Raw genomic sequence first — 53583 nt, 5'->3', positions numbered from 1 at the left:
TACCCTGGCCCCCTCATGATGGGGGGAGAAAGAAAGAAAGAAAGAGTGCAGCCTAACCCCTGACGTGGGGAAAAGTGGGTACCCTGGCCCTCATGGGGGGGGAGAAAGAAAGAAAGAAAGAGTGCAGCCTAACCCCTGACGGGGGGAAAAGTGGGTACCCTGGCCCTCATGATGGGGGGAGAAAGAAAGAAAGAAAGAGTGCAGCCTAACCCCTGACGTGGGGAAAAGTGGGTACCCTGGCCCTCATGATGGGGGGAGAAAGAAAGAAAGAAAGAGTGCAGCCTAACCCCTGACGTGGGGAAAAGTGGGTACCCTGGCCCTCATGATGGGGGGAGAAAGAAAGAAAGAAAGAGTGCAGCCTAACCCCTGACGTGGGGAAAAGTGGGTACCCTGGCCCTCATGGGGGGGGAGAGAGAAAGAAAGAAAGAAAGAGTGGAGCCTAACCCCTGACGTGGGGAAAAGTGGCTACCCTGGCCCTCATGGGGGGGGAGAAAGAAAGAAAGAAAGAGTGCAGCCTAACCCCTGACGTGGGGAAAAGTGGGTACCCTGGCCCTCATGATGGGGGGAGAAAGAAAGAAAGAAAGAGTGCAGCCTAACCCCTGACGTGGGGAAAAGTGGGTACCCTGGCCCTCATGATGGGGGGAGAAAGAAAGAAAGAAAGAGTGCAGCCTAACCCCTGACGTGGGGAAAAGTGGGTACCCTGGCCCTCATGGGGGGGGGGAGAAAGAAAGAAAGAAAGAGTGCAGCCTAACCCCTGACGTGGGGAAAAGTGGGTACCCTGGCCCTCATGGGGGGGGAGAAGAAAGAAAGAAAGAGTGCAGCCTAACCCCTGACGTGGGGAAAAGCGGGTACCCTGGCCCTCATGGGGGGGGGGAAAGAAAGAAAGAAAGAAAGAGTGCAGCCTAACCCCTGACGTGGGGAAAAGTGGGTACCCTGGCCCTCATGATGGTGGGAGAAAGAAAGAAAGAAAGAGTGCAGCCTAACCCCTGACGTGGGGAAAAGTGGGTACCCTGGCCCTCATGGGGGGGGAGAAAGAAAGAAAGAAAGAGTGCAGCCTAACCCCTGACGTGGGGAAAAGTGGGTACCCTGGCCCTCATCGGGGGTAGAAAGAAAGAAAGAAAGAAAGAGTGCAGCCTAACCCGTGACGTGGGGAAAAGTGGGTACCCTGGCCCTCATGGGGGGGGAGAAAGAAAGAAAGAAAGAAAGAGTGCAGCCTAACCCCTAACGTGGGGAAAAGTGGGTACCCTGGCCCTCATGGGGGGGGAGAAAGAAAGAAAGAAAGAAAGAGTGCAGCCTAACCCCTGACGTGGGGAAAAGTGGGTACCCTGGCCCTCATGGGGGGGGGAGAAAGAAAGAAAGAAAGAGTCCGCCCTAACCCCTGACGTGGGGAAAAGTGGGTACCCTGGCCCTCATGGGGGGGGGAGAAAGAAAGAAAGAAAGAAAGAGTGCAGCCTAACCCCTGACGTGGGGAAAAGTGGGTACCCTGGCCCTCATGGGGGGGGAGAAAGAAGAAAGAAAGAGTGCAGCCTAACCCCTGACGTGGGGAAAAGTGGGTACCCTGGCCCTCATGATGGGGGGAGAAAGAAAGAAAGAAAGAGTGCAGCCTAACCCCTGACGTGGGGAAAAGTGGGTACCCTGGCCCTCATGGGGGGGGGAGAAAGAAAGAAAGAAAGAAAGAGTGCAGCCTAACCCCTGACGTGGGGAAAAGTGGGTACCCTGGCCCTCATGATGGTGGGAGAAAGAAAGAAAGAAAGAGTGCAGCCTAACCCCTGACGTGGGGAAAAGTGGGTACCCTGGCCCTCATGGGGGGGGAGAAAGAAAGAAAGAAAGAAAGAGTGCAGCCTAACCCCTGACGTGGGGAAAAGTGGGTACCCTGGCCCTCATGGGGGGGGAGAAAGAAAGAAAGAAAGAAAGAGTGCAGCCTAACCCCTGACGTGGGGAAAAGTGGGTACCCTGGCCCTCATGGGGGGGGGAGAAAGAAAGAAAGAAAGAGTGCAGCCTAACCCCTGACGTGGGGAAAAGTGGGTACCCTGGCCCTCATGGGGGGGGAGAAAGAAAGAAAGAAAGAGTGCAGCCTAACCCCTGACGTGGGGAAAAGTGGGTACCCTGGCCCTCATGGGGGGGGGAGAAAGAAAGAAAGAAAGAAAGAGTGCAGCCTAACCCCTGACGTGGGGAAAAGTGGGTACCCTGGCCCTCATGGGGGGGAGAAAGAAAGAAAGAAAGAGTGCAGCCTAACCCCTGACGTGGGGAAAAGTGGGTACCCTGGCCCTCATGATGGGGGGAGAAAGAAAGAAAGAAAGAAAGAGTGCAGCCTAACCCCTGACGTGGGGAAAAGTGGGTACCCTGGCCCTCATGGGGGGGGGAGAAAGAAAGAAAGAAAGAAAGAGTGCAGCCTAACCCCTGACGTGGGGAAAAGTGGGTACCCTGGCCCTCATGGGGGGGGGAAAGAAAGAAAGAAAGAGTGCAGCCTAACCCCTGACGTGGGGAAAAGTGGGTACCCTGGCCCTCATGGGGGGGGGAGAAAGAAAGAAAGAAAGAAAGAGTGCAGCCTAACCCGTGACGTGGGGAAAAGTGGGTACCCTGGCCCTCATGGGGGGGGAGAAAGAAAGAAAGAAAGACTGCAGCCCAACCCCTGACGTGGGGAAAAGTGGGTACCCTGGCCCTCATGATGGTGGGAGAAAGAAAGAAAGAAAGAGTGCAGCCTAACCCCTGACGTGGGGAAAAGTGGGTACCCTGGCCCTCATGATGGGGGGAGAAAGAAAGAAAGAAAGAGTGCAGCCTAACCCCTGACGTGGGGAAAAGTGGGTACCCTGGCCCTCATGATGGTGGGAGAAAGAAAGAAAGAAAGAGTGCAGCCTAACCCCTGACGTGGGGAAAAGTGGGTACCCTGGCCCTCATGGGGGGGGGAGAAAGAAAGAAAGAAAGAAAGAGTGCAGCCTAACCCCTGACGTGGGGAAAAGTGGGTACCCTGGCCCTCATGGGGGGGAGAAAGAAAGAAAGAAAGAAAGAGTGCAGCCTAAGCCCTGACGTGGGGAAAAGTGGGTACCCTGGCCCTCATGGGGGGGGAGAAAGAAAGAAAGAAAAGAGTGCAGCCTAACCCCTGATGTGGGGAAAAGTGGGTACCCTGGCCCTCATGATGGGGGGAGAAAGAAAGAAAGAAAGAGTGCAGCCTAACCCCTGACGTGGGGAAAAGTGGGTACCCTGGCCCTCATGGGGGGGGAGAAAGAAAGAAAGAAAGAGTGCAGCCTAACCCCTGACGTGGGGAAAAGTGGGTACCCTGGCCCTCATGATGGGGGGAGAAAGAAAGAAAGAAAGAGTGCAGCCTAACCCCTGACGTGGGGAAAAGTGGGTACCCTGGCCCTCATGATGGGGGGAGAAAGAAAGAAAGAAAGAGTGCAGCCTAACCCCTGATGTGGGGAAAAGTGGGTACCCTGGCCCTCATGATGGGGGGGGAGAAAGAAAGAAAGAAAGAAAGAGTGCAGCCTAACCCCTGACGTGGGGAAAAGTGGGCACCCTGGCCCTCATGGGGGGGGAGAAAGAAAGAAAGAAAGAAAGAGTGCAGCCTAACCCCTGATGTGGGGAAAGTGGGTACCCTGGCCCTCATGGGGGGGGAGAAAGAAAGAAAGAAAGAGTGCAGCCTAACCCCTGACGTGGGGAAAAGTGGGTACCCTGGCCCTCATGATGGGGGGAGAAAGAAAGAAAGAAAGACTGCAGCCTAACCCCTGACGTGGGGAAAAGTGGGTACCCTAGCCCTCATGGGGGGAAAAAAAGAGTGCAGCCTAACCCCTGACGTGGGGAAAAGTGGGTACCCTAGCCCTCACGGGGGGAAAAAAAGAGTGCAGCCTAACCCCTGACGTGGGGAAAAGTGGGTACCCTAGCCCTCATGGGGGGGGAAAAAAAGAGTGCAGCCTAACCCCTGACGTGGGGAAAAGTGGGTACCCTGGCCCTCATGGGGGGGGAAAAAAAGAGTGCAGCCTAACCCCTGACGTGGGGAAAAGTGGGTACCCTAGCCCTCATGGGGGGGAAAAAAAGAGTGCAGCCTAACCCCTGACGTGTGGAAAAGTGGGTACCCTGGCCCTCATGGGGGGGGAAAAAAAGAGTGCAGCCTAACCCCTGACGTGGGGAAAAGTGGGTACCCTGGCCCTCATGGGGGGGGAAAAAAAGAGTGCAGCCTAACCCCTGACGTGGGGAAAAGTGGGTACCCTGGCCCTCATGGGGGGGGAAAAAAAGAGTGCAGCCTAACCCCTGACCTGGGGAAAAGTGGGTACCCTGGCCCTCATGGGGGGGGAAAAAAAGAGTGCAGCCTAACCCCTGACCTGGGGAAATGTGGGTACCCTAGCCCTCATGGGGGGGGGAAAAAAGAGTGCAGCCTAACCCCTGACGTGGGGAAAAGTGGGTACCCTATCCCTCATGGGGGGGAAAAAAAGAGTGCAGCCTAACCCTAATGTCAGGAAGAGTGCGGCCTAACCCGAATGTCAGGAAGAGTGCGGCATAATCCTAATGTCAGGAAGAGTGCGGCCTAACCCTAATGTCAGGAAGTCTGTACCCTAACACTAATTTCAGAAAGAGTGCACCATAACCCTAATGTCAGGAAGAGTGTACCCTAACCCTAGTGACGACCCTAGCCCTAGCGGCGACCCGGGACGGATCTACCTAGCGCCTAATTTGCCTTGCCTTGCCATCATCTATCATCTCTCATCTGCCATCTATCATCTGCCATGTATCATGTATACATCTGTCATCATCTATCATCTACCATCGATCATGTACTCATCTAACATCATCTATCATCTATCATCGACTTACCTGCAAAATTGACTTACCTGCAAAATTGACTTACCTGCCAAAACATCATAGGGGTACAGAAACAACCCATACAAGTACAAGATCAATAGCCCCTCCCATCCACCCCCACCCTCTGCTTTTTCAGTTAAGGCAACAATTACAACAAGTTACAGTCAGGGAGGAAAAAATCATAGGGGTACAGAAACAACCCATACAAGATCAATAGTCCATCCAATCCACCCCCACCCTCTCCTTTTTCAGTTAAGGCAACAATTATAACAAGTTACAGTCAGGGAGGAAAACATCATAGGGGTAGAGAAACAACCCATACAAGATCAATAGTCCATCCCATCCACCCTCACCCTCTCTTTTTTCAATTAACACAGCAATTACAACAAGTTACAGTCAGGGAGGAAAAAATCATAGGGGTACAGAAACAACCAATACAAGTACAAGATCAATAGTCCATCCCATCCACCCTCACCCTCTCCTTTTTCAATTAACACAACAATCATAACAAGTTACAGTCAGGGAGGAAAACATCATAGTGGTACAGAAACAATCCATACAAGATTAATAGCCCATCCCATCCACCCTCACCCTCTCCTTTTTCAATTAACACAACAATCATAACAAGTTACAGTCAGGGAGGAAAACATCATAGGGGTACAGAAACAATCCATACAAGTACAAGATCAATAGCCCCTCCCATCCACCCCCACCCTCTGCTTTTTCAGTTAAGGCAACAATTACAACAAGTTACAGTCAGGGAGGAAAAAATCATAGGGGTACAGAAACAACCCATACAAGATCAATAGTCCATCCCATCCACCCTCACCCTCTCCTTTTTCAATTAACACAACAATCATAACAAGTTACAGTCAGGGAGGGAAACATCTTATAGGTACAGAAACAACCCATACAAGTACAAGATCAATAGTCCCTCCCATCCACCCCCACCCTCTGCTTTTTCAGTTAAGGCAACAATTACAACAAGTTACAGTCAGGGAGGAAAAAATCATAGGGGTACAGGAACAACCAATACAAGTACAAGATCAATAGTCCCTCCCATCCACCCTCACCCTCTCCTTTTTCAATTAACACAACAATTATAACAAGTTATATTCAGGGAGAAAAACATCATAGTGGTACAGAAACAATCCATACAAGATTAATAGTCCATCCCATCCACCCTCACCCTCTTTTTCAATTAACACAACAATCATAACAAGTTACAGTCAGGGAGGAAAACATCATAGGGGTACAGAAACAACCCATACAAGATCAATAGTCCATCCCATCCACACTCACCCTCTCCCTTTTTAAGGCAACAATTATAACAAGTTATAATCAGGCAGGAAAAAATCATAGGGGTACAGAAACAACCCATACAAGTACAACATCAATGGCCAGTCCCATCCACCCTCAGCCTCTCCCTTTTCAGTTCAGACAGTAAGTACAACAAGTTAAAGTCTGGGAGAAAAACATTATAGTGGTACAGAAACAACTCATACAAGATCAATAGTCCCTCCCATCCACCCCCGCCCTCTTCGTTTTCAGTTAAGGCAACAATTATAACAAGTTATAGTCAGGGAGGGAAACATCATAGGGGTACAGAATCAACCCATACAAGATCAATAGTCCATCCCATCCACCCTCACCCTCTCCTTTTTCAATTAACACAACAATTACAACAAGTTACAGTCAGGGAGGAAAAAATCATAGGGGTACAGAAGCAACCAATACAAGTACAAGATCAATAGTCCCTCCCATCCACCCTCACCCTCTGCTTTTTCAATTAACACAACAATTATAACAAGTTATATTCAGGGAGAAAAACATCATAGTGGTACAGAAACAATCCATACAAGATTAATAGTCCATCCCATCCACCCTCACCCTCTTTTTCAATTAACACAACAATCATAACAAGTTACAGTCAGGAAGGAAAACATCATAGGGGTACAGAAACAACCCATACAAGATGAATAGTCCATCCCATCCACACTCACCCTCTCCCTTTTTAAGGCAACAATTATAACAAGTTATAATCAGGCAGGAAAACATCATAGGGGTACAGAAACAACCTATAAAAGTACAACATCGATGGCCAGTCCCATCCACCCTTACCCTCTCCTTTTTCAGTTCAGACAACAAGTACAACAAGTTACAGTCTGGGAGAAAAACATCATAGTGGTACAGAAACAACCCATACTGTTGGGGGTCGAGCATGGGCGCTTGAACAGGCCTACAGCAAGCTGTGAGAAAGTGAACTTATGACCCCAGGTTAAAAGAAGAAGAAGTGTCAAGATCAGCAAAACAGGAATCCAATAACAGGATGCCGGTAATTGCAGAAGCATGATGTAATGCTAAGCTGATGCGAAGGTGTGAAACCAATCAGGAGAGGTAAAGGGGAGCGTGTATCCCTCATGGGCAAAGTGAAGCAGCCAATCAAGTAATGCGTGATCGCGTGTAAGACAGTATATTAAGAGCAGCCTTGTAATCAATAAACGGAGCATTTTGTGAACCTATATCGTATCGGTGTTTTCTCCCCTCCACCTGGCCGCGGCATTCTGGTGACCCTACGTGATACCAGGAGAGAGAGAGACCGTGGACGAGAGAAGGTGGAGATCCCGGCTGCCCGAGAGAGGCAGGCTGCCCGAGAGAGGCAGGAAAAGAGCTCCAATTACGTGGCCACGGCTGACCGGTGAGTCAGGCAGACTGCGGTCTGGTTCGGGATGGGTTTCGCTGTATAAGCGATAGAAAAGGCTACGACAGAAGGAGTGCTATGCGTAGCGAAGAAAACAGGGTACTCAATACCCCGACAGGAACTTGTGGACTTTTTATTTTGGTGCTGACGAAGGGGGTTGTTAGAAAATACGGGACAGTTATTCTCCAAAGATCAATGGCGTAAGACAGGGCAAGAATTGTGGGAGTCGGTGAAGCTTTTAATCTCGAGACTTGGGAGAAAATTACTAAGGAAGAAGCCCCTGATTTATGGATGTTTTCAGTCCTTCCTAAGGTGAAGGGAGCAACCCTTAAAGAGACAGACCTAAAGTTAATGTTGAAATGGTCGAAGACACGTTACCCAGAGATTTATGAGTCTACCGGATTTGAGATATCCTTGTGGAATGGGGCAGGAGTTAAGCTGTGGAATGCAGCTACAAAAGGCAATGATGCTGTGAAAAGTTTGTCAGTCATTTGGAGAACTGTTTTAGAGATGTTAAAGTAAAAAAAAAAATGAGATCATGGAGATCAGCGTGCCCCCCCCCCCCCCAAACCTCCACTGGTTGCCGCTGCAGCAGCGAAGACTGAGGACGGGGATGAAGACGATCCTTTCGACCTGAGCCCTATTGACCCCGAGATGGAGCCTGTGCACGTTCATCAGTTTGCTGTTGCTGCTCCTGAGATTCTGATGCCTGATAATGCTGATGCTGACCTGGATGGTGCTTTTGACCTGGAGCCTATTCATCCGGAAAAGAAGCCTGATTTATATCCCCCATATCCTCATGATAAATGGGTAGCTGTAAAGGGAGAAGTGAGATGGGTGGGGGATGTGGATGTATTGCACAGTTTCCCATGGTGTGTGTGCTTCCCACCCGAGATGGGAAGGTCTCTTGTATGCTCTTATCAGGGGTATCGGGCAGAATGTGTAAGACCGTGGAGTTGGGACCCCGTATACTACTCCTTTGATACAGTCGCTCTGTGATACTCAAGTACTAGAAGTTGGTAAATATAAGTATGTCCATGTTTCTATCTGCCCTTGGAAACCTTTATAGATATTGCTGGCAACTTCCTCCAACATAGGCTGGCCACCTGTGTCGGAACGAGTGTGCATTTTGGTCAGTATAAAAGCCCAAGCCTCATGCGATGTAAGGGAGGCAGAGCCTCTGCGGGGACGCCCGCTAAGGTTGAGCCTGCCACCTTGCACTGCGATGATGCTTCTCGGAGCTGGTTTCCTGATAGTCTTTACAGGGTCCTTGTGCCACGTCCTGTATGTGGGACTGTGTAGTGGGAACAATGATTGTCTGGATTTTGTGTTTCAAATATTGTAGTTGTGTGGAGTGTGCTTGTGGGATCCCATATGTGTGTGTGTGTGTCTGTGTGTGTGTGTGATGAGGGCAGACAGTGTTCTGTATATTTTTTGTTGTCAGGTTCATGTAAAAGTTTTAACAGGTAGCAGTTTAACCTTTCGGGCAAGAAAAGGTTAATGCAAAAGCGCAGTTGCCGATAGGCCGGTGGTTTTAGCTGTGCAAAGCAGGGTGAGCAACTTTGAAAAAAAAAAAACAACAACAACAAAAAAAAAAACAACAACAAAAAAAATCACTTGAGGGCAACTGAAAATTAACAGCTTGAATATGCATGCTTGTAAAGTAGCTATTATTAGAGGTTGTGATTTTGTGTATAAAACCACCTGTATTTACTAGCCAGTTGCTAATAAGAAACTATACGTTGTATTGTATGGATTTGTCACTTGTAAAAGAGATGTTAAAGAAAGCAAATTTGCAGTAGCTGCTAGAAAATACTAAGGCAAAAGCTAGAAAGATTCTAAGATGATGGTACTGTTATAAAGCAAGTAATGGAACAAATTAAGAGGGTGGGAGAACTCCACTGGTAAGAAGTTTCTTTGGTTAGTCCCTCGCTGCCATTAGCATCTTCAACATGCTGATGCACTCTGTGATAGTTACTCTGCTAATGTAAATCTGTGTGTGCTTTGCTGTAGTAGTGACTTGTTACTGGGTTAAGCAGGTGAAACTCTGCATTGACAACAAGGTGCAAGGACAGAGATTGACCAAATGCCTGCTACCACAGTCAAGGGCAAGACTGGGTTGGCCTCTGTGTTTGCCACCAAGAAGAACCTTTAGCTTCGCTGCTGGCTGCAACCCAGCAGGCGTAGAGCAGTGGAGACACATGTCATGCCAGACCTTGATGTGAGGGATGGCCTCCGCTGTTATCAGAGAGCCATCCAGGAGAAAAAGGGTAGGCCCAGCTGTGTACAGCTATCAACAGGACCATACTGGCTGCCAGCAAAACATACCAAGCCGCAGAACTCAACCACATAAAGAAACAGCAATGGTAGAAATCTTTGTAAAATCTTTGTAATATCTGTGCTATTATGTGTGACCATGGGTAATGGAAAAGTATACTGAGCATATCTGTTAAATCCCAACTATTCCAACCTGTTACATGGTGTGTAGGATTCACTGATATGCCACATGTTATAAAGGTTCAAGTGACTTCAAATCAGACTAATCTTACTGAAATAATGCTACCTAGAGTAGTGGGTTGTTATATTACACAAGTCAAGCAGTGATAGAGCAGACACAATAAATTGTCAAAAACTTTTCGTAAAACTAAAAAGGGGGAGATGTGGAGACAGTGTTCTCACAGGAAAATGAATATTTGGTACATGAGCTCTGAATAACTCTGAGGGATACAGCAAGGCCATGGGAGGCCCGAGGAAGCCTAAGCAAGCAAGATAAGAAGAAGCTGTAATTCACTGAGTTATGAGAACTGTGGACTGTTGGCAAGCATTCGAGGTCAAGTTCTCACACCTGTGTTTAACCAATTATATGTTAGTCACTAAGGGTCTTCACGACAAGTATCCAATCATGATATGCCAAATTGCTGTAGGTGTGTGTAAGCAATAGTATATAAGGAGTTAAAGCTTTGCAATAAATGGCTTTTTGTCTGATCAAAAAAAAAAAAAAAGGGGGGGGGAGTGTAACTCCTTGACTGTTAACACTGTACAGTTTACTTCTGCAGCTGCTTCACATCCCCTTTGCATTAGAATGCTTCTGGGCATGTGTTGAATGAATCTTTCTGATCATTCTGAATCTATTCACAAGAATTTGTTTGAACTTAAAGAAAATATGAAAGAACTTACTGTAGAAACAAATCCTATAGACTCTTGGTTAAAATCGTTAGGAATAAGTAGTTGGTTAAGGAGTTTAATCATGATGTTTAGCGGACCAATAATGATTATGTTGTTAATTTTGTTTTTGGACCTTGTTTGTTACAATGTATTATGCAACGCATGCAGCAGATGACAAACGCCTTATTTGAAAAAAGAGGGGGAGATGTTGGGGGTCGAGCATGGGCGCTTGAAGAGGCCTACAGCAAGCTGTGAGAAAGTGAACTTATGACCCCAGGTTAAAAGAAGAAGAAGTGTCAAGATCAGCAAAACAGGAATGCAATAACAGGATGCCAGTAATTGCAGAAGCACGATGTAACGCTAAGCTGAAGCGAAGGCGTGAAACCAATCAGGAGAGGTAAAGGGGAGCGTGTATCCCTCGTGGGCAAAGTGAAGCAGCCAATCAAGTAATGCGTGATCACGTGTAAGACAGTATATTAAGAGCAGCTTTGTAATCAATAAACGGAGCATTTTGTGAACCTACATCGTATCGGTGTTTTCTCCCCTCCACCTGGCCGCGGCACCATACAAGATCAATAGTCCCTCCCATCCAGCCTCACCCTCTCCTTTTTCAGTTAAGGCAACTATTCTAACAAGTTACAGTCAGGGAGGAAAACATCATAGGGGTACAGAAACAACCCATACAAGTACAAAATCAATAGTCCCTCTCATCCACCCTCACCCTCTCCATTTTTTTATTAACACAACAAAAAGCATTTCTACAAGTCCGCACTCATGCAATTCTTGCAGAGCCAAGGCCACGCAGTGAGCGATCCCAATACCCTGAGCCTTGTTGCTGGACAAGAAGATTCTTGGCAGGCATAAGCAAGGTCAATTGTCTTGTTATGCTTCTGTAATTTCCCATGTTTTCGTGCAGAGAATGATCTCTGCCAAGGCTGTAGTTTCCCACGGTGTTTTTACAAATACAGTATTACAAAATACACAAATGCAATTTTACAAATACAAGAACAAACAAGTTATAAACATTAGCTTTGTAAACAGTAGTAACCTCTAGACTCACCAATTAGAGCTCAGTATCCAAGGTTGCTCAGCTTTCCCCTTGAGTCAGCTACATCCACCTGCTAAACATGCACAGAGTTACCCACATGAATTCAAGCTAAATAGATTAGCCTAAAGAGAAAGAGGTTCAGTATCGCAGCAAAAACCTGGACATTTCTCAGCTTTGCAGAGCCTAACATTTACTCCCAACACAACCCTTTCTTCTACCCATTCCCCAAGAACTATTCACACACCAAACCCGACGTTCATTTTCTCCTGCTCCACAGCTCCCTGCTGTGCTAAAAGACTTGCTAGTGTAGCTGAAAAAGGGACCTGTTCTTTCTGTGTGCTGACCGGCAGCACAACCAGACTATCGCAAGGAAATCGCAGAACAATTTACAGCTTAGCTGACTTTTAAAGATTCAAGAGCTTGGCCCAACAGGAGCTAAGCTTGTCTGACTGTTCCAAAGCAAACACCATTACATTTATAAGGAAGCAACCTATCCAAGGACACTGTGATACCAAAGAAAGGCAGTGCAAAAAAGCAGACAATGCTTCAGATGGAGCAAACCTCTGAAGAGTCAATGACTTCAAAAGAAGTGATTATGCTGCTGGACAAGGTAGTGCCTTTGCCCTGAGCTTTCAAAGCAGATCAGCAAGATACATGCTTGCCTCAGTGCTGAAGTTCCAGCTGAATGCACTGTTATTCTCTCTACTTCCACCTACTTACCAGAAGCAGCTTCCTCAGTATGCTCGTCCGCAGTGCCACATCTTCTTTTGCTGCGTCAAACACAAGGCCAGGAAGTGCATCCAGTAAGTAAACTCCCCAAGAGGTGAAGGACAGGAACTAATAAGAAAAAAAATAATTACTAAAATAGTTGCACTGAAGTAAAACAGAAAACTGATGTCAAAGCTGGAAACACAGTGCTCCAATCCCAAATCTGCTTCATGCCTTTAGCCCTTCCATTACCACTCTGCAGCCCCACGCAGTAGCTCACTCTAAACTGTACATGCATTCTCACTAGCTCCCGGTCAGTGGTACAGAGGGAAGGGACTGGGGCTTGACAAGGTCTGGTTTGTTCTCATTATGGTGACGGCGTATTGAAGCTCTCCGGCTTCCAGGCACAAAGGGGAAAATACTGTGACACGCCCTGACAACAGGGGGTCACGCTGCCAGGCCACCAGCAGCACAGGCAGCCATGCAGGCAGAGACCCAGATCCTGACTACAGGCAGGTCGCATTGCCTGCACCACGACTAAGTGGCTTGGCGCCGTCTTTGGAAAGAAGGGGCGAGTCCAGACCATCCCTCCGCTCGTGGACTTAGGGAAGACGCCCCTGTTACTGCACAGAGACCTGCTCTCCTTCCAGGGAGGCTTAAGCTAAGCTGCAGCAATTTTAACAGGTGCCTAAAGGACAAGCTCACTCACTCCCTCACATTGATAGACAAGGACAAGACAAACACAAACCAAAACGTCCCAAAAAGGGAGACGGTCTCTGTGCAGCCACTGTCTGGGGAGTCACCCTACTCACCAAGCAAGAGAGGAGAGCCTCAGACCATGCCCAGGGCTGCATGGAAGCCGGAGAGCTTCAACAGGCCAAGGGCCAGATGCTGTGACACGCCCTGACAACAGGGGGTCAGGCTGGGTAGGCCACCAGCAGGCAGAGAGCTGCTGGGGCAGAGGAGAGGGACAGGGAAATGGCCCTCCCCTGCTTACAGGGTGGCCTGGGGGTCCAAGAGAGCTCTATTTCCCCCTCGGGTGCGGAGACGCTGGCTCTCACCCTCCTTACAGGGTTGCCACGCTCTCCGGGCAGCCAAAGGAGCAAGACGGCCAAAGGCCAAAACCAAGAGTAGCAAAGACCTGAGCCCTGCTTACAGGGAGGTCGCCCAGCACACAACGCTCCTCAGGGCCCCCCAAAGGTGCCATCATGCTCTTACGTGACCTCGCCCTGTGCCCACAGGGATTCCCTTTGCCCAGGGTGCCTTTCTCATGCCCCCTCTTCTGCCCGACGCCGCTCCTCACCTCGCCGTTACACACGCCACCTCTTCTCTCTTCTCTTGACATGCAGCCTCTTCTTTTTTGATCTTCCAAGGTCAGGCTACATGCAAAATTACACAAAAATAAAAGTTCTTTGCTTCTTCAAGAAAGAAATAAACCTTAAAATCCCTTAAAATGTGGCTATACATTTATAAATAACCAGGTCCCCTATTATAATCAATATCTTATAGATATGATGTTCAAGTGAGAAGATATGCACAAAATGACCATAATTCCAGTGATTTGTACTTCTGAAGCAATTTTCCAGGTTCCCCATGTAAACCCATCCGATAAATAGAGGTATTCTAATGGAAAAAAAGTTTCCCAAGTATCCACTCTAGTCTAAAGACAAGTTCTCTCAGTGTCAGCTTACCACAAATAAATGATTGAGTTTAGCTCATAAATGTCATCTGAAAGCAAATTTAAGATTGCTGCCTCCAATTTCCATACTAAAATGGCAAGTTCCATGTTAAAGGCCACTGCCTGACACACAGGAAGAACCTTCTCCCAGTTTCACAACAAAGCTTTGGCACACAAGTACTTCAATTAACTAGGCAAGGATCTAATTACACTCCTTATAGAAAGGCTGATAGATACATGGGTTTATGTATTTCATTTTACAGTAACCAAAACTTAAACCTACCCATACACCTCAGAAACCATCACTGTTAAATTTTGCTCTCAAACATTTTTCTACCACAGCTTCCTTAACACAGATTTGATTAAGCATCACTGGGAAGTGTTCATGATTTCAGTTTCTGTGACTACTACTAGTAGCTTAGAGCTCTGTGCTCTGGTATAAACTGAGTACAGACTCTGGGACAGTAACTCCTCCAACACAAAGCTGGCATGAAACAAGAGGATTAAGTCTTATAGTAGTGCTATTACCACAAGGGTGTTGAGAGGTTAAGACTGGTGATAAGTGACAACAGCTTTTATTTAATCATCCACTTCAATGGGGTAAAAAAAGTCAAAAAAGTACTCATGTAAAAATTGAAGACTTTAAGAGCAAAGTAGAGCATATTGCCAGGAGAGCACAGATAGAGCATGTTACATCCTAGGAAGCTCATGCATAGAAGCCCTGATCATTACACTGCCCTGATTGGCACCAGTACAGAACATTATTTAACAGGTACCACCCATCAGGTTCTGCTTTTTTCATTTAGCATTTGCACTTCTGTCTCTCCAGCTTTGCTAAATTCTTGTTCCAAGCATACAACCTGCTTTTTCCAGATGAAAACACACCAAACTCAAGCAAGTATAAAACCCAGCAACAAATTTCCACAATAACAACAAATACTCCTCTCCTGCAGCAGCCATCAAAATCCATACATCCTACATGTAGGCTTTCTAGAACATACTACACTTCATTGCATTGCCCTATGGGAGAAACTAGGCAGCCACTATGCAGACAGCTGACTCAAACATGTCTATGAAAAGCCATCACCCAACAGTTAGCATGACATCGCACAAAAAAACTAACTCAGCTCTCTAGCTTCAATAAAGACCTAGAAACACCAATTGATTAAGAACTCCAGTAGATATTACATACCCAAAATTGAAAGTAATCAAGAATTTAGAAAGATCATTCTGTAACCCATTAAAATTTCCCCTCTTTTCACCCTAAGGGAACTTCTCCATGCAGGGAGGAAAATGCCCACCCCCCAGAGATGAGCAAGTCTCTTAAAACATGATCATGAACTTTTCAAGTGAGATGTGGAGCAGTTAAGTATAAAAATTAAACCCTGTGTTTGTTTATTTTCTATTAGTCTGTGAGTGATTGAAAGGTTTTCTCCTGATGAAGAAAAGAGCAGCTCAGAAGCTGAATGCCAACAAAACTGCTCAGCTCCCCTCCATGGGTTAAGAAAGGATCAAATACCGAATTGGGTAAAAGTCTGACAAGTACTAAATCCAAGAAAATTGCTCTCTGCTTCTGACCATCTTGGCAGGGGAAAAAAAAAAAAAAAAAAAGCTTTTTGTTATTTCTAATTTCTAATGACATGCACAGTTAGAACCAAATGTAACAAGAGCTAGTACTTGGTACTGTTTTCCTCTCTCTCCCCATAACTTAATAGGCTAATCCTCTAGCACTTGTTTCTAGAAGCTGAGAATACCATGCTGTGTGCAGGTTATGCTCACTTAGAGGGCACAAAGACTCAAAAATATCTCAGGAGCCCCAGTCCTATGAAGAACTCAGTTTTATGACTAACCCTGTGAACCTGGGCCAAAATCAATTCGATAGAAGGTCCAAGTTATCTAGAGCCAATGCAGAAGCACAAAATAGGCTATTGTAACAAGGACTAACTTTATACAACTGTACATATACAAATAATCACAAGACATACTTTTTAACTACATCATATACATATAACAAAGGGTCTCAATGCATTAAATCTAGCACCACTGCTGTATAGCCTTAAACATCTCTTCAGCAATGTAATCATTACCACCACACAGGTATACTTCCTTTCCATAAGGCATTCCTTCCCCAACCAGCATAGAAACAGGGTTAGACACAGCTGCAGCCTCCCAAACAAAATGATTCACTCACTGCCCTGAAGCAAAGTAACAGAAACCTCACCAGGCTGAATAAGATGGACCAACACCTGCATCACTGGTTCAACCAGCTCTGTCAGGCCTTGAACTCACCTGAGAGAGCAAACACCATGCTAAGACATCTTTTCCTAGCCAAACCCAGAAAGTGCACTATTGCGTAGCTGTGCACACACAATAGAACTTGTTCAGTTATTGAGACATGTAGGAAGTTTGATTAGTATCTGAATGTTTGCTTTTAATATCCTTGCAGCTCCTGCTTAGTCTTATTCTGAAGGGCTTTTAGCACCTGGTAGTTGTAGCAACTCTGAGGAGCACTAGAGCACACAAACACACAAACTAGCTTCCAAATGCATTTGAGACACATCAATAGAAGTTATGTTTGCAAATATACATAGAAACACTTAAACATGTTCAGCACACTGCTTTAAAAAGTAAAGTCTTATCAGTAAAAGTAGTAAGGCTCAACACTTACCTTGGTTTAGCTGCATTACAGATGACTGCTTGAGGCTGGCTGAAGCTCCTGGTAATGGATTTTGAATGGAGTTCGCTTTCTCCACCTCCTGTTTCAGAAGCCTCTTACTCTCTTTCGATGTACATCTTCCCATGTCTCTCCAATTAGCCAGTTAACTCAGTCAAACTGGGAGTTGTGTCAGCCTCAGCAAGACTCTCCCCACAAGCTTGATATGAAACATTGCAATTAAAAGCCATTTCCAAGTCCAATCACACATATAGCAGAGAAAGGGCACACCAGCCCCACATACTTTGCCTTGCAGTGGTACTTCTGGGGCAGCACTTCATGGCACTTGGAAAACAAACATAATTTGCTCCTTAGACTGCAGGCCTTTACCTGCAGCTCTTCACTGTAGTGCCTCAAACAGGTCTAAGGAGTTAGTTCATAACTCAGCAGCCAAATATTTTGCTCAAGGCAAAGAAATCCATGCAAAAGGCCCAGAGAAGCCCAGCTGTTCTCTGTGGATGAGGCAGTTGGTGAGGCAGAGCACACAGCACTCCCGGCTCCCTGGCAAGAGGCCCCTCTGGTGCCGCAGCACAGGCTCACCCTCAGAGCCGTATCCTCCACACTGCCCACAAACCTTGCAGGGATCTCCACAGCCCTCAGGAAACAAGAGCAGACCAGGCCACCTCTGGGCTCCCACAGCAGGAGAAGAGACCTCTGCCAGCCTAGGCCCAATTTCAAGGTACCCAAGAAGAGAAGGTCCAGCAGCAGCCAAGTCCAGCCAGGAGTCTATCAGGCTTGTGAACAAGCAGCAATCCAGTCCACAAATCACCATCAGGTCCAGCAATTGCCAAGCTGCTCTATAATCATATAGAAGATCAAGCCGGGCAGTCAGTCTGAAGTCCAGACTAAGAATCTTCACAGGCAGGGACAGAGCTGAAGAGCAGCATTCCTCCAACAGAGTTCTAAAGAAAACTGAGGTACAGAGCTCGGTTTAAATAGGGCTCCTGGGTGTGGTCTGGTGCACAGGTGAGGCTGTTTAGGGTCATTAAGGCTTACTAATGCCCTCAGTGCCTTAACGAGGCACCTGAGAGCAATGGAAAATTCTAGTTCTATCCACAGGGCCCACAGAGTGAGGTGTGATTGCAGTGTTGTGATGGGGTTTTGTTCCATCTGTTAGCTGGTTGGTCTTCTTCCTCACCTAGCCCCAGAGACATTCTATCAAATGAATGTTCTGTGCATGAGAAGACGCAACCACTTCATTTGTGTGTGATTCAGTAAATCCTCTTGGAGACTTTATGATTCTGTTCAGTTCTGGGAGACTTTGGAAGAGTGGGTACATAAACACAACCCTCAGGAAGGCACACACCATTCTGAATGGGCAGTTCCTAATAGCCCCTGTACTGTTTATTTCACATTAATTTCACCCTACAATGAAGTAAGGTGTTCACTTTCCATTCAGATCTGAATAGAAATTTAAGACAGAATTTTTATTCTACCCATTCCTTACTAGTTTTAAACTGTTTTTGGTTACCTCTTAGATATTTATGGTCTTTTCTGTCCTGTTTTAAGCTGCTCTTGCCTATTTCTAATCTGCTTCAGGCTACCCATTTGTAGCCTGGTTTTGCCGTTTCCTAGCTTGGTTTAACTCCTGTATGGTCATTTTTATCTTACTCTTCTCCGTTTCTAAACCTTTTTTAGATTCTTTTGGCAAATTGTAAACAATGGAGAGGCTTTTCCATCTTATTCTGCCCATTCCTTACTAGTTTTAAGCTGGTTTTGGCTCCTTCTTCAATATTTGTGGTCATTTCTGGCCTGTTTTAAGCTGCTCTTGCCTACTTCTAATGTGCTTCAGGCTATTTCTAACCTCTTGATGCCCATTTCTAATTCTTCTGAAGCCATTCTGGCAGTTTCCAAACCATTTTGGTCCATTTCCTACCCATTTCTAGCCTGGTCTTGCCCTTTCCTAACTTGGTTTAACTCCTGTATGGTCATTTTTATCTTATTTGTGTTTGTGTTTGGAATGATTTGGTTTTGTCAGACCTGGTTCTCAGGCTCCTCAGGAGCCCGGTTGCTTTGCTCTTGGGTCTGTGCATGTGATCCGGGCAGATGTGCTGCTCCGTCTGGGAGGTACTGTGCCTGTGTAGGTTATTCTCTGTTTGTTGGTGTCACAGCATGTGTAGTGTTTTGTGTGTGTGTGTTTGCCTTGGAGCTGCTCTACTCATGGTGTGTATTTGGGCCAGGTGCAGCATCTGTAGTGCAAGTCTGTGTGTATTATGATCAGAGGCAGATCTTGAGCATTTCCTTGGGATGGAGGTTACAGGTTCTGGGCTCAGCAATGGTCTCTAGACATAAAAGCTGTGTGGGTATTAACATAGTAGTTGTTTAGCAACTCGGTGATAATTTGGCCAGTGTTTTTGTTCAGATCTCTGCTCTGAAGCAGTTGTCAACGTGATGAAAGCAGGCTTGAAGCAAGGCTCTGTGGCAGAGATGCAGAGCAGCCGGCAGACACTCTTGCAGCCCCGACAGTGATCCCATAAGGATGACATGACAATGATCGGCAGGGCTGGAAGGGGGGGGGGGTGGCGGGCGTTTCGGCGGCGGGCGCCGCTCGCTGTTGCCATCTTGTGTCCAGGTTAGGTACTGCAGCCCTGCCTCCGCGCATGAGCCGTGGTGCTCCCTGTCCCCGGAAGTGGCTGGTGTCACGTGGTGCCCGCCGGTTTCCGGCGGGCTGTAGCAAGCGCGGCTCCATGCGGCCGCAGTCTGGTGGCCGCCCGCCGGCTCCGGTCCCTCCGCGCCGTTTCGGTGTGGCAGGCGCAGCCCCCGGGAGCAGCATGGCGGCGGGCAGGGTCCGGGTCCAGGTCCGGGTCCCGGCAGCAGCAGGTGAGAGCCGAGCCCACCGCGGGGCCGGGCTTACCGGGGAGGGGAGCGGGCCCGGCCGCCCGGCCGTGCCTTGGACGTGCGCAGAGGGGCCTCTCCTGCCTGCTGGCCGCTCGGCACGGGAAGCCTCTCGGTGCTCGGTACTGAGGGGAGTGAAGGCACGGGGGGGGGGGGGGGGGGGGGGGGGTTACCTGGAGGTCCGTAATTCACACTGTACCTGCACTGGGAGGGAAAGGGGCCAGGGTTGAAATAGCTGTTTCTAAAGCAGCCAAGGCGTTCCCTGCTTGTTTTCTCTGATCTAATCTTGTGCTTAGTTGGGAAATTAGACTGTTGACTGTAGCTTTAAGGTGCTGAAGGATCTGGAGACTGGGATTCTCGGAGAAATGAGAAGGGGGAAGGGTGCATTGCCCTCCTTTTGTTCTGCACACAGACCTTGCTGGGCTGAGCCCTGGGGGAGGCCAGCTCATCCCAGCCTTTCTGTTAAGGACTTCAGTTGCTGCTGTTGCTCTCCTGCTTTCGCCCGTCTTTGGACAACTGCTTAGCTCCAGTAAAGCCATCAGGCTTCTTCATAAATGCTTCTTATTCCAGATGCAGAGGCAGCTCAAGCACAGGCCCTCGCTAATGGCTGCAGTGGCTGCGGCTGTTGGGTTTCATAGGTAAGAATTTTTGTAGGGGATTGTCTCTCCTGTGAAATGCTTGCATGGGATTTGTCCATAAAAAAATCCCTCACTGTTCTCTTTTCTCCACTGCTTGGCTGTGAGAGCAGGAAGCAGCAGAATCCGTGGCAGAGATAGATAAAGAAGAGCACGGGGAAGAAGCAAGCCCAGATGGCAGGGAGAAAGAGAACCAGCAGTATCCAGGTCAGGCAGAAACTGCCCCTCCCAGAGCAGAGTCCCAACAGCTGAGAAGCTGGAGCATCATGCCCAGGGAATGGATCTTGCATGTTGGCTGTCTGAGAAGCTGCACAGTGAGAAACGGTCGCTAGGTTCAGGTAAGCCTCAGTAAGACTAATTCTAAACAATTAACAGGCATTTCCATTTTACTTCATCCCATTCCTGACTAGTTCTAAGCTATTTTTGGTTACTTAAGTATTTATGGTCATTTCTGGCCTGTTTTAAGCTGCTCTTGCCTTTTTCTAATGTGCTTCAGGCTATTTCTAACCTCTTGATGCCCATTTCTAATTCTTCTGAAGCCATTCTGGCAGTTTCCAAACCATTTTGGTCCATTTCCTACCCATTTCTAGCCTGGTCTTGCCCTTCCTAGCTTGGTTTAACTCCTGTATGGTCATTTTTATCTTACTGTTCTGCATTTCTAAACCTTTTTTAGATTCTTTTGGCACATTGTAAACAATGGAGAGGCTTTTCCATCTTATTCTGCCCATTCCTTACTAGTTTTAAGCTGGTTTTGGCTACTTCTTTAGTATTTGTGGTCATTTCTGGCCTGTTTTAAGCTGCTCTTGCCTATTTCTAATGTGCTTCAGGCTATTTCTAACCTCTTGATGCCCATTTCTAATTCTTCTGAAGCCATTCTGGCAGTTTCCAAACCATTTTGGTCCATTTCCTACCCATTTCTAGCCTGGTTTTGCCGTTTCCTAGCTTGGTTTAACTCCTGTATGGTCATTTTTATCTTACTCTTCTGCATTTCTAAACCTTTTTTAGATTCTTTTGGCACATTGTAAACAATGGAGAGGCTTTTCCATCTTATTCTGCCCAGTCCTTACTAGTTTTAAGCTGGTTTTGGCTCCTTCTTTAGTATTTGTGGTCATTTCTGGCCTGTTTTAAGCTGCTCTTGCCTATTTCTAATGTGCTTCAGGCTATTTCTAACCTCTTGATGCCCATTTCTAATTCTTCTGAAGCCATTCTGGCAGTTTCCAAACCATTTTGGTCCATTTCCTACCCATTTGTAGCCTGGTTTTGCCGTTTCCTAGCTTGGTTTAACTCCTGTATGGTCATTTTTATCTTACTCTTCTCCGTTTCTAAACCTTTTTTAGATTCTTTTGGCACATTGTAAACAATGGAGAGGCTTTTCCATCTTATTCTGCCCAATCCTTACTAGATTTAAGCTGGTTTTGGCTCCTTCTTTAGTATTTGTGGTCATTTTTGGCCTGTTTTAAGCTGCTCTTGCCTATTTCTAATGTGCTTCAGGCTATTTCTAACCTCTTGATGCCCATTTCTAATTCTTCTGAAGCCATTCTGGCAGTTTCCAAACCATTTTGGTCCATTTCCTACCCATTTCTAGCCTGGTTTTGCCGTTTCCTAGCTTGGTTTAACTCCTGTATGGTCATTTTTATTTTACTCTTCTCCGTTTCTAAACCTTTTTTAGATTCTTTTGGCACATTGTAAACAATGGAGAGGCTTTTCCATCTTATTCTGCCCAATCCTTACTAGTTTTAAGCTGGTTTTGGCTCCTTCTTCAATATTTGTGGTCATTTCTGGGCTGTTTTAAGCTGCTCTTGCCTTTTTCTAATGTGCTTCAGGCTATTTCTAACCTCTTGATGCCCATTTCTAATTCTTCTGAAGCCATTCTGGCAGTTTCCAAACCATTTTGGTCCATTTCCTACCCATTTCTAGCCTGGTCTTGCCCTTCCTAGCTTGGTTTAACTCCTGTATGGTCATTTTTATCTTACTGTTCTGCATTTCTAAACCTTTTTTAGATTCTTTTGGCACATTGTAAACAATGGAGAGGCTTTTCCATCTTATTCTGCCCATTCCTTACTAGTTTTAAGCTGGTTTTGGCTACTTCTTTAGTATTTGTGGTCATTTTTTGGCCTGTTTTAAGCTGCTCTTGCCTATTTCTAATGTGCTTCAGGCTATTTCTAACCTCTTGATGCCCATTTCTAATTCTTCTGAAGCCATTCTGGCAGTTTCCAAACCATTTTGGTCCATTTCCTACCCATTTCTAGCCTGGTCTTGCCCTTCCTAGCTTGGTTTAACTCCTGTATGGTCATTTTTATCTTACTGTTCTGCATTTCTAAACCTTTTTTAGATTCTTTTGGCACATTGTAACAATGGAGAGGCTTTTCCATCTTATTCTGCCCATTCCTTACTAGTTTTAAGCTGGTTTTGGCTACTTCTTTAGTATTTGTGGTCATTTTTGGCCTGTTTTAAGCTGCTCTTGCCTATTTCTAATGTGCTTCAGGCTATTTCTAACCTCTTGATGCCCATTTCTAATTCTTCTGAAGCCATTCTGGCAGTTTCCAAACCATTTTGGTCCATTTCCTACCCATTTCTAGCCTGGTTTTGCCGTTTCCTAGCTTGGTTTAACTCCTGTATGGTCATTTTTATTTTACTCTTCTCCGTTTCTAAACCTTTTTTAGATTCTTTTGGCACATTGTAAACAATGGAGAGGCTTTTCCATCTTATTCTGCCCATTCCTTACTAGTTTTAAGCTGGTTTTGGCTCCTTCTTCAATATTTGTGGTCATTTCTGGGCTGTTTTAAGCTGCTCTTGCCTTTTTCTAATGTGCTTCAGGCTATTTCTAACCTCTTGATGCCCATTTCTAATACTTCTGAAGCCATTCTGGCAGTTTCCAAACCATTTTGGTCCATTTCCTACCCATTTCTAGCCTGGTTTTGCCGTTTCCTAGCTTGGTTTAACTCCTGTATGGTCATTTTTATCTTACTGTTCTGCATTTCTAAACCTTTTTTAGATTCTTTTGGCACATTGTAAACAATGGAGAGGCTTTTCCATCTTATTCTGCCCATTCCTTACTAGTTTTAAGCTGGTTTTGGCTACTTCTTTAGTATTTGTGGTCATTTCTGGCCTGTTTTAAGCTGCTCTTGCCTATTTCTAATGTGCTTCAGGCTATTTCTAACCTCTTGATGCCCATTTCTAATTCTTCTGAAGCCATTCTGGCAGTTTCCAAACCATTTTGGTCCATTTCCTACCCATTTCTAGCCTGGTTTTGCCGTTTCCTAGCTTGGTTTAACTCCTGTATGGTCATTTTTATCTTACTCTTCTGCATTTCTAAACCTTTTTTAGATTCTTTTGGCACATTGTAAACAATGGAGAGGCTTTTCCATCTTATTCTGCCCAGTCCTTACTAGTTTTAAGCTGGTTTTGGCTCCTTCTTTAGTATTTGTGGTCATTTCTGGCCTGTTTTAAGCTGCTCTTGCCTATTTCTAATGTGCTTCAGGCTATTTCTAACCTCTTGATGCCCATTTCTAATTCTTCTGAAGCCATTCTGGCAGTTTCCAAACCATTTTGGTCCATTTCCTACCCATTTGTAGCCTGGTTTTGCCGTTTCCTAGCTTGGTTTAACTCCTGTATGGTCATTTTTATCTTACTCTTCTCCGTTTCTAAACCTTTTTTAGATTCTTTTGGCACATTGTAAACAATGGAGAGGCTTTTCCATCTTATTCTGCCCAATCCTTACTAGATTTAAGCTGGTTTTGGCTCCTTCTTTAGTATTTGTGGTCATTTTTGGCCTGTTTTAAGCTGCTCTTGCCTATTTCTAATGTGCTTCAGGCTATTTCTAACCTCTTGATGCCCATTTCTAATTCTTCTGAAGCCATTCTGGCAGTTTCCAAACCATTTTGGTCCATTTCCTACCCATTTCTAGCCTGGTTTTGCCGTTTCCTAGCTTGGTTTAACTCCTGTATGGTCATTTTTATTTTACTCTTCTCCGTTTCTAAACCTTTTTTAGATTCTTTTGGCACATTGTAAACAATGGAGAGGCTTTTCCATCTTATTCTGCCCAATCCTTACTAGTTTTAAGCTGGTTTTGGCTCCTTCTTCAATATTTGTGGTCATTTCTGGGCTGTTTTAAGCTGCTCTTGCCTTTTTCTAATGTGCTTCAGGCTATTTCTAACCTCTTGATGCCCATTTCTAATTCTTCTGAAGCCATTCTGGCAGTTTCCAAACCATTTTGGTTCATTTCCTACCCATTTCTAGCCTGGTCTTCCCCTTCCTAGCTTGGTTTAACTCCTGTATGGTCATTTTTATCTTACTCTTCTGCATTTCTAAACCTTTTTTAGATTCTTTTGGCACATTGTAAACAATGGAGAGGCTTTTCCATCTTATTCTGCCCATTCCTTACTAGTTTTAAGCTAGTTTTGGCTACTTCTTTAGTATTTGTGGTCATTTTTGGCCTGTTTTAAGCTGCTCTTGCCTATTTCTAATGTGCTTCAGGCTATTTCTAACCTCTTGATGCCCATTTCTAATTCTTCTGAAGCCATTCTGGCAGTTTCCAAACCATTTTGGTCCATTTCCTACCCATTTCTAGCCTGGTCTTGCCCTTCCTAGCTTGGTTTAACTCCTGTATGGTCATTTTTATCTTACTGTTCTGCATTTCTAAACCTTTTTTAGATTCTTTTGGCACATTGTAAACAATGGAGAGGCTTTTCCATCTTATTCTGCCCATTCCTTACTAGTTTTAAGCTGGTTTTGGCTACTTCTTTAGTATTTGTGGTCATTTTTGGCCTGTTTTAAGCTGCTCTTGCCTATTTCTAATGTGCTTCAGGCTATTTCTAACCTCTTGATGCCCATTTCTAATTCTTCTGAAGCCATTCTGGCAGTTTCCAAACCATTTTGGTCCATTTCCTACCCATTTCTAGCCTGGTTTTGCCGTTTCCTAGCTTGGTTTAACTCCTGTATGGTCATTTTTATTTTACTCTTCTCCGTTTCTAAACCTTTTTTAGATTCTTTTGGCACATTGTAAACAATGGAGAGGCTTTTCCATCTTATTCTGCCCATTCCTTACTAGTTTTAAGCTGGTTTTGGCTCCTTCTTCAATATTTGTGGTCATTTCTGGGCTGTTTTAAGCTGCTCTTGCCTTTTTCTAATGTGCTTCAGGCTATTTCTAACCTCTTGATGCCCATTTCTAATTCTTCTGAAGCCATTCTGGCAGTTTCCAAACCATTTTGGTCCATTTCCTACCCATTTCTAGCCTGGTTTTGCCGTTTCCTAGCTTGGTTTAACTCCTGTATGGTCATTTTTATCTTACTGTTCTGCATTTCTAAACCTTTTTTAGATTCTTTTGGCACATTGTAAACAATGGAGAGGCTTTTCCATCTTATTCTGCCCATTCCTTACTAGTTTTAAGCTGGTTTTGGCTACTTCTTTAGTATTTGTGGTCATTTTTGGCCTGTTTTAAGCTGCTCTTGCCTATTTCTATTGTGCTTCAGGCTATTTCTAACCTCTTGATGCCCATTTCTAATTCTTCTGAAGCCATTCTGGCAGTTTCCAAACCATTTTGGTCCATTTCCTACCCATTTCTAGCCTGGTTTTGCCGTTTCCTAGCTTGGTTTAACTCCTGTATGGTCATTTTTATTTTACTCTTCTCCGTTTCTAAACCTTTTTTAGATTCTTTTGGCACATTGTAAACAATGGAGAGGCTTTTCCATCTTATTCTGCCCAATCCTTACTAGTTTTAAGCTGGTTTTGGCTCCTTCTTCAATATTTGTGGTCATTTCTGGGCTGTTTTAAGCTGCTCTTGCCTTTTTCTAATGTGCTTCAGGCTATTTCTAACCTCTTGATGCCCATTTCTAATTCTTCTGAAGCCATTCTGGCAGTTTCCAAACCATTTTGGTTCATTTCCTACCCATTTCTAGCCTGGTCTTCCCCTTCCTAGCTTGGTTTAACTCCTGTATGGTCATTTTTATCTTACTCTTCTGCATTTCTAAACCTTTTTTAGATTCTTTTGGCACATTGTAAACAATGGAGAGGCTTTTCCATCTTATTCTGCCCATTCCTTACTAGTTTTAAGCTAGTTTTGGCTACTTCTTTAGTATTTGTGGTCATTTTTGGCCTGTTTTAAGCTGCTCTTGCCTATTTCTAATGTGCTTCAGGCTATTTCTAACCTCTTGATGCCCATTTCTAATTCTTCTGAAGCCATTCTGGCAGTTTCCAAACCATTTTGGTCCATTTCCTACCCATTTCTAGCCTGGTCTTGCCCTTCCTAGCTTGGTTTAACTCCTGTATGGTCATTTTTATCTTACTGTTCTGCATTTCTAAACCTTTTTTAGATTCTTTTGGCACATTGTAAACAATGGAGAGGCTTTTCCATCTTATTCTGCCCATTCCTTACTAGTTTTAAGCTGGTTTTGGCTACTTCTTTAGTATTTGTGGTCATTTTTGGCCTGTTTTAAGCTGCTCTTGCCTATTTCTAATGTGCTTCAGGCTATTTCTAACCTCTTGATGCCCATTTCTAATTCTTCTGAAGCCATTCTGGCAGTTTCCAAACCATTTTGGTCCATTTCCTACCCATTTCTAGCCTGGTTTTGCCGTTTCCTAGCTTGGTTTAACTCCTGTATGGTCATTTTTATTTTACTCTTCTCCGTTTCTAAACCTTTTTTAGATTCTTTTGGCACATTGTAAACAATGGAGAGGCTTTTCCATCTTATTCTGCCCAATCCTTACTAGTTTTAAGCTGGTTTTGGCTCCTTCTTCAATATTTGTGGTCATTTCTGGGCTGTTTTAAGCTGCTCTTGCCTATTTCTAATGTGCTTCAGGCTATTTCTAACCTCTTGATGCCCATTTCTAATTCTTCTGAAGCCATTCTGGCAGTTTCCAAACCATTTTGGTCCATTTCCTACCCATTTCTAGCCTGGTCTTGCCCTTCCTAGCTTGGTTTAACTCCTGTATGGTCATTTTTATCTTACTGTTCTGCATTTCTAAACCTTTTTTAGATTCTTTTGGCACATTGTAAACAATGGAGAGGCTTTTCCATCTTATTCTGCCCATTCCTTACTAGTTTTAAGCTGGTTTTGGCTACTTCTTTAGTATTTGTGGTCATTTTTGGCCTGTTTTAAGCTGCTCTTGCCTATTTCTAATGTGCTTCAGGCTATTTCTAACCTCTTGATGCCCATTTCTAATTCTTCTGAAGCCATTCTGGCAGTTTCCAAACCATTTTGGTCCATTTCCTACCCATTTCTAGCCTGGTTTTGCCGTTTCCTAGCTTGGTTTAACTCCTGTATGGTCATTTTTATCTTACTCTTCTCCGTTTCTAAACCTTTTTTAGATTCTTTTGGCACATTGTAAACAATGGAGAGGCTTTTCCATCTTATTCTGCCCAGTCCTTACTAGTTTTAAGCTGGTTTTGGCTCCTTCTTTAGTATTTGTGGTCATTTCTGGCCTGTTTTAAGCTGCTCTTGCCTATTTCTAATGTGCTTCAGGCTATTTCTAACCTCTTGATGCCCATTTCTAATTCTTCTGAAGCCATTCTGGCAGTTTCCAAACCATTTTGGTCCATTTCCTACCCATTTCTAGCCTGGTTTTGCCGTTTCCTAGCTTGGTTTAACTCCTGTATGGTCATTTTTATCTTACTCTTCTCCATTTCTAAACCTTTTTTAGATTCTTTTGTCACATTGTAAACAATGGAGAGGCTTTTCCATCTTATTCTGCCCATTCCTTACTAGTTTTAAACTGTTTCTTTGTTACTTCTATTTGTGGTAATTTCTGTCCTGTTTTAAGCTGCTCTTGGTTATTTGTAATCTTCTTTAGGCTATTTCTAACCTATTGATGCCCACTTGTTTCTCTTTTGAAGCCATTCTGGCTGTTTCCAAGCCCTTTTGGTCCATTTCTTGTCATGTGTTGTCCCCCCCAATACGGCATCTGCTTTTCCCCACCACGCCAATTTGTCTTCCCCCCCGCCACTCCCCCCTGTTCTTCTATCCCGTATCCCACTCTTCACCCCTTTCTCATCATCTATCCCTTTTAACCGCCATTATTCCCACACCCCCACCCCCCTTCTCTACCATCTGTCCCCCCTAACAGCCATTCTCCCCCCCTTCCCCACTATCTCTCCCATTTAAACCCCTTTCCTCCGTCATCACAACAGTCTTCCCGCCCACCAAAGCCCGAACTAACCTTCGTCCAGCAAGTCTCGATCTTTACCGCGCCGAGCTAAACCCTGCTGAGCTCCGTAACCGTGCACGTACAGAAAACAAAGCTGCGTTCCAGCCCTCACCGCTGTCTGCTCCTTCCCGGGCACTGCCATCGCTCCCTCACAGAAAAGGACACCGCTGATTGGCCACCGGTCTCTAGGCGGGAAAACGGTCCCTCAGCCGTGCGGCCCGGGATTGGACGGCGCTGACCCTCCGCCCCGCCCCCCCGGGTGGCTTCAGCTCTGCTCGGCTCACTTCGGGTTAGCATAGCCTGCGTTAGTTTACCACGGCTGTGTGGTTTGGCCTAGCCTGGGGAAGCATAGCATAGCCTCCATCCAGCGTGAGATTAAGATGAGTGAGATTAGACCTGGGTGAGATTGACTGGGGGGAGACTGACCCTAGTCAGATTTGTCCTGGGTCAGATTTGTCCCTGGTCAGATTACCCCAGGGGTCAGATTAGCTCGAGTCAGGTTAGTCCGGGTCAGATTAGTCCGGGTCAGATTAGCCCAGGTCGGATTATCCCGGGTCAGATTAGCTTGGGTGACCCGGTTTGGATCATCCCGGGTCATTTAGCTCAGATAAGAGACAGGTGAGATTAGACGGGTGAGATTATCCTAGCCTCCTTAACTTAGTTTAGTCTGAGTTACCTCGAGTTAGTCTTGGTTAACCTGGATTAGCCTATCCTCAGTTAGCCTGGGTTAGATGAGCCTGGATTAGATGGGGTTAGCCTACCCTATCATAGGGCGGGGTATATGGGAGGACAATACTGGGGTTTTGGGGATATGGAGTCCCTACATGGGGGTCTGTGGGGGGATTTGGGGGTCTGGAGTCCCTGCATGGGGGTCTATGGGTGTATTTGGGGGTCTGGAGTCCCTACATGGGGGTCTGGGGGGATTTGGGGGTCTGAAGTCCCAGTATGGGGGTCTGTGGGGGGATTTGGAGTCCCTGTATGGGGGTCTATGGAGGGATTTGGGGGTCTGGAGTCTCTCCGTGGTGTTTTGTAGGGGTGTGGAGACCCCTTATGGGGTGTATGGGGGAATACGGGGGGATATGGGGTTCTGGAGTCCCTAGATGACGTGTGGGGCAATAGGGGGGGGATACGGGGTTCTGTGGGGCTTTATGAGGGGTATCTGGAGTTCTGCATTCCCATTATGGGGTTCTGTGGGGGCCCTGCGAGCCCCGAGAGGAGGGAACGGGACGGGAACGGAGCTTCCGGCCGCGCCGCGCTCGTCAGGGCCATCTTGGAACAAAAAATGGCGGCAGCGCAGGCGCGGTGCGGCCGTTACCACGGCAACGCGGACGCCATGAGGGGTGAGGTGCCGTACTCAGGCTAGCACCTCACCAAGATGGCCGCCCCGTAGTGCCGTACGTCAAAATGGCGTCTCACTAATTTGGCCTGTCCCGGCGCCCGTACTCAAGATGGCGCCTATCAAGTGGCATCAGTGCACCCCCCCCCCCGTGCCCGCCCCTGTCTCCCCTCTCCCCATGGCGGCGCAGAGCCGCGCTCCCCCCCAGCCGCCTCCCTCCCCTCTCCTCACGGCTCCTGCTCCCGCACCTCTCTCTGCACCTCCTCCATGGCCGCCCTATGGCGGCGGGCGGGGCGGGGAGGGGCGGGAGGGGGCAGGAGGAGGAAGGGAACCGAGTGGTTCCGGGAGGAGCCGACACCTCCCATTGCCCCCCCCGCCGGGCACGGCTCAGCCCGGATCGGCACGGCACGGCTCGGCTCGGCCCAGGGTAGAACCGGGGCACCGAGGGGGTCTGGGGCAGGCCGGCAGCCGGAGGGGGGCAGTCGCGGGGGGGCGGCGCTGCTGTCCCGGCCTGCAGCGGGGACCGTGTCCCCCTTCCCATCCCTCCTGCCGGAGGCACTCGTGTTCCCCGCGGCCGCTCCGGGTCACGGTCTCCACGGCAACAGCTGCTGCCGCCGCTCCGGGTCACGGTCTCCACGGCAACAGCTGCTGCCGCCGCTCCGGGTCACGGTCTCCACGGCAACAGCTGCTGCCGCCGCTGCTGCACGGACTCGGCATCCACCTCCTGCACGGCGCCACCACCGTGGTCTTTGGGGTACGGACAAACGGGGGGGGGGGGAGAGACACTGGGGGTGCTGCGACCCATGGAGAGCCGCAGAAACAGTTTGCCAGGGCTTCCCCAAGGTGCTCGATTGTTTTGTTCTGTGTGCAGGATGTTTCTCATCACACCCCAAAGCTTTTCCAGGAGTCAAACGCATCGGTTTCCCTCTCTTCCCCCAAGAAAGGGGAAGTTTGTGGCCGGTTGCAATGATAGCACCTGGAGTGGTGCTGCCCTGAAACAGGATGAAATGGCTGCATCCTTCCGGGAGGCTGCCTCCGAAAGCAGAATTGCCCTGTGAGCTGGAGAGGTGCCCCTGCAGTGAGGGCCCGTGCCCAGGGAGGCATGGGGAGCTGGGGACTTGGCACTTTCCTGCCTATCATAGAGGACTGTGATGTACGATGGTAATGAATGCATCTTTATTTATAGATATGATACTATGAAATAGCTTTATTATCCCTTGCTAAAAATGCTTCCTTTTTTGCTTTCTTAGCAGTCAGTGCAAAAATTCAAGTTAATATCATAATATCATGGTAAAAGCTGCAAGCTCTGAAGTGGTACAGGCTGGCAGGAAGCTCCCAGTGTATGGTTTGGTGTGAGCAGCACCGATGTATTAGGTTTGGCATAGTAGTACATGGGTTTTTTTTCTTGTTTTTAGTGGCCATCTATGCCATCTATGCATCTATGCTTAACTTGTTAACAATTTATGTTCATATGTACGAGGAGGAGGAACATAAAGATGATGTAAGGATAGACAGGTTTGTAAAACCAGCCATTTCTTCAAGGGACGGCTGCTGCAGCAATACCCTGCTTGCACGATGCCCTATATGAGTGTCTGTTTTGAGCGAGTTTTACACGTGACCTGCACCCTGATCATGCGTTCTTTTTAGGCTGCACACCCGCCTATCAGCCTCATCAGCGTTGATGCTGTGGACCCACATCAGTGGTTTCTTGAGCTTTGAGAAAAACCCAGTTCTTGTTCTTAGATAAATACAAGAACCCTTCTGTTTCAGAGCAGCGTGCAGCCATGTGCACACTGTGTGTGCCAGAACAGACCCTTTCAAGAGCTCCAGAAGACTTTTTTAGCCTCTTTCTTTCATCTGCAAGACCAAAAAGGAAAGAGAGGTTTCTGCAACTGGGAAGCAGGAGAAGAGAGCGGAGGTATGTCTGGTAATCGTAGCACATGCTTCTCTGACCTTGCCGAGAGAGGAAATCCATTTACTCTCTGCTTTCATCGATTGGTCTGTAATTTGCCTGTAGTTATCCTCCCCATTTCTACATTTTACAGAATCATGGAATGGTTCATGTTGGAAGGGACCTTAAAGCTCATCCAGCTCCAACCCCTGCCACAGGCAGGCAGGGACACCTCACACTAGAGCAGGTTGCTCCAAGCCCCTGTGTCCAACCTGGACTTGAACACTGCCAGGGATGGGGCAGCCACAGCTTCTCTGTGCACCCTGTGCCAGCGCCTCAGCACCCTCACGGGGAACAGCTTCTGCCTAAGAGCTCAGCTCAGTTTCCCCTCGGGCAGGTTCAAGCCATTCCCCTTGGCCTGTCCCTACAGGCCCTTGTCCCAAGCCCCTCTCCAGGTTTCCTGCAGCCCCTTTAGGCACTGGAGCTGCTCTCAGGTCTCCCCTTCAGGAGCCTTCTCTTGTCCAGGCTGCCCCAGCCCAGCTCTCTCAGCCTGGCTCCAGAGCATAGCTGCTCCAGCCCTCGCAGCAGCTCCATGGTTTCCTCTGGCTCGCTTGAGCAGCTCCACGTCCCTCTTGAGCTGGGGCTGAAGATGTGGATGCAGGACTTTGTTTCCTCTTACATTGGCATAATGCAGAGTGACACTTTAACAGCTGGACAGATGTAGATTCTCCTACCTGGGGCCAGTAAATGAGAGCAAAACCACATCCTCTGCTTGAACAAGGAAGAAATTATTTTGTTCACCTTGTTTACGTGCTTAATTCAAGAAGTTTTTTCCCTTCCAGTCAATTACATTCACGTAATTGAAAACATTGTCCCAGGAAATCTCAGCTTGGTTTGCTTTCCTGCTCGGAGACCATTGCGCTGCTTTTTGCTTAAACAGCAATTGCTTTGCTTGCAGGCTGTTTTGCAGCAGCTCTATGGCTATGGGGAATTACCAGTGTTTTTCTAATCATCCTGTTGGATGTTGTGACAATGCAGGTCCCCGGTTTCCTCTTGACATTTGGGTACTGCCAGCAGAGTTTGCAGCCCTTGGTGTTGTCTTTGTTGAATTAGGACCTGCACTGCTGAGGAGAAGGCAAGGCCTGGAGGGAGGGAGGGAGAACCAGGAACAGGTCAGCCCCAGTATTTTTCTGTAATGAGGGTGGTAAAGCACTGGCAGAGGTTGGCCAGAGAGGTGGTGGATGCCCCATCCCTGGGGACATTCAAGGCCAGGCTGGATGTGGTTCTGAGCACCCTGATGGAGTTGAAGATGTCCCTGCTCATGGCAGGGGAGGTTAGACCAGATGACCTTTAAAGGTTCCTTCCAACCAAAACCATCCTGTGCTCATATGATTAGAACCCCAGGGAATGCAGGCATTTCCCTACAGCTGCTGAGGGTCTCTTTAGAAGCCCAAGGCCACAGTTACCCTTCTTTCTTAGGGAAGGGCTTCCCGTCCTCACGCTCTTTGGTGTGTCTGGTGGCATTGTGCCCATGCCGAAGCTTGTCTTTGGCACCTTGAGCTAAAGTGCTTCACTGACATGAGGTTAAATTCATCTGGAGGAGCCTGTTTTAATGCAGCCAGGGAGGGGAAACTGGCTTATTATTTGCAGTACTGAGCTCTGTTCAGCAGGTGGGTCACGGTAAATGTTTGCTGCCACAAGTACCAGTACCAGTGCGAGTAACACCCAGCTCTGGGCAAATGCACCTTGATTTCAACCTATTTGAACTGGTCACTTACCAGCATAGCAAGTATCACATCCTGCAGGCAAAGCTGCTCAGGTGCAGCTGATGGATCCCTGAGCCCAGCAGGAGGCCTGAGGCTGCTTTTCCATTTACCTCTAAGAGCAATGACATTGGAACCACGGCAGGACGTAGAGCTTTCGTGTGCATAACCCCAAATGTATCTGCCTTTCCTAGCCTGCCAGGCAGGCAGCGTTAGTGCCGCTTTCTAGCTCACTAAAGGGTATTATCTGCTCAACATTTTCCAGTGACAAGACTTCACCTGTACCGTAGCTGATGGTGGGCTCACAGACCAGAACACACACAGCCTATTGCACAGATCGGCTTTCCTGGCAGCCCCGGGCAGCACTTGCAGGGACAGAGGTGTGTACTTAGCCCCTGATTCCAAGAAGATGCCGTAACATGGCTGTTTCTAACTCATTTATGCCCACTTCTAAACTGTTTTATTTGCTATTTCTAAATTCTTTCTGCCATTTCTAACCCGTGTTTGGTCACTTCTAACCCTTTTAAAGCCATTTCTTAAAATTTCCCTCTTTTTTTGGCCCTTTTCTCACTCTGTTTAAGCCACTTTTTTATTTCTCTAACCCATTTTTTCCCATTTGTCAGCAGCTTTAAGCCTTTTTTGACGATTTCTAACACAATTGTGGCCACTTCTAACTAGATTTAAACCCATTTTTAGCCATTTGCAACCCTTATATGTCCAATTCTAACCTGGTTTAAGCCATTTTGTCCATTTCTAAACTATTTTTTCTTCTAACCATTTTTTTTTGCCACTTCAAACACATTTTTGCCCATTTCTGAGCCTGGTTTAAGCCATTTTTCCCCATTTCTACCCTATTTTAAGCCATTTTAGTCTATTTCAAAACAATTCATGGCCATTTCTATCCCAGTTTTGCCCATTTCTTACCAGTTTTAAGCCGTTTTTGGCAATTTCTAACCCATCTTTCCCATTTCTAACCCCTTTAAAGCTTTTTTGGGGGCTATTTCTGACCTGTCTGTGGCTGTTTCTGTCCCATATTTATCCACATCTTCCGCATTGTAGGCCATTTTTGCCCACTTCTAACCCATTTTTACCCATTTCTTGATTGTTTTAATCCATTTTGGGCCACTTGTGTTCCACTTTGGACCATTTGTAAGGTGTTTTGAACCATTTTTTTCATTTTCTAACCCATGTTTGCCCATTTCTTATCTCATTTTAGGTATGGGACGCCTAAAAATAGTTACTGAAAGAGACTAAAAGACAAGGACAGCTGGAAAAAACATGAATGAAAAAGGAAATAAATAAAATGTGTAAAGAAAATAAAAAGCAAAAGAGAAGAATGTGATTATAAATCCCCACAAAGCAAACACAAAGCAATAAAAGTCTGAAAGAATCTCGAATAGAAGTTCCCTGAGCAACTTTGCCCCAGCCCCAATATTGCAAACTGTCCCCACTCAGCAGCTGGGGTCCCCGGAGGCTGTCAACGGGGAGGGGAGCCGCCGTTGCTCTCAGGCCGTTGCTTCTGCAGCGTGTGCTGCCACCTCGTGTCCAAGCGTCGGTACTGCAGGTGCTGGAGGTGGGGGGGGCACGGCGTAGCTCGGGGCACTGCTCGCTGCTGCCATCCTGTGTCCAAAGCTCGGTACTGCAGGTGCCGGAGATGCGGGAGGGGAAGCAAAGGGGTGGCTCAGAGCAAAGGGAGGTGCTGCCCTCCTGTGGCCAAAACTACGAACTGCACGCCAAGAGGCCGGAGCCGCCCGAAGGGAACCGAGCGCAGCCGAAGCCGCCTGAGGGGGACGGAGCCGCCCGGAGGGACCGGAGTAGCTTCCATGGGGTCCCAGGGGAGCCGACAGCTGCCATTGCCCCCCCCGTTTGCCTCCGCCGAGTCCCGTTACCCCCATGATTCGCCTCGGCTCGGTACGGTACGGTCCGGGCCCGGTTCGGCGGCACAAGCCGCACCCCGACTGGCTGAGACGCCTGTCAGTCACTCTTACTCCCGCCCCGCTTCCGTTCGGTTTCTACACTGGCCCCCCCACGCCTCTGATTGGCTGCGGCGCTTGTCAGTCACGCCTAGTCCCGCCCGGCTCCGGCGGCGCCGGATCACTGCTCTGATTGGCTGCAGCGGTTGTCAATCACGCTTAGTCCCGCCCGGCGCCGACGGCGCCCCCCCACGCCTCTGATTGGCTGCGGCGGTTGTCAATCACGCTTAGTCCCGCCCGGCGCCGGCTCCGCCCCCCACTCCTCTGATTGGCTGATGCGCACGTGACCCGCTCCTAGCCACGCCCCACACCGGCTCCGCCCCCCTCTCCTCTGATTGGCTGATGAGTACGTCACCCGCTCGTAGCCACGCCCCTCGCCGGCTCCGCCCCCCCACTCCTCTGATTGGCTGAGGCGAAGCCGAACCCTCCCGAAGCGGCGGAACCGGCCGAAGAGAACCGAGCGGAGCCGAAGCCGCCTGAAGGGGACGGAGCCGCCCGAAGGGAGCCGAGCGCAGCCGAAGCCGCCTGAGGGGGACGGAGCCGCCCGAAGGAAACCGAGCGCAGCCGAAGCCGCCTGAGGGGGACGGAGCCGCCCGAAGGGAACCGAGCGCAGCCGAAGCCGCCTGAGGGGGACGGAGCCGCCCGGAGGGACCGGAGTGGCTTCCATGGGGTCCCAGGGGAGCCGACAGCTGCCATTGCCCCCCCCGTTTGCCTCCGCCGAGTCCCGTTACCCCCATGATTCGCCTCGGCTCGGTACGGTACGGTCCGGGCCCGGTTCGGCGGCACAAGCCGCACCCCGACTGGCTGAGACGCCTGTCAGTCACTCTTAGTCCCGCCCCGCTTCCGTTCGGCTTCTACACTGGCCCCCCCACTCCTCTGATTGGCTGCGGCGCTTGTCAGTCACGCCTAGTCCCGCCCGGCTCCGGCGGCGCGGGATCACTGCTCTGATTGGCTGCGGCGATTGTCAATCACGCTTAGTCCCGCCCGGCGCCGGCGGCGCCCCCCCACTCCTCTGATTGGCTGCGGCGGTTGTCTATCACGCTTAGTCCCGCCCGGCGCCGACGGCGCCCCCCCACGCCTCTGATTGGCTGCGGCGGTTGTCAATCACGCTTAGTCCCGCCCGGCGCCCACGGCGCCCCCCCACGCCTCTGATTGGCTGCGGCGGTTGTCAATCACGCTTAGTCCCGCCCGGCGCCGCCGGCGCCCCCCCACGCCTCTGATTGGCTGCGGCGGTTGTCAATCACGCTTAGTCCCGCCCGGCGCCGGCGGCGCCCCCCCACGCCTCTGATTGGCTGCGGCGCTTGTCAATCACGCTTAGTCCCGCCCGGCGCCCACGGCGCCCCCCCACGCCTCTGATTGGCTGCGGCGGTGAAATGAAATGCAAAATGTTTTTTATCTTGCAGGAAAAGACAGATTTGCTCTCAGACTTGTGAAACACAGGTAGATGAATCTGGAAAGATTCGTTCAGTTCTCACCAGTAAGGCTTCATTTCTCCTTCAGCTGCACTGGAAAGTAACACAGTCTGGTGCCATACAAAGAGTGAAATGCATGCGACCTTCCCCCAGGCACTTCCCATTTTCGTGGCTTGGACAAGCACCCTTGAGGACTACATGGGAAAAGGTCGAGGTTTGGATTTTTTTCCTTTTTTCCCTTTTTCTTTTTCCCTTTCCTTTCTCCCCGCCCCAAAATGTAGGTTATTAGAAACTCCCAGCTCCTCCAGTTTAGGAGCAGGGGCTTTGGGAAGCCCAGTCCTCAGGAGAGATTCCTCCACTCCCCTTCCCGTCGTGGTGCCCGGTCCGGAGCCGGCGCCGCCGCTTCCCGGAGCGGTCCCGGCCGCCGTCGCTGGGTGCCAGTGCAGCCCGCGCCTGCCTCTCCCTTGCTGTCTGCGGCTTCTTCGTACTCGCATTTTCCCTCTGCTCCTTTTCCTCTCACTTTTCTTCTCCTCCCTTCCCTCCGTGTAAGTGCCAGGACAGTGCTGCCGGCCCAGCCGTGCTGCTCCTGCCCGCCTCTGCGGTGGAGGCTGCGGGCTGTCCCGGCCGGCAGTGCCTGAGCGGGTTAAAGCGGAGGCGAGGCAGCGCAAACAGTGCGAACAGTGAAGACGCTGAGCCAGAGCTTCCTCTACCGAACTTTTTGGCAGTCTCCGACTCGGGCTCTTCGCTGTGTCTTTGACCTGGAAATCGCGGGGAGGGAAGCGGGGCTGGCAGCAAGAAGGGAAGACGCTGCTCCTGCGGACATCAGCGGAGTGGATGCTCTCTTCCACATCGGGGTGTTTTTCCCAGCCTTGCAAAGCACGGTCAGTGCTGACAGGCTATGCTCTCCGGCTGGATGCAGGAGGGAAAGATGGTTGCTCTGCAATTCGCATGAGTTGGCCCTTCCTGCAGAGCTCCTGGGACTGGAAACGGCAAAGACCTTTAAGATAACCAAGTCCAACCGTTACCCCAGGATCGCCAAGACCACCACTAAACCATACCACTGAGGGCATATAAGACCCAAAGGTAAGAAAATCTTTCATAAGGCACATTAATCACAAAATCAAGAAGAAAATCTTAGACCATGACTATTTGTGGGTATGCAAGTACCCCATTTTAAGTTTACATATAATGAACACATTCTGTCTCTCCCCTAGTATGCTGAAGTTCAAAACCAGTTTAAGAACACACTACAAAATGTTCAGATGAAACTGATTATCAGTAGACAGACAGGTCAAAGCATCCAAAATGCCAAAGATAATAAGCTGATCTTGTTTTCTTACCTGGAGCAGTGCTGAAGTACTGTTTATGGCAATGGTCCCCGATAACACGGAAAGAACAGACAGCATGCCCAGCTTCAAGCTGTCATAAGGAGTGTGAAGAGCAGATTCACAGAGTGCCTAAAGAGTAGCAGGAGAAAAGATCCAGAGGGAAGGAAGTCCCATGAGCCATCTGTATTCAAAAGTTTGGTTGCACTTGGCTATGAAAAGTTTTGAGAGTCAAAATAGACTCTACTGAAATTAAAATCAGGAGTCAGGTCCTGAAGCATCTGTTTCAATAGCAGACCTAGGACATGGCTTGCAGAAAAAGGACAGCGGGTTTCAGATGCTAGGAAACACCAATTCTAAGTCATTTCTTACTTAAAAATCAGTTGCAAAAAAGTTATCAGTTCTCACTGATCAAATATTGGTAAAGATGATAAGACAGTTCTCCAGTCTTAGAGACATGCATGATTACAAAGTTTGTTTACCTCCAAAATTGTTCTTCTGGAAAGAATCCTGCAACTAATTGCAAATTTCCCTAACAAATTATAGCCTAAAAGAATGCATCAACCTGAATGTTTTCTCTGCTCCACGTATGTGGTGTCTTGTTGGCCAGCAACTTTAAATCTTGGATTGCAAGTCTCTTCACAGCCTTCCTGGGGTCATTCTTCAAGTACTGCAACAAAAGCTGGATCTGCAACAAAGTAAATTCACTGTTTGAGAGAGATGCTACTAGAGGGAAGGTCTTTTTAAAGGTACGTGTGATGGAATTTTGAGCATACACAGCCAAAACTAACTCACCATATCTGCCCGATGGCTCACCACATGGAAAAGCCACTGCTTAGGCTGCAATGCCACAGCAAGCTAAGACAGTCTGACAGCTGATTTCTACCATGCTGCTCTGCTTGTTCAAACATCCTTCTCTATCTTCTCTCACCCTGCACACCTGAGAAGCCTCGAAAGCTGTTTTGACACTCTCAGAGCTACCATAAAGTATCTCCAAGAAGTTCAGTAAAACCCTTATACTGTTGTGATTATACTACTAGCAACTACTGAAGCTTATCTGGGTGGCTGCATGATCTGCAGTTAACAGACATCAACACAGACACCTTCTATGTGGTTGCCAAACCCTAACCCTAACCCAAACACCCCAAACCCCTACCCACCCCCTCTGAAGCCTTGATCTCTTATTAAATGACACTTAACTGCATGTCCCTTGTGGTGTTCTTTTCCTGAAACTTCACAGAGATGGAAAGATGGAATAGCCAGCACATGAAAAAAGCACGAAGATGCTGGCCATGCTTTTGCTTTCCATCCCCACAGTGGCTTATCACTTTTAAGCAGCAGTGGCTGTTCTGTTACAGAAATACAGCCTTAATCACCAGTCTTACCTCATAGAGGTAATAAATCGCCACTCTTTACTCATTAAGAAAACCCCGAAAGCCTAGGGAGTGTTCTAATGTTGTTTCAGTTGGCTTAGATTCCATACTATTGAAAGCATCCTCTGAAATATAGAAATCAGCCACATCAAAAAGAAGTTTCAGACAGATCAATGTTACTAGTTTAACAGTAACAGACATCAGCCTTTCATAGCTGTGCAAGATGGAAAGAAAGCAATGACTTTCGCGACTACAAGGACTAGCTAGTCTCAAACGTCACTGTGCTCAGACTCGCTACGTAAATCGTGGCCACAAAGCACATTACCAGAACATAAAAGTATTGTATTTTTCTATCACAATCTTGTTTGTAGTCCTAAATTACAGCAACAGATTCAACCTCCTCAGAGTTCTTCAAGAAATATTTTCAAAACACATTCCCTGCTATTAAAATATGCCTTCACTTGCATGTAAGGAAGGCAAAACACACGCACCCAGGACCTGAGAGGATGCACAGTAGTGAGAGGTGAGGCCTGGGTTCTACAGGTAAAGCTGACATATTTTCAGAGCAGGCCAGGGTTGATGTTAAGGTCCTGCTTGATTTCAACCTCAATTGTTTTAAAGAAAGACCTGTAAAGAAGGGTTCCTGTGTTTGACTGGGTTATCTGGAAATAGGACCAGAGAGGGCAAAAAACATGATAGCAGCAGCAGTTTTCAGGGTGTTCTTTCTCTATAGCACATAGAAGCAACCATCCCAGCATATCTGTGCATTTATTTTTCAGCATCAGCTAGAATCTGAGGTCTTTTAAATGTGCTTTAAGTTGAAAGACATAATTAGGAAGAATTACCTGCTTAGGAATGTCAACCAAAGAAGAAGCAGCAAGCAGAGTAAAGGTGTGCAGAGTAACAATGACCATCTTGGTGGAGGGATATGATGTTACCAGCTGCTGGAGCAGCTGCCGGGAGCTGGAGGCTAGGCTAGCATCATGATGCATGTGCTGTAGAATAGGGATCAACTTCAGTAAGTCCACAGGTGTGGCCAAACCTGCAACAGGGAAGAGAAACAGGTAGTGTTAGTCCTTTGTACTGGCTTTCAGCAGTACTGAGGCACAGGTATGTCTGCATTGCTACCACTGCTGACTGCAGTACCAAGCACTTCCACAGCTCTTGGAGAAGATTGCTTCATTGTAGGTAAGACACACATCTGCTGTCCTCAACGTAAAGAGGACATGGAGCTGTTGGAGCAAGTGCAGAGGAGGTCACGGGGATGAGCACAGCCTGCAGCACTTCCCATAAATGACAGGCTAAGAACACTGGGGCTCTTCAGCCTCGGGAGGAAAAGCCACATGGAGACCTCAGAGCAGCTTCCAGTGTCTGAAGGGAGCTACAAGGATTTCTCAGGGACTGCAGCAACAGGTCAAGGGGCGATGGGTTTAAACATAAACAGGTGAAGTTCAGGTTAGATCTAAGGCAGAAGCTGTTCCCTGGGAGGGTGCTGAGGCGCTGGCACAGGGTGCCCAGAGAAGCTGTGGCTGCCCCATCCCTGGCAGTGCTCAAGGCCAGGTTGGACATAGGGGCTTGGAGCAGCTGCTCCAGGGAAAGGGGTCCCTGCCCGTGGCCCGGGTTGGAGCCGGAGGAGCTTTAAGGTCCTTTCCAACCCACACCATTCCATGATTCTGTGATTAACTCACCTGAAGCAACCTGTTATAGGCTATGCAAGTTTATTCATCATGCTATAGATGAGCTTTCACTCTTTACCAAACAGGTGTTTTGAGAACTTAAGATTTAAAGAGGAGGTACAAGCCAGGCGCTAGATTAATGGTTAGCTAATTTAACTTAAAACCAGGAAATATTTGAGAATGAGGGCTACAGCATTTAATATTTATATAAGGATAATAAGGAACTCTCACAGAAATTAGGTTTTCCCTTTTATCACTCAATGTAACACATGTACCTTGTCTCATCTCGCTGATTTTATTACATATGCCAGCAGCAAAATCCCTGTAGAGAAAAGACAAAGTATCAGGTGAGATAAATACAAGAGGGAAATCACTGAAAAATAAAAGCATTTTTTGAACTACCAAACACTGTGCTTTAGCAATAAAAGCTTCCACAAGAGAGAGCTTGCCAAGATCCCATTCTTTCAGAAACCCTGCACATGATCAAATGCGGGCTTCCAAGAACATGTCAAAGTGACAAGCAGCGCTACGTTTCGTTCCAGAACAGGATTTATGTAAAATACTCCTTGATTAAAGCTGCTGCTCCGTTTTGCATTCCCATATTTATGAGCTTTCCACTACCATTTTAGAAAAAAAGAAGTATCTGTTAAACCTGTGCTCAGATTTCTTCATAATGTTCCATACAAGCAAACATTTTGATAAAAATTACATGGTTGGCACTACCAAAGGTTTGTGAATGCCAGTGCTAACGGGGTTTCCATTCTCTGTGATACGAAAAACTGGAAACAAAAATAACATCTTACTTTGATTGTGCAGAAAAATTGGCAGCAGCAAATATTGCAGCTTCAACTTCCACATTATCATGGGAATCCAAACTTTGACGAATACTGTGATGTGCATTCTTCCTTTCTGGAATGACAGACGCCATGCTGCCCAACATCCTACAGGAAGAGATGACAGCAAAATCAGGAAGAACAGTGATCATGAAGAAATGCCAGATAAAAACAAACAGAAACAAAGAAAGGCTGGTTAAAAGCCTATTTTGATAGAAAAATATGTTTCTTTCTGTAATAGATGTGGATGAGCACAAACAGAATCATAGAACCAACCAGGTAAGATCATCAAGTCCAGGTTCATTAATGTCATTACATACCGAAGGGTAATGGCCCGAGCAACTGGATCATTGCTGTGAATGACGGAGAAGACTCTTTTGACGAACTCATCCACATTTAGGATCTTCTCTTAAGTGCTTCTCACTCTGCTGAGTAACTTTCAGCACACAGAGCCTCAGGAAGTTGTTTCTGTTAGGAGGCACACACATTTCCACACACATTCCTTTATCAGGTTGTTCTATATTAAATATTCAAGCACTTTCAAGATGAAAGTATCATAAAAACCAAAACAACCTCCCAAGAGTAAATTAAAGCAAGAAAAGATCTATACTTTAGAGACATATTTGACTAAGAGAACAACAAAGAGACTATAGCCACACTATGGTGTTTGTCTTCTAGTATGGTAGGGTCAGATTCAGGCCCAGTTTCAGGGAAATTCACTCAGTGACACCAATGAGGAGAGCATAAGCAAATAATAAAATCATAGAATGGGCTAGGCTGGAAGGGACCTTAAGCTCATCCAGCTCCAACCCCTGCCATGGGCAGGAATCCCTTCCACTGGAGCAGGTTGCTCCAAGCCCCCGTGTCCAACCTGGCCTTGAGCACTGCCAGGGATGGGGCAGTGCTTCTCTGGGCACCCTGGCAGATGCTTCTCTGGGCACCCTGTGCCAGCGCCTCAACACCCTCACAGGGAACAGCTTCTGCCTCAGATCTAACCTAAACTTGCCCTGTTTCAGTCTGAACCCAACACCCCTTGTCCTGTGGCTGCAGTCCCTGATGCAGACCCCTCTCCTTGTAGCCCCTTTCTGATACCAGATACCTGTTTTGGGCACACTTAGGGAAAAAAATCTGATAAAAAACCATGTCCAGAAAAGCCTAAGCACAGCTTGTGCTCAGTGTAGCAGTATAATCACAAACGTACAAAACACCTCACATGTGCCCAAGCTGCTGTGCAGCACCACTCCAAGACACACTACACTGCTATGGATAACTGACTGAGGCTACTTACCCGACTCAGAACACATCAGCCAACTTTAGGAAAGCTGAATTAATGAGAATGGGGAACGGGTATTTCTGGGAGAGCCTGGAAAAACGAACGACGGCTTCGCACTGCTCTCCGAGCTTCCCATATCTGAGACCTAAACGAGACACCAACAACCACTGCGGACACCGACACTGCTTCCCGGCCATGCCCTCTCCACCCCCCGCTGGCGGTACAAAAGCGAGCTCCCGTCAGCTGAGGACCGCGGGCCGAGACAACACCGCCCCTCAGGCGGTGGAAGCCGAGGACCATAACGGCAACATTACAAGGCAGGCACTGCCATGGCCGCTCGGCCTCACCTTTGTCGACTTCCATGAGAGCAGAGTTCGCGTCCAGCTCCTACTCCCCATAGCCCGCATCGGACAGGAACGACTTGCCGCTGGCAGCCATACCGACCGCTTCAGCTCGGACGGGACACCTGCGCATGCTCCGCTCAACCACACCGCCTCAGCGAACGCGCAATACGCACGCGCAGCCGCCGTACGGAGCCGCCACTACGCACGCGCAGTAGGCAGTACGCAGCCGCCGTACGCAAACGCCGTACGGAGCCGCTGTACGCAAACGCCGTACGGAGACGCGGTACGCAGCCGCCGTACGCAGGCGCGGTACTGAGTCGCCGTAGGAGCCGCCATTACGCCAGCGCAATAGGCAGTACGGAGCCGCCGTACGCAAACGCCGTACGGAGCCGCTGTACGCAAATGCCGTACGGAGCCGCGGTACGCAGCCGCCGTACGCAGGCGCCGTACTGAGCCGCCGTACGGAGCCGCCATTACGCACGCGCAGTAGGCAGTACTGAGCCGCCGTACGCAAACGCCGTACGGAGCCGCTGTACGCAAACGCCGTACGGAGCCGCTGTACGCAAACGCCGTACGGAGCCGCGGTACGCAGCCGCCGTACGCAGGCGCCGTACTGAGCCGCCGTACGGAGCCGCCATTACGCACGCGCAGTAGGCATTACGGAGCCGCCGTACGCAAACGCCGTACGGAGCCGCTGTACGCAAACGCCGTACGGAGCCGCGGTACGCAAACGCCGTACGCAGGCGCCGTACTGAGCCGCCGTACGGAGCCGCTGTACGCAAACACCGTACGGAGCCGCCATTACGCAAGCGCAGTAGGCAGTACGGAGCCGGCGTACGCAAACGCCGTACGGAGCCGCCGTACGCAAACGCCGTACGGAACCGCTGTACGCAAACGCCGTACGGAGCCCCTGTACGCAAACGCCGTACGGAGCCGCGGTACGCAGCCGGCGTACGCAGGCGCCGTACGGGGCCGCCATTACGCACGCGCAGTAGGCAGTACGGAGCCGCCGTACGCAAACGCCGTACGGAGCCGCCATTACGCACGCGCAGTAGGCAGTACGGAGCCGCCGTACGCAAACGCCGTACGGAGCCGCCGTACGCAAATGCCGTACGGAGCCGCCGTACGCAAACGCCGTACGGAGCCGCCGTACGCAAACGCCGTACGGAGCCCCTGTACGCAAACGCCGTACGGAGCCGCGGTACGCAGCCGGCGTACGCAGGCGCCGTACGGGGCCGCCATTACGCACGCGCAGTAGGCAGTACGGAGCCGCCGTACGCACACGCCGTACGGAACCGCTGTACGCAAACGCCGTACGGAGCCCCTGTACGCAAACGCCGTACGGAGCCGCGGTACGCAGCCGGCGTACGCAGGCGCCGTACGGGGCCGCCATTACGCACGCGCAGTAGGCAGTACGGAGCCGCCGTACGCAAACGCCGTACGGAGCCGCCGTACGCAAACGCCGTACGGAGCCGCCATTACGCACGCGCAGTAGGCAGTACGGAGCCGCCGTACGCAAACGCCGTAAGGAGCCGGTGTACACAAACGCCGTACGGAGCCGCGGTACGCAGCCGGCGTACGCAGGCGCCGTATTGAGCCGCCGTACGCAGCCGCCATTACGCACGCAAAGTTGGCAATACGGAGCCGCCATACGCAAACGCCGTACGGAGCTGCCGTACGGAGCCGCCGTACGCAAACGCCGTATGCAGCCGCATTACGCACGCGCAGTAGTTAGTACGGAGCCCCTGTACGCAAACGCCGTACGGAGCCGCTGTACGTAAACGCCGTACGGAGCCGCGGTACGCAGCCGCCGTACGCAGGCGCCGTACGGAGCCGCCGTACGGAGCCGCCATTACGCAAGCGCAGTAGGCAGTACGGAGCCGCCGTACGCAAACGCCGTACGGAGCCGCTGTACGCAAATGCCGTACGGAGCCGCCGTACGCAAACGCCGTACGGAGCCGCGGTACGCAGCCGGCGTACGCAGGCGCCGTACTGAGCCGCCGTACGGAGCCGCCATTACGCAAGCGCAGTAGGCAGTACGGAGCCGCCGTACGCAAACGCCGTAAGGACCCGCCATTACGCACGCGCAGTAGGCAGTACGGAGCCCCCATTACGCACGCGCAGTAGGCAGTACGGAGCCGCCGTACGCAAACGCCGTACGGAGCTGATGTACGGAGCCGCCGTACGCAAACGCCGTACGGAGCCGCCATTACGCACGCGCAGTAGGCAGTACGGAGCCGCCGTACGCAAACGCCGTAAGGAGCCGCCATTACACACGCGCAGTAGGCAGTACGGAGCTGCCGTACGCAAATGCCGTACGGAGCCGCGGTACGCAGGCGCCGTACGCAGGCGCCGTACTGAGCCGCCGTACGGAGCCGCCACTACGCACGCGCAGTAGGCACTACGGAGCCGCCTTACGCAAACGCCGTACAGACCCGCCGTACGCAAATGCCGTACGGAGGCGCGGTACGCAGCCGCCGTACGCAGGCGCCGTACTGAGCCGCCGTACGGAGCCGCCATTACTAGTTGTTGTAATGAGCAGCTCTTGGGGTTTTGATTGGATGTAACATTTCAGTTGGAGGAATGCTATGCATCAAATAAATATTTACTGCAGAAACCTTTAAGTATGCATTACCTTGGGATGCTTAATCTTAAGTGCTTATTAAAGGTAAGAGTTACCAATACAAATACAGGGATGTTCAGTGTGCTACCGTTGTACATCATCTGTAGCTCCACGTGAAAATATCAAAGTTTATGTGAGACTGTATATTAATATGAACTGGAATTATGTGCTCATCTAATCTTGAAGCTGAAATACAAGTTTAAGAATCTTGTCAAAAAGCAGATGCAATATGCTGTCAGCAAACCTATAACTCCACATCAGCAACTTACCTACAGGGACACAAAACCATTAGGTTTTAAGTGAAGATTCCCCTAAACTACAGCACAGGAGAGAAAGAAACCCTGGACTTCAAACTGGTTTTACTGGGGGATAGGTGGAAGCATGCTTTCACTGTGCCAAATGAAAGTTACGATTAAGAGAAATTCCTATCTGTTTGCAGAGACAGGATTTAAGTACTCACTGCAGCTGTTCTAAAAGACACTGAAGTTTCTTAGTTTTATTAAGCTAGCATCTCCAGAAAGCCCCCTGTTCCATCCTAGAACTAAAACATAAGTTTATATAAATGTTTTATATATATAGAATTTATGTCTAATTGTTCATATTTCATTTCATATGACTGAAATGTAATTTTGAGGTACAAAAGAAAACTAATGTATTAAGCCAGGGCTTTTCTGTAGCTCCAGGTAAGGTATGGTTATGCAAAGACAAAGAAGGCATTTATTTACTGATTTCCTTTCACTGACAAGAAAAATTGTTGTATGCAGTTGGTGTCCCTGTATGGGGTCTTCGCATTGTTTCTTGCTCTTGGTCTTGCAGTTACTCCTAAATAAGACATTGTATTTTAATGATAATGAAGTATTTGAAATTGACTGCATTTAATTGACTTAAAAATTGCCATTTGAATATACTGAGGAGTAAGAGTTTCCTTTCATATCCTAATTCAATTTGTAGAAGCAAATTATTTTCATTCTTGAGAGCTATTACTGTGTTTTATGCTATTAGTTCCTTGTCTGAACAGCATATGCTTCTTGGCTTCTACGATCGGAAATTAAAAACACATACAATCTTATGTCCATTACAGTCTCTGACCATGTAATATCTTATACCTGAAACCTATTTTAATAGGTGTTTACACCAGCAACTATCTTAAGCTAACTTAAATTCAGAAGCTACTACATCTTACGGTGGTACTAAATTACAGGTTTATCCAAACAGCAGCAGAATAAACTTTTTCCTTGGCCAGTTAAGTTTTATTGTGATGATAGTAGTATTGCAGTTATAGCTTTTGCTGAGTGATGACATAAAACAAATTGGCTGCTTGTGCATAAGATTAGAAACATCACAATAATCCCAGTTTGCTTTTTACAAGCTTTGCTTTTTGTGGATAGAAGCAGACTTGATTATTGGAACAGTTTGCAGAACTTATCAGTTGCATTGCCCTGCTCTTTGACTGCATGAACTTCAGAAGTACCTGCTTTGCTCTTCAGCATAAATGTTGTTCTTAAGCAGAACTGAGTGCAGAATTCTCATTTTCTGTATGGCTTGGTTATTGGAAACCCTTTATTCTGGAGTTACGGGAATTGCATTTTATGTTACATTTAGCAACTTGGGTTTGAACTCTTTTGGTTTACCCATTAGGACAGGACATTAGACCGGACTAGTGAACTAGGACAAGCATAAGGTGCATGGCTTGTATACTATGTGGTTTACAGGTGTGGAATTATGTATGCATTATATTGCACTTCGATAAAAATGAAAGGTCTTGATTATTTTTGTTAGGACTGCTATATTAAAAAGAGAAAAATAATATTAGGGTTGTATATGTCAACATTTCCTGGGACTTATGGCTTTTACAAGTTAGAGTTCTCCATTTGAGAACCAGGAGTAGGTTGTAAAAGTGCTTTCTCTTACTATAAGACACTACAAAGCTGCTATATACCAAACTAATGCTCTGCTGGGTGGAAGGATGGCTCTTCTCCCCCCTCGCAGACACGTCCATAAAACGCAGATAACAGCAGTACTTCAGAGCATCCATAAAATAACAGAACTTCTCAGTTAAAACTTAGGATTTTCACAGCTTTTCACTGGGCTGTGTGAAATACCAGCTCATTAATTGCAAATGCAATAGTGCAATACTTATAATTGCAATTGCTGTCATGTATTCACACTTGAAACACTAAACTCTGTTTGCTTCTACTGTTTTCATCCTGCCACTTATGTCATTTCTCTTACATCTAGTTCTCTTTTTCTGATGTCTTTAAATATTTCCAACCTACGTATTGAGATTTATTCATCTCAAATAAAGAAGACACTTTCTTCTGTGCATTTGGGATATTAATTGGTAGGCTGAAGAAGAAAAGCTGGGCTCCAAACAATGTTTAAGAAAGGACTCTCCCATTCAGAATGTGAAACTCAAACTACTACTTGATTGTGAAGGAAATGTGATGCCTTGGGAGCAGCAATACAACATGGACAGTGGATACAGGGCACACTGCCCACTTATTTAAACTTTGACGTGGAGGCTTCAAAGAGATCCTACTGCATAGCTTCAGGTGCCTATAGATGCTCAATACCTCAAAAACAGTTCTAGCATGTGATTTCAAACCAAGCTTTCAGTCTGGGAAAAGACTATGAGCAGGATGGCATAAAACAACCCTCCCATGTGCAGTGCATTGGAACCAGCCAGTGACATAATCCCTCACTTATCCGCCTGCTCTAACTGGAAGGCCCTCATATACCATTCCTTCTACAAATCTGTACTGCTCAATGTTTGACTTTCATGAAACCTTGTTTGACTTCAACCAGTCTGAGCACCAGGAGCCATTTAAAACTAATGGCAATGAGCAGGATTCAGAGCTTGTTGCTGCTTTTTATAATAATAAGTGTTTTTGGAGGCATTTCTTTACATATAGGAATTATATATTTAGAGTGGTACTGGGACATGATTGATGGTTGTGGTGCAGAAATTCAGCTGGGTTTTGCAGCTGAATTCTGTTTTCTTTGAAACAGCATCATAGAATCACACACCAGAGATGTTTTAAAATCCATTTCTGATTTCTTTTAAACTGATTGGCCTCCTGACTGTCCTGTAGAACAGCTGAACAGTTTGTAATCCTGAATAGTAAGTCAAAGGTGACTTAAATACCTCAGTGGTCTGAGTTGGAAGGCACCTCAAAACTCATCCATCTCCAACCCCTGCCACGGGCAGGGACCCCTTCCACTGGAGCAGCTGCTCCAAGCCCCTGTGTCCAACCTGGCCTTGAGCACTGCCAGGGATGGGGCAGCCACAGCTTCTCTGGGCACTCTGTGCCAGCGCTTCAGCACCCTCCCAGGGAACAGCTTCTGCCTAAGAGGCTCAGCTCAGTCTCCCCTGTTCTGGCAGGTTCAAGCCATTCCCCTTGGCCTGTCCCTACAGGCCCTTGTCCCAAGCCCCTCTCCAGGTTTCCGGCAGCCCCTTTAGGCACTAAAGAGATGCAGTGGTTGTAAAAGCTGATGGCTTAATATGCCCAAAATTCATCTTTACTTGTGCGTAGTTCCCGCATTGGTAAATCAAGCTCCTGCAAAGCCTCCAAGGTGTGAGGACAAGCTGTGTCTGTGTTCCTTTGGCCAGGGGCGAGCCTGTTCTTTCTTATTGTCCCTAAGGCACCCTTTGCCAAGCACAGAGCAATTCCACTGGGCAGATCCAAGAGCTTTACTTTGGGTTTCAGGCCCAACAGATAGATGATAGATAGATGATAGATACATAGATAGATCATAGATAGATAGATATGGAGACAGATAGGTAGGTAGACAGATGATAAAAAGATGATAGGTAGATAGATAGGTAGACAGATGATAGATAGATGATAGATAGGTAGATGATAGATATGGAGACAGATAGGTAGGCAGACAAATAGGTAGACAGATAGATGATAGATGGGTAGACAGACGGATGATAGATAGGTAGATAGATGATAGAGAGATGATAGATATGGAGACAGATAGGTTGACAGATAGATGATAGGTAGACAAACGATAGATGATAGGTAGACAAATGATAGATGACTAGATAGGTAGACAGATAGATGATAGGTAGGTAGATGATTGCTAGATGATAGATAGATGATAGATTGATAGACAGGTAGACAGATGATAGGTAGACAGATAGATGATAGTTGATAGATGATAGCTAGACAGATAGATGGTAGATAGATTTATGATAGATAGGTTTATGATAGATGATAGGTTAGACAGATAAATGATAGATGATAGATAGACGACAGGTAGATGATAGATAGATATGGAGACAGATAGATAAGTAGACAGGTAGACAGATAGATGATAGGTAGACAGATGATAGAAAGATAGATGATAACTAGCTAGACAGATATATGGATTTATGATAGATGATAGGTAGACAGATAAATGATAGATGATAGATAACAGGTAGATGATAGGTATGGAGATAGGTAGACAGATGATACAGAGATGATAGATATGGAGACAGATAGGTAGATGCTAGATGATAGGTAGACAGATGATAGGTAAACAGATAGGGAGACAGGTAGGGCAGATGAGTAGATAGGTAGACAAATAGATGATAGGTAGGAAGATGATAGATATAGGTAGAGAGATAATAGATAAATTATAGGTATACAGATAGGTAGACAGATGATAGATGGGTAGATAGAGAGGAAGACAGATAGATGATCACATCAATCCTTGGGTACTCAATTCTCTGAGCTGGATGGCAGAGATGGGGAGCTGGTTGAAGTCCCTGTAATTCAGGAAGAAATGATTAGTGACCTCCTGCCTCCGCTTATATGCATAGAAGTCTATAGGGCAAGATGTGTCACACCCAAGTGTGCTGAAGGAGCTGGCAGAGGAGCTTGCTAAACCACTCTCCATCATCTCTCAGCCATCCTGGTCTAGTGGGCAGGTCCCAGAGGACTGGAGGTTGGCCACCATGACACCTCTCTAGAAAAAGGGCAGGAAAGAAGACCCTGAGTATTCCAGGCCTGTCAGCCTGATCTCAGTGTTGGGAAGGTCGTGGTGCAGATGATCCAAAGTGAGATCATAAACCATGTGCAGGAAAATGGAAGGATCAGACTCAATCAGCATGGGTTCATGAAGAACAGGTCCTGCATGACCAACCTCATCTCCTATGATAAGGTGACCCCAGCTGGTTGATGAGGGAAAGCCTGTGGACGTTGTCTATTTGGACTTTACTAAAGCATCGGACACTGTCTTCCAAAGCATTCTCCTGGAGAAAATGGCTGCAAATGACATGGATGGGAGGATCCTTCGCTGGGTTGGAAACTAGCTGGAATGCTGAGCCCTGAAGAGTGATGGTAAATGGTATCATATCCAGTTGGTGACTGGTCATTAGCAGTGTCTTCTCAGGGCTTGGTGTCAGGGTCGGTGTTGTTTAATATTTTCATTGATGATTTGGATGGGGAATTGAGGGCAAACTCAATAGATTTGTGGGACAACGCCAAGTTGTGTGGGAGTGTTGATCTGCTGAAGGATAGGAAGCTCTGCAGAGGGATCTGGACTGGATGGATCTGTGGGCTGTGGCCAATGGAACAAGGTTCAACAAGGCTAAGTACTGGGTCCCTGCACTTGAGCCACAATAACCCCCTGCAACACTCCAGGCTTTCGGAAGAGTGGCTGAAAACTGCTCGTAGAAAAAGACCTGGGTGTGCTGATTGATGGAGCTGAGCATGAGTGGTGTGTGCCCAAGCAGACAAGAAGCCACCAAGATCTTGGCCTGTATCAGGCACCAGTGTGACAGCAGAGCCAGGGCTGGGATTGTCCCCTTGTGCTGGGCACTGGTAAGGCTGCACCTCAAACCCTGTGTTCATCTCTGGGGCCCTTACTACAGGAGAGACATTGAGGTGCTGGAATGGGGCCAGAGAAGGGCAATGGAGCTGGTGCCAAGGCCTGGAGCACAAGAGAGATGAGGACAGCTGAGGTACCTGGGGCATTTAGTCTGGAGAATAGGAGGTTCAGGGGGACCTTATCACTCTCTACAGCTACCTGACAGGAGGTTGTAGTGAGGTGGGGATGAGTCTGCTCCCAAGTAACAATAGGACACAAGTAACAAGTGACAGGACAAAAGGAAACAGCCTCAAAAGGAAACTGTGCCAGGGGAGGTTTAGATAGAGATTAAGAGCAATTTCTTCCCCAGAGGGTGCTCAGGCATTGGAACAGGCTGCCCAGGACAGTTCTGGAGTTACCCACTTTGGAAGTGTTCACACACTGGTAGACAAGGCCCTCGGTGCCATAGGTTAGTGGTGGTCTTGGCAGTGCTGGCATAAAAGTTGGACTTGATGATCTTAAAAGTCTTTTCCCAGCTAGCTGACTCTATGATTCTAAGTTATGAAATGAGTTGCCTGTTGAGGTGTGAAGTTTTATGATTTTGCTGTGTGTTTCTACTGTGCTGGTGCACTTCAGGTGATTCAGAGAAAAGCCCAGGAACAAACTCACCAACAAAGTTTTCAAGTTGACAAGCAGGTATTCTTTATTGAAGCGCCGGGAGACATGGGGGATATCTCCTCCTAACGTGTATCACCATATTGCTACCTACACATATACAGTCACTGGGCATACATACATATTCATGAGGTATACTTGAATTACATAATTTTCCAGGAAAGTTTCCCGCATGCCATACAAAAATGTGATGGTGGTCTCTGAGGGTTCCTTTACTTCTTCCAACAATCTTCATAACTTCGGCAGTTTTGAAGCACCAGCTTTAATTAACATTACAGACATAGCAATCGTCCTGTCGTCCTACTTATCAGTTAGTCTAACTACTCCCACCTGGACATCTGCTAATACCAGATACTCCCCATCCCCAGGTCCTGTTTTTCTTTACACTTTCTGTACAAAAGTGCTAAGGGATCTAAAACTATGTCAACTACCTTCAAGCACCTCAGTTATTTTCCATTACAAAGCTATCAAACTTAACCTTACTAGAACCTGATTTATGCTTTTGTGACTCATGTCTCAGGTGGCTGACAAATGAAGCTGTGGAAACCTGTGGAAACTTCGCTGTGCTTCTAAGTACTTGACATGCCATGTTTTTGCTATAAGAACATAGCTTTACAGGTATCTAGGTTATGCATGTTTGTTCTGAGTTGTTCATTTTATGGCTACAAATGTGTTTTTATAATGGTTTTACCTGGACCATCAGTTTTTGGGGGCATAGGTTACTGTAATACTGCTGACAGAGGTTGGCTGGTTTTTTTTTTGCTCTAGTGTAAATTATGCTCTGCTTGTTCCCTGTATTCCCTTTATTTAGATCACATGTGTAAAAAGAGTAAGAATCCTCAAGACTTTTAAGTTGAGGTTCAGGGTC

The 53583-nt window shown here is 47.5% G+C and overlaps 2 protein-coding genes and 2 long non-coding RNA genes across 16 annotated transcripts; 2 read left to right on the top strand and 2 right to left on the bottom strand.

Annotated features, from left to right (window-relative positions):
* Positions 1-11559: 11559 nt before the first annotated feature.
* On the bottom strand, positions 11560-17341 carry LOC117438657 (uncharacterized). Of its 2 annotated transcripts, XR_004550943.1 has the most exons (5): positions 16763-17341; positions 13720-13795; positions 12429-12545; positions 11721-11781; positions 11560-11595 (listed from the first exon to the last, which is right to left on the bottom strand). It is a non-coding gene; the product is annotated as an uncharacterized lncRNA (long non-coding RNA). The 2 variants fall into 2 exon arrangements; XR_004550942.1 differs by lacking the exon at positions 11560-11595 and having other exon boundaries at positions 11619-11781.
* Positions 17342-20550: 3209 nt separating this feature from the next.
* Positions 20551-34689, top strand: LOC117438656 (formin-like protein 14). 11 transcript variants are annotated; one of them, XR_004550937.1, is made up of 5 exons: positions 20554-20615; positions 28403-28708; positions 31531-31673; positions 33675-33789; positions 34626-34689. XR_004550937.1 is itself a non-coding variant. In XM_034074095.1 (4 exons), exons 1-4 carry the CDS (start codon positions 29868-29870, stop codon positions 32840-32842), a joined length of 903 nt encoding a protein of 300 aa, XP_033929986.1. In that variant the 5' UTR covers positions 29541-29867; the 3' UTR covers positions 32843-32878. The 11 variants fall into 11 exon arrangements, 4 of the variants coding, with proteins under 4 accessions (XP_033929986.1, XP_033929988.1, XP_033929985.1 ...); XR_004550936.1 differs by having other exon boundaries at positions 31526-31673; XR_004550938.1 differs by lacking the exon at positions 28403-28708 and having other exon boundaries at positions 20551-20615; positions 31526-31673.
* A 2065-nt stretch (positions 34690-36754) lies between these two features.
* On the bottom strand, positions 36755-43777 carry LOC101872926 (integrator complex subunit 7-like). 2 transcript variants are annotated; one of them, XM_034074099.1, is made up of 9 exons: positions 43622-43777; positions 43290-43419; positions 42322-42469; positions 41972-42109; positions 41444-41490; positions 40338-40534; positions 38685-38807; positions 38135-38251; positions 36755-37791 (listed from the first exon to the last, which is right to left on the bottom strand). In XM_034074099.1, the coding sequence occupies exons 4-9, from the start codon at positions 42106-42108 to the stop codon at positions 37501-37503; spliced, it is 912 nt and encodes a 303-aa protein (XP_033929990.1). In that variant the 5' UTR covers position 42109; positions 42322-42469; positions 43290-43419; positions 43622-43777; the 3' UTR covers positions 36755-37500. The 2 variants fall into 2 exon arrangements, with proteins under 2 accessions (XP_033929990.1, XP_033929991.1); XM_034074100.1 differs by having other exon boundaries at positions 36755-37774.
* Positions 37031-39323, top strand: LOC117438658 (uncharacterized). Its single transcript, XR_004550944.1, has 2 exons — positions 37031-37877; positions 38666-39323. It is a non-coding gene; the product is annotated as an uncharacterized lncRNA (long non-coding RNA).
* Positions 43778-53583: the final 9806 nt, after the last annotated feature.

Source organism: Melopsittacus undulatus, unplaced genomic scaffold (genome assembly GCF_012275295.1).
Source record: "Melopsittacus undulatus isolate bMelUnd1 unplaced genomic scaffold, bMelUnd1.mat.Z mat_scaffold_548_arrow_ctg1, whole genome shotgun sequence".
NCBI classification, from domain to species: Eukaryota; Metazoa; Chordata; class Aves; order Psittaciformes; family Psittaculidae; genus Melopsittacus; species Melopsittacus undulatus.
This window is presented reverse-complemented; position numbering and strand designations above follow the sequence as displayed.

Bases quoted from the DNA above. Each gene is read 5' to 3' on its own strand.
- LOC117438656 (XM_034074094.1), top strand. From the start codon at position 29,868: ATGGCGCCTATCAAGTGGCATCAGTGCACCCCCCCCCCCGTGCCCGCC. The intron at 30,510-31,525 runs GTACGGACAAAC...CTTCTGTTTCAG, and splicing joins CCACCACCGTGGTCTTTGGG to AGCAGCGTGCAGCCATGTGC. The intron at 31,674-32,684 runs GTATGTCTGGTA...GTGACAATGCAG, and splicing joins AGCAGGAGAAGAGAGCGGAG to GTCCCCGGTTTCCTCTTGAC.
- LOC101872926 (XM_034074099.1), bottom strand. From the start codon at position 42,108: ATGTTGGGCAGCATGGCGTCTGTCATTCCAGAAAGGAAGAATGCACAT. The intron at 41,491-41,971 runs GTAAGATGTTAT...TTTTCTCTACAG, and splicing joins AATTTTTCTGCACAATCAAA to GGATTTTGCTGCTGGCATAT. The intron at 40,535-41,443 runs GTACATGTGTTA...TCCCTGTTGCAG, and splicing joins AATCAGCGAGATGAGACAAG to GTTTGGCCACACCTGTGGAC.